At 39.4% G+C, this 71,772-nt stretch overlaps 4 protein-coding genes and 1 pseudogene across 6 annotated transcripts; 3 read left to right on the top strand and 2 right to left on the bottom strand.

The window, feature by feature from the left end:
- The first annotated feature begins 12,097 nt into the window (after window positions 1–12,097).
- On the top strand, window positions 12,098–20,564 carry LOC139953593 (C-signal-like). The gene is made up of 5 exons (XM_071953063.1): window positions 12,098–12,497; window positions 14,208–14,259; window positions 14,895–15,082; window positions 16,163–16,318; window positions 19,075–20,564. Exons 1-5 carry the CDS (start codon window positions 12,372–12,374, stop codon window positions 19,312–19,314), a joined length of 762 nt encoding a protein of 253 aa, XP_071809164.1. The 5' UTR covers window positions 12,098–12,371; the 3' UTR covers window positions 19,315–20,564.
- A 2,100-nt stretch (window positions 20,565–22,664) lies between these two features.
- On the bottom strand, window positions 22,665–27,528 carry LOC139953602 (protein lifeguard 4-like). The gene is made up of 6 exons (XM_071953075.1): window positions 27,447–27,528; window positions 26,637–26,811; window positions 25,767–25,875; window positions 24,595–24,700; window positions 23,362–23,513; window positions 22,665–22,982 (listed from the first exon to the last, which is right to left on the bottom strand). The coding sequence occupies exons 2-6, from the start codon at window positions 26,725–26,727 to the stop codon at window positions 22,727–22,729; spliced, it is 714 nt and encodes a 237-aa protein (XP_071809176.1). The 5' UTR covers window positions 26,728–26,811; window positions 27,447–27,528; the 3' UTR covers window positions 22,665–22,726.
- A 115-nt stretch (window positions 27,529–27,643) lies between these two features.
- On the top strand, window positions 27,644–71,053 carry LOC139934007 (solute carrier family 23 member 1-like). Of its 3 annotated transcripts, XM_071928271.1 has the most exons (13): window positions 27,644–27,732; window positions 28,000–28,133; window positions 61,302–61,459; window positions 61,845–61,936; window positions 62,502–62,551; window positions 64,678–64,859; window positions 65,394–65,514; window positions 66,011–66,185; window positions 66,975–67,228; window positions 68,096–68,225; window positions 68,591–68,734; window positions 69,442–69,537; window positions 69,956–71,053. In XM_071928271.1, exons 3-13 carry the CDS (start codon window positions 61,308–61,310, stop codon window positions 70,267–70,269), a joined length of 1,710 nt encoding a protein of 569 aa, XP_071784372.1. In that variant the 5' UTR covers window positions 27,644–27,732; window positions 28,000–28,133; window positions 61,302–61,307; the 3' UTR covers window positions 70,270–71,053. The 3 variants fall into 3 exon arrangements, with proteins under 3 accessions (XP_071784372.1, XP_071784370.1, XP_071784371.1); XM_071928269.1 differs by lacking the exons at window positions 27,644–27,732; window positions 28,000–28,133 and adding an exon at window positions 31,456–31,935; XM_071928270.1 differs by lacking the exons at window positions 27,644–27,732; window positions 28,000–28,133 and adding an exon at window positions 51,773–52,083.
- Window positions 38,091–39,974, top strand: LOC139954213 (P2X purinoceptor 7-like; annotated as a pseudogene).
- On the bottom strand, window positions 40,117–42,751 carry LOC139954214 (uncharacterized). Its single transcript, XM_071953929.1, has 4 exons — window positions 42,137–42,751; window positions 41,674–41,830; window positions 41,099–41,253; window positions 40,117–40,691 (listed from the first exon to the last, which is right to left on the bottom strand). The coding sequence occupies exons 1-4, from the start codon at window positions 42,261–42,263 to the stop codon at window positions 40,450–40,452; spliced, it is 681 nt and encodes a 226-aa protein (XP_071810030.1). The 5' UTR covers window positions 42,264–42,751; the 3' UTR covers window positions 40,117–40,449.
- Window positions 71,054–71,772: the final 719 nt, after the last annotated feature.

Genomic DNA, 71,772 nt, shown 5'->3' with positions numbered 1-71,772 from the left:
GGATCATTGTATTCTACTTTTAAAACATCTTTCCAACCATATGCATTATATAAAAAACGGTTACAAACGCTTTTGTTTTGACCAACTCGTCCGATCCAAGGCAACGTGTTCCTTTAACCCCACCCACCCTAACTTGTGAAGTCTGCTGAAGTTGTAGTAGCTCGTCCCTGAAGTGGCTAAACACCATGTCCATACAATATTCTCATATGAGTCGGTGGCTTGGAACATAGAAATGATGTCGGTTTTATCAGCGGAATTGGAATCTGTGAAATTGCACACCTGTACGGCCAATTTGGTGCTAGGACCACCTTTCTCCCCCTGGAGACAAAAGAAAGAAAACAAAAACTTAGTAATCAGGCAATTTTGTTTGAAAGACTGAACAAATTTATCTTTGCAAATGAAAATGTATTCTGAAGTTGTATGAAAACACTTATCACAAGCATGCTCAGGATTAGTATTATATGCCTTTAATTATACTATTGACAAAAAGATAAAGACAACCATTGCATACCATTGCATACACATGTTTTTCTTAAAAATACAATCCTTGTAGCATGAAGCATAAAAACACTCACGATGTTTATGAAGGTTGTATCTAACCGTACCCTCAGCCACTCCAAGCTGTCTGGCAAATCTTCTTTCATCTAGCATTACTTTGCCCACAGTGAGTATTCGTGGTGGCCACACCCTCACTCGATAAGCTGTCCACTTTTGATTTGGTTGCTTGTGCTCTAGCATTACTTTGCACACACTGAGTGTTCGTGGTGGCCACATCCTCACTCGATAAGCTGTCTACTTTTGGTTCGGTTGCTTGTGCTCTAGCATTACTTTGCGCACACTGAGTGTTCGTGGTGGCCACATCCTCACTCGATAAGCTGTCTACTTTTGGTTCGGTTGCTTGTGCTCTAGCATTACTTTATGCACACTGAATGTTCGTGGTGGCCACATCCTCACTCGAATAGCTGTCCACTTTTGGTTTGGCTGCTTGTGCTCTAGCATTAATTTGTGCACACTGAATGTTCGTGGTGGCCACACCCTCACTCGATAAGCTGTCCACTTTTGGTTTGGTTGTTTGTGCTCTACCATTACTTTGCGCACACTGAATATTCGTGGTGGCCACACCCTCACTCGATAAGCTGTCCACTTTTGATTCGGTTGCTTGTGCTCTAGCATTACTTTGTGCGCAGTGAATGTTCGTTGTGGCCACACCCTCACTCGATAAGCTGTCCACTTTTGGTTTGGCTGCTTGTGCTCTAGCATTACTAAGCGCACACTGAATGTTCGTGGTGGCCGCACCCTCACTCGATAAGCTGTCCACTTTTGGTTTGGCTGCTTGTGCTCTAGCAATACTTTGCGCACACTGAATGTTCGTGGTGGCCACACCCTCACTCGATAAGCTGTCCACTTTTGGTTTGGCTGCTTGTGCTCTAGCATTACTTTGCACACACTGAATGTTCTTGGTGGCCACACCCTCACTCGATAAGCTGTCCACTTTTGGTTTGGTTGCTTGTGCTCTAGCATTACTTTGCACACACTGAGTGTTCGTGGTGGCCACATCCTCGCTCGAATAGCTGTCCACTTTTGGTTTGGCTGCTTGTGCTCTAGCATTACTTTGCGCACACTGAATGTTCGTGGTGGCCACACCCTCACTCGATTAGCTGTCCACTTTTGGTTTGGTTGCTTGTGCTCTAGCATTACTTTGCGCACACTGAATGTTCGTGGTGGCCACACCCTCACTCGATAAGCTGTCCACTTTTGGTTTGGTTGCTTGTGCTCTAGCATTACTTTGCGCACACTGAGTGTTCGTGGTGGCCACATCCTCACTCGATAAGCTGTCTACTTTTGGTTCGGTTGCTTGTGCTCTAGCATTACTTTGCGCACACTGAGTGTTCGTGGTGGCCACATCCTCACTCGATAAGCTGTCTACTTTTGGTTCAGTTGCTTGTGCTCTAGCATTACTTTGCGCACACTGAGTGTTTGTGGTGGCCACATCCTCACTCGATAAGCTGTCCACCTTTGATTTGGCTGCTTGTGCTCTAGCATTACTTTGCGCACACTGAATGTTCGTGGTGGCCACATCCTCACTCGATAAGCTGTCCACTTTTGGTTTGGCTGCTTGTGCTCTAGCATTACTTTGCGCACACTGAGTGTTCGTGGTGGCCACATCCTCACTCGATAAGCTGTCTACTTTTGGTTCGGTTGCTTGTGCTCTAGCATTACTTTGCGCACACTGAGTGTTTGTGGTGGCCACATCCTCACTCGATAAGCTGTCCACTTTTGATTTGGCTGCTTGTGCTCTAGCATTACTTTGCGCACACTGAATGTTCGTGGTGGCCACATCCTCACTCGATAAGCTGTCCACTTTTGGTTTGGCTGCTTGTGCTCTAGCATTACTTTGCGCACACTGAGTGTTCGTGGTGGCCACATCCTCACTCGATAAGCTGTCTACTTTTGGTTCGGTTGCTTGTGCTCTAGCATTACTTTGCGCACACTGAGTGTTTGTGGTGGCCACATCCTCACTCGATAAGCTGTCCACTTTTGATTTGGCTGCTTGTGCTCTAGCATTACTTTGCGCACACTGAATGTTCGTGGTGGCCACATCCTCACTCGATAAGCTGTCCACTTTTGATTTGGCTGCTTGTGCTCTAGCATTACTTTGCACACACTGAACGATCATGGTGGCCACCAGCAGAAAGTTTCTTGCTGCAGAAAATAGTGGGCACATTGTATTATATCCAGGATAGAAACTGGACTGAGATGAACAGTAATAATAAACAATAATAGTAATAACTATAAATATCATGCACAGTTTCTAATAGCGCAAAATTACAGTCCCACAGTGCTTTTGGAAAGTGAAAGAATGAAACCGGAACTATTGAATACAACATTTACACAAAATACAGAAAGAACTACAAAATGCATACAATGAACAATACAACTTACTTAACCAAAAAGATGAGTCTCCAAATTAGACTTTTGGAAACTCTTCTAGAGAGGAGCTATATTTTATGCTTTTAGGGAGTGAATTCCAGCGTTCAGGGGATGCAACTTGAAAAGCCCTTTGCCCATAAGCTTAATCGATTCTAATTACTTTTAGTCAATTGTTTTTCTCACTGTTTCTGAGTAAGATTTACTACTTTATAGAAGTCTTCAGGCGTCTCTTCCCCACGTCAACATCAGCATCGAATCGTTCATTAAACATCTCACCAGTCACTTCATTATGCCGGCAATAGCATTTTATCATGAAATTGTTGATGCATGCTGCGCTTCTCCTCTTTTTTAGTTATGATGTCCAATCCCGTCGTTACAGTGTCTACACGTGTGTCTAAGGGCTGCTCAAAGACAGCATAAAGAAGGATGGATGGTGCACAAAGAAATATTTCATTGTGCATCACCAATTTTAGAAAGTATCTCTTTTTGGTTTTGATTGGTGGTAAAACCGAGCAAAAGCACCTTCAGTTACAGAGTCTTTGGCAAGGAGCTTATCAAAGATTGCATCAATAAGGTCTGAACTTTCTTTCAGTGCACGCATTTGTGATGTACGACCAACCACACCTTTCCCTTTTAGTGTTGAATGGTGGTAAAGCCAAGCCCAAACCCCTTATTTACGCTTTATCTTCAATTAAGAGCTGTTCGAAAAGATAGCATTAATAAAGTCTTATTACATGTAACAGTGTCTTTGTTTAGGAGCTTAGATTGCATCTATTAAGTTAGAACATTGTTTCAGTGCATGTATTTTGTCACTAATGTAGGATAGCACTCTCTGGCTATGGGTTGGCATACCTGCCAGCTTTGAGGAATGAAAAAGAGGAATCAAGCTGAAGCAAAATCAAGCAAAATCAAGCAAAATCATGTGATTCTTAGAAAAAGTGTGCACCCTAAAAGAATTATTAAAAAAAAAAACGAAAAAATGTTGTCCAGATTTCGGACCAGCATTACAAACATTAAAAGGGCTTTAAAGTAAAAAAAATAAAAAATTGCAGCGTAGACAAAACATTCACAGAAACATAGGCCACAATTCTTACATTGTAACAATGTGTTGTGCATCCTCATTTTCAAGATATTTTTGTGGCATTCCTTAGAGTAATTCCACAAGCGCGATGGGTCGTCGTCGTCGGACCATGGTCGAACTGCCATATTATTTGTTGCAAAAGAACACACACACATACATATGTCGTGTGGAAAAACCATGTGCGCATAGTCTTGTCTCCTGCTTTTAAAAACTATAAATGTGATCCATGTAATAACTCTTTAGAAAATCTTTACCGGTGTGGTCTCTACAGTATATGTGCGTGGGACAATGTGGACCTTCATGAAGGCGAAATTCTGCAGTTGCCATTTCTTCCTTGCTGTGAGAGGTTGGGTAACCTGGCCTGACTTGGTCTTGTACAGTTTTCCTACCGAAGTCCGCATGTGTTTGAACCAGCCCCTGATCTGTTTTTCTGTGGAACTGAAAAAGAAAACACCAAACAGCTCAATAAATTCATGGTACATTTCTTATTAAAATCTTATTAACAGTGTCTTTGGCTGAGAGCTTATCAAAGATCGCTTCTGTTAACTTTGAACTTTGTTTTAGTGCATGCATTTTATCACAAAAATGGTGATGTACCTCTTGTAATGTATCTCTTGTAATGTATCTCTTTTTTTTTTAGTTCGGAGAATTTGTGTTAAAGCCAAGCCTAAGCCCCTTAGTTACACTCGTATCTTCAACCAGGGGTCGAAATTGCTACTAGCCCGCTAGCCCGGGACTACCAGATTTACAGCCGGGCTACTCATTTTTCCAGTTTGATAGCCCGACGGGCTAGTGGAAAAATAATGCAAAAATCATCATCACAAACAATAAAGAACTATGTTATTGGTGTATTGTAAAGTTTGAGCCGTGACGCGAGACATAATGTGTCTTTCGGGCTACCAAAATCTAATCAGGGCTACTAAAAATTATTGGTCACTAGCCCTGCTGACTACCATGGAAATACACTTAATTTCGACCCCTGTCAACTAAAAGCTGTTTGAAAACACCATTAATCATGTTAATAAAATCTTATTAACGGTGTCTTTAGCTAGGAGCTGATAAAGATCGCTTCTGTTAAAAGTTTGAACTTTGTTTCAGAGCACACATTTTATCACAAAATTGATGATGTATGATGGAATATTTCAAAGTGGAGCAGTGGTTGTCTGCGCCAAGTTGTACGTTTGGCTCACCAAGGACTGTTCCCGAGTCATCCTTGCAGGTCTGTGTTGTCATTTTCAACACCGGAAATTTCGTTTTGGTCACCGTTGTCACCTCTGTCTACCTCTGGCTCATACATGTATGGCTCTATTTGTTGTCCTGGTTCGTTGATGTACACTTGATCATCTGAATCAATATCTGTCGACTCATCCTCTGAAATGTCCGCATCAAATTAACATTCTGACCACAACATTTCTAAACTACATGTATGTGATTTAACAACTCATGCACCAACACGTCTCTGTCTGCAGCCGGCCGTACACACACAATCACACACACACAGTCCAGTCCACAAATTCTCTCTGTGACGTCACACATTCCCGACGAGGGGGCCGTGTGAAGGGGCCCATTTTTAATCATCTCCGTGGCCTTCAGGTCTCTATTTCTGGGATCCTTGAATGCAACCCAGTAACTTGGTTCTTGCTGTAGTATGTTTCTCCAAGCAAAAAGTAAAATTTGCGTTTGTTGTTCGCAACAAACTTTCATGTACCCCTTTCCACTGGTTTCTCTTCATGAATGGACTTCCACCTACCTCGAATATCATTTGTAAGAATGGGACCAACTGGTTGTGTTCATGTTGCTGTGAGCTATTTTCTTATGCTTGGTCTGTGACCTGTGGTGCTAGCTGTGGTGTCTGTCTCCAAGTACGAAGCAAATTTGCGTAAGTTGACATCGGCAACAAATTTTCCTGTCCCCCTTTCCACTGATTTCTCTTTATGTATGGACTGCCACCTACCTCGGACATCATCTGTGACAATGTGTGAGAACGAGACCAACTGGTTGTACCCCATGTTTCTGTGGCTCTTTTCCTACGCTTGGTCTCCTCCTGCCCAAGGCAAGGCGTGGTCGGTTTCTCTGCTACTTCGCTCGACCCAAGGCAAGGTCAGTGTGTGTGCTGTAAGCAGACGTCTGTACTTGCTGTAGATTTCTTGTTTTTCTCCACATAAGGCGGAGGAGCTTTCCTGGATGGTTTGCCTTTCTTGTTCGCAGTAGAAGACATGATAACTCAGGAAATATAGTGTCAAAACTCTGGTGTAGTCATTGTAGTTAGGTAGCGTAAAACTAAAAGACTAGAGTGCGTGAATACACGTGCGAACAGACCGTACCACGAAGAACAAAGACATGTTTCAATATGGATTTTTGTGCTGGGACATAGGCTCTTTTGCATTTTTATGAATGGAGGAACTTTCCATTTTATTTAAAGGGTGGTTCAGACCAAATTAAATGGAACATAACACAGGGTGAGTCTCTCCTCCTACGGCTTCATATAATTCCAATTATATGTCAGTTAAGAACCTTAGCATAATTTGAAATTGTAGTTGATGAAGCACCATAGTCCATAGTCTCGCAGGGTTTTATGATGACTGCCCAATCCCCACAGAACATTTGATACTTTATTGATGAAGTTGCTTTGTACTCATTAGATCGCATCTGGTGCCCTTTCTAATTTGCTACGAGTAATTTTCAAAGTGATGTTTTTGTTGGAGTTCAGCTCAGGATATGGCTGTTCAGGTTGATTGTAGTTGACGAAGTAACTGAACATTTTAGGTACAGCACAACCACGATTCTTACATGGTTTTTATGATGACCATCCAATCCACCCAGAACATCTGATACTATGTTGATGAAGTTGCATCTTTGTTTGAATGCATCTGGTGCCCATCTTAATTTGTTACGACTCGGCCACTTCAAACAGGATCATTTTTTTAAAGTGATCTTTTGGTTTGGTTTCAGCTCCGGGTTACCACCATACACCATGCCAAATGTTAAAAATTATGTAGCCTCGCAGCACTGCATCGACACAATATCTTTTTTTGTAACCTACACATTGCACACACACCCCTTAGGAAAACTCGTTAGCGGGTATCAACCTTTTACTTTGTATTGATCAACATGTTAACTTTCTGTACTGTAAATGTGACAATATTTGTGTGTCATTATTTTTAATGAATAATAATTTGTTTGATTTTAAAGTTTATTTCTAGGAATTTTGTTTTTCACTTCTTGCCAAACCAAAATCTTTTTAAATGAGGTCACTGATAAGATGACAATTGATTAAACATATACTTTTTGATCTTTAGACCTACATGTATGGACCTATAAAAAAAGGATTTCAAAATTGAGATATACTTGTTCATTTTGGCAATTTGTTTTTACAAAAACTTTTTAATCTGTTTTTGATTGTATTAATTTGTTTTGTAATTGAGCAATTGTATTTGTGTATCTCGATTTTGAAATACTTTTGTATCTGACATACATCCCTTATAAAGAAATCCTATAAGAATCTTATAGGAAACTTATAGGAATCAAATATTCAAAATGTATGAGAATCCTATAGGAATCCTATTTAAATTCTATGGGATTCTATAGCATTTGTAAGGGATGCTACAGAGGCTCTATCTCTGTGCTAATGGGCCTGTTTGACCATGTAGTTCTGGGTTGCTCTTTCTAAAGATTTGGTCCAATGCATCTGTCATTCGATTAAAGGTCATTTTTGTGATACAAAGTATTTTCACCGACAGAATGACTTGTGCAAGTTAAAATTTTCAGTCTTAACTGAACTGACATCTTTAGACCATTATGAGAGCCAGATACTACTTTCATGGTACATGTATTGTGATTGAATTTTGTTTCCATTCCCAAAGGAATTGTCACCCTTTGCATTTTCGGTTATTTACAGTCACTTTTACAAATGGAAGTTATATATTAAAAACCACAAGGTAGCCGTTTCTACTGCCTTATAGTTGGAATAACATGTTATCATTTTTGAGGCATTTTTCCTTTTTAAAGGCAGTGGACACTATTGGTAATTGTCAAAGACTAGCCTTCACGGTTAGTGTATCTCAGCATGTTATGCATAAAATAACAAACCTGTGAAAATTTGAGCTCAATCGGCCATCAAACTTGCGAGATAATAATGAAAGAAAAAATACCCTTGTCACACAAAGTTGTGTGTGTTTAGAAGGTTGATTTCGAGACCTCAAGTTCTAAATCTGAGGTCTCAAAATCAATTCGTGGTAAATTTTTCTAAAACTATGGCACTTCAGAGGGAGCCGTTTCTCACAATGTTTTATACCATCAAACCTCTCCCCATTACTTGTCACCAAGTATGGTTTTATGTCAATTATTTTGAGTAATTACCAATAGTGTCCACTGCCTTTAACGTTGTCTGACAATTTGACTTAAGCAGATAAAAGGAAAGTAAGTCTGATGTTGGATCTTGTGTTTAACTTTCACCTTTAGCATTACTACAGGTGGTTTTAAAACTTGTCTGTACATTTGTAAATAGTGTCATAATATAAATAAGCCAATTGAATCTGTGTGCAGGCGCACAGTTTGAACTAAGTTAGAATTTGTACTTTAGTTTTGCCCTTACTCTAGTTTGTATGGTACATGTTTGTTTAAAAAGTACTGTTTACTCTGTGCTTTCAGGGTGGTGTAGACAAATTCACAAGTACCACAGAATTGGGCAGACACATCAACACCACCTTGTAAAGGGCATGATCCTTTGGTCTGTAAGTTAAGATTGTTGTGGTAATCAGTGCTAGGAAAGTTGGCTTTAGCCCCTTTCAAACGAGTGCAACTTAGCAAGGGTTCCTTACTAAATTGTAGCATGGTTGTGAGTTTTTTTTTAAATGTACCTTGTCATGTGTTAAAGAAAACAATGTTTTTTCTACTGAACAAGTTCTCTTGCAAAATCTTGTCTAAACATTGCGACGTTTTACACCCATGGTAAAATTAAGCAAGGGACCAAAGTTAAATGGCTGCCGTGTGAATAGCACTTTGATCACATTTAAAGCTGTCAAGCTTGCAAGCTTTAGCAATAGGCACTGTAGTACATGAAATACAAACATATAGGCAAAGGGCAACATTTTATTTGTTTTTAAGGGACACATGGACTTGAATTGAGCGCTTTGCGTTTAGCTGTAAAACAGAGCATTTGTTATGAAATGAATATCTGGTTGAAAATGTGTTTTAAAAGTAGCATATATATATGGATCCACACAAATATGCCTCGAAATTGTATGGTTTTCTTCTTATTTTGTGAAAACTAACAGGGTCCATTTAGTGAAGTAACAAACTTGGTTCAACCAAAATGGCGGACAGAATTAGTAAATAGAAAGCCAGGAATTTCAAAGCATATTTGTGTTGATCGTTATATTCTACGTTTAATATTATTAGCCATCAAGTCTTGAGGCTCAAGGCATGGAACAGTATATACTTACTATAAAAAAATATTATAGCAACGTTAGTACGCATATTAATAGAAAGTTAAAAAAATTCATCCATATTTAAATTTCTTGACTTTCAGCCCGAATCGCCCAATCCAAGGCATTTTGTCCCTTTATAAGTTTGTTTTTAGTGAATATTTGAGCCAGGGTTTGATAGCAATTTAAGATGTAAGATGTACATTAAATGTTGCTTTCTCAATTGTTTGTAAAGTTTGCATGCTTTTAGACTTTTTAGCCATTCCAACATTACGGTAGATGTGAAATGTATCATACTTGTTCTTTGAACTTTGAATTTTCCAACTTTATTTTGTAGACACTGGTCAGCTGAATGGGATAATGAGATTCCAACAGGTATCCTTCATAATTAAAAACCACTTCTTGTCATGACACAGGACTGTATGCCAATTCCTTTTTGAAAGGGCAAGGGCACCAAGGCACTTTCTCCTTGGTTAAGAGGGCACCCTATGTGGGAATAAATGTTAATTTGTACTACTGGAGCTTTTCAAGGGCACCAAGGCAATGACCAGGGAGGGGGCATGGAGGCAATCGCCTTTGTTGCCTCGGTGAAGTATAAGGCCTGGTAACACATAGCAAGCACAGGCCTCCGATTAACCCACGGAAGTGTGGTGCCCTGTGCTATTGCTGAGGTGCCCTTTGCAAAGTTCCAATACAAATTAAAAATTGTCCTCATAGAAGTGCCCCTTACATTGTACCAGATGAAAGTTTCAAGTGTCCCTTCAAAAATGGAAATCAAGGCCTGCAAGTATGTAAATTTAACAGTTCTACGGCAATTCATATTCACCAGGATGTAGGGAAGCCGTGGACTCTTTATGTATCCATGGGTACTCAGCATTGTTTAAAGACACTGGACACTATTGGTAATTACTCAAGATAATTGTTAGCATAAAAACTTACTTGGTAACGAGCAATGGAGAGATGTTAATAGTATAAAACAATCTGAGAAACGGCTCCCTCTGAAGTAACGTAGTATTCAAGAAAGAAGTAGTTTTTCACTAAAATATTTAAATTTAATTTGAGACCTCAATTAGCTGAGGCCTCGAATTCAAGGCAAATGAAAGCACACAACTTGTTCGACAAAGGCGTTTTTTATATCATTATTCTCTCGCAACTTCGTTGACCAATTAATTAAAATTGTTACAATTTTGTAATTTTATGCATATATGTTGAGATACACTAAGTGAGAAGACTGGTCTTTGTGTCTAGTGCCTTTACACTTCATAAGCATTATATGAAATGTTTTATTTCTTTCTAGCCATGTATTCAAATTTTGTTGTATTCAAAATGTCTACATTTGATTTTAGACAGCATGTAGGATTTAACAGGAACCACTATTGTTTCAGATGTATTATATGATGAGGATTTCCATAAATGAAAAAGAAACAGTTGATTTTTGTACCTCTGTTTTTTTTGTTTTTGTATTATACAAATTTGTCAGTTTTTAATGAACTTTTGGGCCCAGTGACGTCAAAACTGGTACAAATGACTTTAAGGGAAGGGTATACCTTTGGTGATCACTTCCAAAAGTTTACTTCCATGAAACTAACTTGGCAAAGGGCGCTGAAGAGGTTATGTTGAAAACATTGTTAGAAACGACCCCCTTTGAAGTAATGTAGTTTCAGAGAAAGAGGTTATTGCTAAAATTTGTATCTGAGAAACTCTCGAGCATCGGAAAGCTCTCAATTCGATCCAATAAAAAGATGTTGGGTTTTTTTGCATTACTTTTCTAGTTGGTATGACACTGCTCTAGAATTGCAAAGGTCGTGGGTTCGAATCCCACCCGAGTTAAAAAAAAAAAAATTCCTGTGATTTTTTTCACAGGACTCGGGAAAGTGCTGAGTATACAGTGCTACACACATCGGTGTATGGGTAAAACACCAAAATTAATATTCTTTATCCCCGATGCAAATTTAACATCTATTACTTTTCTTCTGCAACTTCGATGACCAATTTACGCATTGGTTTCCACAGATTTGTCATTGTACGCATCGTATGTTGGGATAAACCAAGTGAGAATACTGGTCTTTGACAATTACCAAAGGTATACCTTAAGAAACGAGACACACGGTGAGTGCCACATTACAGTGTTTCTTTTATTTTCTTTTCTCAGTAATAGGAGAAACCTTTACCAACAATAAACAACTTTATTGAACCTTTAAAAAACATGAAAAAGTTCAAAATCGAATTAAAATAAAAATCTATTGCCCTTGTTCTAAAGATGAGTAATATTATTAATTTTGGTTTTTTACCCATACACCGATGTGTGTTAGCACTGTATACTCAGTACTTTCCCGAGTCCTGTGAAAAAATATCACAGGCATGTTACTCAGGTGGGATTCGAACCCACGACCCTTGCAATTCTAGAGCAGTGTCTTACCAACTAGACTACCGAGGTAGTAATATTGTTGTGGTTTTAGGTATACTTTCATGGAACAGTTAAGGTCATATTCATGTCTTGTGATTTTCCATTATGACTGATCGATGAGATATCTATTAAGTCAAAATTATGACTTCCCTCCATGTCCCAACCCCGCCCCTTTTTACACTTCCAGAGTGTAGAGGGCGCCCTATAAACAAATGAGTACATTTATAAAATATGTGTCGGGGGAAGGAGGGTTATGAGCGAACAATCAATTACCCTTGAGAACAAGGTTTGGATACCTACACGAGGCCTGTCGTTAGTTTGCTTTAGGGGAGCGAACAATTGACACTCTCTGGATACAAGGCTGTGATGCACAAAACAACATTACATAACGAAAAATGTGTGTACGGGATGTCAAACGCTTGCATGCAAGCAGTAAAACATTACATCATGACATAGTATTTACAGCACAGTGTACATCAGCTCTACCCCATTCACCAGACGAAAGCAAATTTAAAAGACCACAAGTATGTTTTCTGTGTTAGTTACTGGGGCTAACAGGGGCCTTGGACTTACGTTTGTTCGGCAGTTGCTCAACTTGGCCAAACCACCGGAACACGTTTTTGCGTGTTGTCGATCGCCTGAAAATGCGGCGGTAAGTTTAATTCCGATTTTCATCGACCAATGCAACTTAAACACCACAAATTAAACCATATACCTACTACAGGCAAGGACCTCTGTACTATTTAGTTTTTACTAATCATTAATTAAACGCGTGACGAAAAGTAGACAACCCACATAGCCCTGGTAGGACGTCAGTCAGTGCCACTGCAACGGAGGAGTCCAACCTGGGCTAACAACCCACACATAAAAATATTTGTACTAGCATAGCAGAAATTTGGATTTTACTTTTTGGACCAAACCAAATTTCAAAATTTCTCCTAGCAGAATGTTCATGATTTTGGAGAAAGGGGATCACAAAGACAATTTGCAGAAACAAGGGTTATCGCGAATAGCAAAATATCAAGAGTTTTGAACCCACGCGCTGTTGAACCCACACAAAGGTATAGGCGTTGTGTCCGCGGGTCGTACAAACTGCATAGTAACCGCCCCATATTCCTTCCCACAATGCAGTGCGTTACTGAATCGCGATAAACCTTATGAGAAAAGGTGTAGGGTAGGCCATGGAGCAATAAACTAGAACGCCATGGGTAGGCTAAGCTTGAGGACAGAAGTAAAATCCCAAAAGTAAAATCAAAAATAAAGTAGAAATTTTGAAATTTGGGTTGTCTACTTTTCGACCGCCAGTCACTGGCAAAAGGAAAATTCCAAGAAGATTTTGAAAAAATGGTTTAACTTGAAAATTGAAAGTAAACTCTCATTTTCTACTATCAAAAAATTGCGTTGTCCACTTTTGGTCCTCTATATATGTGCCTCCTTTCATCATCAAGTTGATAAGAATTAGACAGTGCAATCTCCAAAAGATTCTATGTTTTCTTCCATTGGCTGTGTACAAATCGTGCCTGCAGTTTGTTAACATGTGATCCTGATGTCATAGCCCTGGTAGGACGTTGCCTGCAACAAAGGAGTCCAACCTGGGCTAGTGATGTCACAGGTCACATCGTCTATACAATTTACAAACAATTATGCACATATCAAAGTTCTTAATGAAAACAGAGCCCAATCTTAGTTTATGATGGAACTGGGTACCATAAAACATAGACCATAACCGGGTCATTTGGATGTTGTGTTCTTATAAATATTCCTTCATCATGGACTGGTTTGAAGAAACATGAATAATTTGGACATGTATAAATTCATTTGTGTGGTTTCTTGTCAAAAATTTCCCGTATCCAACACTTTTTCATTGTATGAAATAAAATAATATAATGTACTCATATGCAATGCCTCATAAATCCTTTATAATTTAATCAAATGATTCCTTTTTTGGAAAAAGTTTCGGTATGGCGCCACCACTTTTTCACTTGATCTAATTTTACCTTCAATGAGATATCCCTTTTTGTAAAAATGAGTGAAAAAAGTGGTGGCGCCATACGGAAAGTTATCCCTGTTTTTGTAAAATAAACAAGTGAAAAAGTTGTGGCAGGGTAAATAAATGTTTCCGGTCCCTGGACCCTTGATGATGGGAAGATCACCTAACATCCTAAACAAGTAAACAAACAAATAAAGGAGTGAGTTTCCCTGAATTGAATACCTTTGATTTGAATGAAGTAGTATCTGACAAAAAGAGGCTGCCACTATTCAGATAGGCATACATTTATGAGCAGTACCAATAACATGTACCATGGAGCAAGGTTTTACAGCTTTGATAATTATAAATACTACTTTAGTTTTCTAATTGCAGGATTTGCAAACTATCGCCAGCAACAATCCGGCAGTAAAAGTTCTTAAGCTAGGTATGCTATTTTAATTTGTAGGTAAAATGATATGATTTAAAGGATACTACTGGTAATGGTTTTCTTCTAGAACCATAGTAGCGATAATAACGTAACCCTCCTCGCCACTACTAGAACCATGGAGGTGTGTGTTTGCTGACGTCCATGTGACCATGTCGTCTCTGGACTTAGACTAAACCCCGAATTGCCGTGTGATAAAGGCCCGAGCCCCGGTTTTTAAACGGCCATGAAAGAACTAGTCGCTACCCTTTAATTTCCTTCTATAAAAAATCAAGATTGAAAGCAGTGGACACGTTGGTAATTACTCAAAATAATTATTAACATAAAAACTAACTTGGTAAGGAGTAGGGGGGAATGGGGAGCTGTTGATAGTACAACAAATTGTGAGAAACAGCTCCCTCTGAAGTAACACAGTTTTCGAGAAATAAGTAATTTTCCACGAATTTGATTTTTAGACCTCAGAATTAGATTTTGAGGTCCTGAAATCAAGCATCTGAAAGCACACAACTTCGTGTGACAAGGGTGTTTTGCAGTTTGAAAAAATCAAGCAATGACTTTTAAAAAAAGCACCATCTAAATTTTCATCTGGTTGAGATCTTTGAGCTTGCAATTTTCTCCCCCTTCGATCTGTTTAGATGTGGCAAATAAACTGACCTACAAAGACACAGTGCACGATGTGGAACAAATCGTCGGGGATCAGGGATTGAATCTTCTGATTAACAACGCTGGGATAATATCCAGGGGTAACGTTGAGAATGCATCAACTGAAGACATGGAGAGGTTGTATCAAGTGAATGTCGTGGGAACATTGGGGGTGACTCAGGTAAGCACTAGGCCTGTTTGTATAGTGGTCAGACAATAAATGTTTACATATAGTTTCGAGTGCGCACCATGGTTTACTAAAGGTATTTTTTAAAATTGTTGTTTCTATGCAAGTCGCCAGTCCAGAAACACAAGGCCCGTAGGCCACTTTAACATGTTTAAAGGAACACTTTGCCTTGGATCGGTCGAGTTGGTCTTTGAACATGTTGAAAAGCGTTCTGTAACCGTTTGTTATAAAATGCATGTGGGTAGAAAGACGTACAACTTGAATACAATGATCCACACAAACATGCCTCAAAATTGCGTGGTTTTCTTTTTACTTCGTCGACTAACATGATCGGCCATTTATAGGAGTCAAATTTTCGACTCCCATAAACGGTCGACCGTGTTAGTTCGTAACAGAAAAGGAAAACTGTGCAATTTTGAGTGATACTTGTGTAGATCATTATATTCTACTTTTAAAACATCTTTCCAACCATGCAACAATCGGTTACAAACGCTTTTTATAGACCAACTCGTCCGATCCAAGGCAACATGTTCCTTTAAGATGTTGGCAACAAATCAACTATTTTTCCAGGGGCCATTGTCACCTACTCTTTGGGCTAAAACAGTCTATAAGGCTGTAGGTTCACCTACTCTTGGAGCTGAAACAGTCCATAAGGCTGTAGGGTCAGGTATCATCCATCAGACTGAGCCTGGCTAGTAGAGCAGAAAGCGCTACCTCCCCAACTTTACAAAGCAATCATGGTTAAGTGTCTTCTTGCTTATGAAACAAGTCTTCTTGCTTCAGAAACACCAGAGCTTAAATCTGGTGCTCTTAACCGCAAGGCTGTGACGTGCCATGATTTTGACCGTTTATTATTTTGGCTCGATGCCAGGCTGGTTGACTATGGTTGACTAACTGTGGTCGACCAATTGAAACCAGCCTCAAGACCATGGTTCCTTCCTTGGTTCAGATAGCCAAAAATGACCCGAGAGACTTTTGGACGTTAATTAGTGACCAACTGGCATTTAGCAAAACTGAAAATAACGGAAAACTAAAACAGTTAAACTGAAATATCACAATTTTGTTTATTTACAGGCATTCCTGCCCATCTTGAGGCGCGCTGCATCTTTCACTGGCAGTGATGATGAAACAATGAGTATTGAGAAATCAGCCATTGTTAACATATCTTCAATCATGGGCTCTATCACGTTAAACACCTCCAGCTCGGCTGTGGCATATAGAACATCCAAGGTACGACCAATGTCCTCTCCTGACATCATCTAGATTGTCTTAAAGCCCTTTTCACACTACTCTCTTTTCGAAAGGCAACCCAAGGCGCTCAATTTCTTAGAGCTGCTTCAGCATAAAATATTGCTAAGGCCAAACAAAATAAATGTTGTGTTTACGGTAACGGCCCTAAAAAATTCCAGGTAGGTAGGTAGGAAAATAATTTTATTTTGTAATTTTATTTTTATTTTTAAGTTCTTGAATTTTGAGTTATTTGTTAATATTTTAAACCCGTTACCATGAATTATACTAACCTTGTTCGACTCATCAAGTTATAAACCCTCATGTTGGAAAGTGGTAAAATATAAAAGTTTATAAGTTGTTTTAGAAAAAACATAACATAGGTCAAGTTGCAAGCGCTTTAGAAGTTACAAGGAAACTTTTTATCTTACCATTAAATCAGGGCCATGTTTTAAATGCTGACATCAGTTTTACCAACTTTCAATTTGAGGTGTGGTTATTTTGTTCACATTTTTCATTCCATTGTTGTACACTTACTTGCACTTTACCCAGACTGACGAACCTCCGGGTTGCTGGGTGAAAATGATGTCACTCAGTAGGCTCAGTGGTGCAAGGTGTACCATAACATTAACAACAGAGCCGAAACTCACAACTCACATTTTCCCCAAAATAATATAGCAAAATGAATAAACACTTTTGAGGGTCAAACTTATTATTTTGAATGTCAGCCTGATCTGATCTGAATGTGTGTTGTGAGCACAAACGTGATAAAAGTTTGGCCCATGGTGATCTTCGAAAATATTGAGAAATGTCTTGCTGACATCGATGTTTACTAGCTTCAACTTGGCTGGCTGATGGAGGCACTTTTCTGTTTTCAAGCTGAACAATTTGTTCATGTTACCGCACGAAGAACTGCCTGACGTCGACGCCATGTTTTGATGCAGTTTTCATTCGCAGTCTGTCCGTAGTGTAAAACGTGTTGTAAACGTACGCGGCCGGTCACCCACGTGCTGTACACCACTGACAGCTACACCATGTTTTGTTGTGGTGTCCAATATGCGGCCGGCTGCCAGGGGCCCAATTTCGTTTCGTGCTGTACCACTGACAGCTAGCTGTACTGTACTGTTGTACCGTGTTTTGTTGTGGTGTCCAATATGCGGCCGGCTGCCAGGGGCCCAATTTCGTTTCGTGCTGTACCACTGACAGCTAGCTGTACTGTACTGTTGTACCGTGTTTTGTTGTGGTGTCCAATATGCGGCCGGCTGCCAGGGGCCCAATTTCGTTTCGTGTGACATTGGATCGCCCCGAAGTACGCTGTGAACACAGCGGGTGCGTCGGGGCCGGGCATCGGGTGGCGCGTGCACCTTTCACAGAAAAAATTGTGGCAGTACAGTAAGCTAGGCTAGGCGTGGGCCGGGTGCACAAGTTTTGATATCGCCATGATTTTTGCAAAAATGCATTATTACACTGGTAAGTCGTAATAAACAGTTTTAAAGTGAGGCAACATGTTAAAATTCTCATTTTAAATTTTACCAACTCACAAAATATTTAGAAAAATGTTTTGAGGTCGGCAATTCGGCCGCAAAAAATTCAGGTCGGTCGGGTTACCGTAAACACAACATTTATTTTGTTTGGCCTAATAACAATTTCCCGCTTAGCAGAAATAAGCAGGATAGTAGTCACAATAACCTTATTCTGTAAGCTTGCTGTGCTAAGCTACTTTTTGTGCTTAAGTTTTTTTTATGAAACTGGACCTCTGGAATAATGGCCAGCCCTTTCTTACTTTGATTGCTCTACCAAGTCTGCCCCGGGAAATGGATACCCTTGGGAATAGAACCCCTGCTCCAGAGTAGGGGTAGGCAGTAAAACCCTGGGGTATACGAAGTTGAAACATTCATCCGGAAACCCATTGAACTACTAACAGCTTTTCAAACGAACTGTTAAACATTTTTACTTTGTATTAAACTATGCTCATGAATTCCTCAGACAGTTTGGTTATTCCTATTGGTGGAGAGCGCGTCCTGTTGAGGTGTTTAAATGGTTGATAATAACCAGTTGGGGCTCTGTTTATAACTGGTTGTTTTCGGATGCTATGCGCTAGTCTTGGTGCAAGACGTTTCTCGTAACGGGCGATGTGGGCGCTTTCAGTGAGTTGGCTGTGCTTTGTGTAACGAGAATCGTCTTGCTCCAAGATTATGTGCATGAACGGATTCGAAAACTGACGTTTCGGTCATAAAAATGCTACACATGGACAAACAGAGCTCATGGTTGAAAAATGGATAAGTTTCACAGAGTTTCTTACTATATTACACCTTTTAACCAAAAAAGGCATTTTAGAATGGGAATTAAAGAGTAGTGACTCGTTCTTAAACTGCCGTTGCTGTGTGTTGCTGTGCAATAAAGGCCCTCGGCCCCTCGCCTTCGACTCGGGCCTTTATCACACTTGCGACTGGTGTTAAAGTCCTGACTATTAATTGCTTAATCGAGTCGTGATTACTGTAATTCAACTACATGTATTCAGTTAATTCATTCAGTCACGACTACTACAAAAATATTCGCAACTTCCTGCGACTGTTGGTGAACGAATTGGGTTGTTCACGACTGTTCTTTACAACATTGTCGCAAAATTATTTTGGGAATTAAAATTAGTCACTTACATTTAGATGAGACTGGGACTAAAGCAAAATCAGGAAACCATCTCAACCTTTTAACTTTCCCTTTCATTACTAAAACTGAAAGTGTTTTGTTTTCTTTCATAGGCCGCTCTTAATATGCTGACCAACTGCATGTCGATTGAGTTTGCTCCGTATGGCGTCCTCGCTGTTGCCATGCATCCTGGATGGGTACAGACAGACATGGGAGGTGTAGACAAGGCCCCTGTTACTCCACATGAGAGTGTGAGTGGTGTATTAGCTACACTCGACAAACTGCAAGGACTAGATGCTTCAGGCAAGTGTTATGAATACACTGGTCATGCTGGTAGAACATTGCCATGGTAAGCACTTCTTAAAAATCTGTCTTGTTGTACAAGCAGTGACTGGGATCTGGCAAGCCTCCTTTGGTTAACCACCTAACTTGTTGCAACTGAATACTGAGTATACTGTGCTTACACATCTGTGTGTAAGCAACAAAAAAAAGGTAACTGTTAAAGGTGCAATTTGGAAGCCCGTTTTAGTGCTAGAGCATCCTTTTATATTTTGTCCGTCCGATGTTCTCCGTTTGAACATGGAGGAAAGAAGAGGAGCTCGAACGAAGGGACTTCAAAAGTCGAACCCGTGGTACCGCGGTCGTTTAATGACACCTCGTAGTCACCCACATACCTTACACAGACAATGAGCGACAATTGTGTACACTTGTGCTCACCAAATAGAAAAACACAATTGAATACCAACCACCCATGTGTGCTAATACCCAAATTTTGAACCACCGCTAGTAACCGGAAAGTCACAAAAAATGTAAAAATATGCCATGATGTTTCCGTGAAACACCACAAACGGTAAATGAAAACGTGTATATTCACAACTCTTTTCTCCAATGATTCAACTTTACACGCAGGCAAGAGCGTAGACTGGCGGTACCACACATTCTGTACAAAGAGATTTAATCCCGCTCGTTAATCGGCCGACCAGCTGGAGGTCTCCTATCTTTTTCCACTGGCCAGACAGGGGCATTGTCAGGGTATTCTTTTGTTACTCTGCGGTTTTGCGGGTCGTTCGAGCTCCTTCTCTTCCTTCCTCCATGGTTTGAAGTAGATTCGAGCTGCAAAACAACAAAATTAATACCAAATGCTTTTTATTCCACTCATATTTTTTATTCTGCCATAATTATCATAAAAAAAATTAGACACCAATTAATCTTACAATCCAGTACCTGGATATGAATAGTCATTTGCCTTGTCTGAAACGGCAACTTTGGCTTTAGCTATGGCTAGTTCGCGCCCGTCTGCCTATTCTTCAACACTTGAAGACGCGCCGATCTAGCTGTAGCCAAAGTTGTTGCTTCAGACACAGACTTACTGAGATAAATTTATTGAACTATAACATTAAATTATTAATAATAACTAATCAGGTCAAGTAAACGATATATAAATAAATTTATGTGTAAATAATAAATAAAAGCAAAAAAAAAAAAATATTATGAACCACATGTATTTTTCCTGTTTTTATCAGCTGTCAAGATTTTACACGTAAATAATTAGAACATACCAGATAGCTAGACACCGCGACTTAACTTTCATCCTAAAGCCCTTTTCGAAAACCATGGGTTCGGCTACAGATTTGGCTCAGGCTAGCTTGGCCCTGCGGTTATTTTCACAATTGCGTGTGCTCAGACGAGAGAACAAAGCCTGAAGCGGTATGGAAAAAAAAATTAATAAAAATTTGCGGCCATTTTTGTTTAAAAATGGCCACCATTTTGAACCCTTTTTCTAACTATAACTCAGACTAGTACAATTATTTAATCAATTTACAGTTGTGACCATACAAGTTTAAGGCTGGGTTGAACATGGTTGAACATGGTTTAGTAATTGGGGCTCTACAACCTTAGGTTGAGCTTCATATATACAAGCATTATATCAACCAGAACAAAAATACTCCGCTTATTTAATGCGCTATGAATAAGTTTAAATTAAACATGTTTATATTCACCCGACAACCATAAAATATTAATATACAATGTAACAAGATATGAACCTGGAAGGGTGCAGTTGAAAACTGTGTAACCCTTTGTAGGCTCAACTGAGTATACTTAATCAATGCAACAATGTTCTCCAACAGACACATTTAAGAAGTTGCTGCCAAAAGTATAAAATGTAGATCGTCAAGGTACCCTCTGCAGTGGTAGCAGTGCACTGCTAAAATAAAGAATTTGAACTGCCTCTTGCTGCCGCGCAGTTGGGTAAATTCAAGGGTTCGAATCCCACTGGAGTAATATGCCTTGAAGTAGCCATGGATCACTTGAAGTGCATCACCATGATTACAGATCATGTACAATAACTGTCTGGGCTCCTAGGCCGACCCAACCCTATGCACTCACACAGTACCCCATCCCCCAGCCCCTCCTGCCAACCTTCAACTTTCAAAGTTGGCATGGTTTGAGAACACTGACACAACTGATCACAATATGTACAAGTATGTGATTGTGGCTATAATATTACCAACCATCATTTACTTTAAAGGCAGTGGACACTATTGGTAATTGCCAAAGACTAGCCTTCACAGTTGGTGTATCTCTACATATGCATAAAACTAAGCTTGGGTGATATTGATTTATTTTATTCATGGTATATCGCCGACAATATATCACGATATTCGATATAATCGCGATTAATGAAATTTGACATCAGTCTAAAAAACTCACAGTGAAAGTTGTAGAAGAGACAGTCCTAGCATAAGAGAGGTGTTCTAATGACCTATTCCTCTGGTTTTACTCCAAACCTATGGGGTGCAAGATGTCTCAGCTAGCAAATACATCGCGATATTTAATCGATATATCAAAATATTGCCATTATCGCGACAAATTGATATTTCAATTAAAACCAAATCTATTCGATATCGAAATCGTGTCAAAATTAATATCGCGATATTCGATAATATCGTGATATCGCCCAAGCTTACATAAAATAACCAACCTGTGAAAATTTTAGCTCAATTGGTCGTCTTAGTTGTGAGATAATAATGAAAGAAAAAACACCCTTGTCACACCAAGTTGTGTGCGCTTAGATGGTTGATTTCAAGACCTCAAATTATAAATCTGTGGTCTTGAAATCAAATTCGTGGAAAATTACTTCTTTTTCGAAAACTATATATGGCTCTTCAGAGGGAGCCGTTTCTCACAATGTTTTATACCGTCAAGCTTCCCCCATTACTCGTCACCAAATAAAGGTTTTGTGCTTAAAATAATAATAATAATAATAGTAATAATTTATTTTTAGCATAGCGTCTTACATAAAAAATCTCAAAATGCTGTGCTAATAATTATTTTGAGTAATTACCAATAGTGTGCACTGCCTTTAAATATAGGCAGTGTCTTAAAGGTAGGCATGGTACGGTATACCGTTGGCCTTTACTTCAGAAATTAATTACCAGAAAGACTTGCTCTGTAAGAAGCACAGCATCTGTTGATTAGTATGTAACGTTTGGAGAAACAAATCCCTTCAAAAGAATGAGGTGAGAGAGAGAGAGAGAGAGAGAGAGAGAGAGATTCAAAAACATTACAGTCTGAGAAACTTTTCTGCGTAAAACATCTATAAAACGCTACCCCCATTTCAAACGTTAAATACAAACAAATGGTTCCAAGGAACCAAAGGTATACCCTACCCTAAAAGTATACGTTGCCTTTAAGATTTGGGTTTGCCTTTAAAATAATAGAGTTGCAAACTTTGAGAATACACCAAGAAGCTGGAAGGCCGTTCTACTTCTTCTGCGCCTGTCCAAGAATTCTAAGTATGTGCAGAAATAGATTGAGGATGTCCAGATAAAGATTGATGGAGGCGAGGATGTATTCTTCTGGGGAGATCTTATGCATCATCATGTGAATATCAAAGATGATGAAGCAACAGAAGAGAATTGCACCAAAGATAGAGATGAGGAACTCAACTGCGTCGCTCTGAGGCAGGAAGATGTGCAGGAGACCACTCAGGATGAGGATCAGGAGAGCAGAGTACAATCTGTGTCAAAAAAAATATATAGGCTAAACAGTTTTGCTGGCTTTATTATCTTTTCCTGAAGGGCTGGCATGTATGTAATAAAAAGGGCGTTGTGGCCGAGCGGATAAGAGCACCGAACTCGAGCTCTGGTGTTTCTGTTCAGCAGAGTGTTGGTTCGAGTCCTGGTCATGACACTTGTGTCCTTAAGCAAGACACTGAACTATAGTATTACTGTTTCTCTCACTAATTGTTCAAAAATACAAGACCGCCTGACTCGTATGGTACTAAGTTTATTGGCCTAAAATCACAGGCCTCGAGACTGCGGTCCAAGGTTTATTTTCTGAGAAAATTTATCATTGCTTGAAAATTGTCTTGAGAAATAAGTTTGTCTATAACATACCCTGCACCCCATGAGCTGAAGTCTTTCTTGCTCTGCATAGTGTACACAGTCAAGCTGAATGTGACCACTAGAGTAAGACTAAAGGCCTGCAATACAACTGCCTTGTTGTAAAACGTCACAATGGTACCAACACTGTAGGCTTCAACCAGAGTCTAGGAACAAAAGGAAAATCAAACAAAATTAGAGGTAAAAATGCATGGGAAAAGGTTAATGGGAAATAACAAAACTTTCTGGAATTCCACAGTACAATTTTATGTTAAGCAATTGCTATGGCTGGGGTCTGTGACCATAAGCTGTCAGTGTGGGATGTAGTGGCCGAGCGGAGAACAGCACTGAACTCGAGCTCTGCTGTTTCTGTTCAACAGAGTGTGGGTTTCGAATCCAGGTCTTGACACTTGTGTCCCTGAGCAAGACACTTAATTTTAATTCCACCCATGGCTAAATGGGTACCTGTGAGAACAGAGATGGTCCTTATGAATGGTTTAGCATGGTGTGCTACATATTTGGCAGCACAGGCTGTATACTCCCCATGGAGCTGAGATGGTTTAAGGCATGAAATAAATGTTGGATGCACTTTGAGACATGGTGTATAAAGCGCTATATAAAAACCGATGATTATTATTATTATTATTATTATTATAATTATTATTGTGTACTTCACTAAAGTGCCAAGATTCAACTCAAGCTTGCACAAGTACTGTACAATGGACCCTTCCCATGAAATATGCTAATTACATTCACGCATGCGTACAGACCCTGTTGGTTGGCAAACGCCATAGAGTTGTGCACTAAGCAGACGCGCAATCGCGTCTGCGTCACGCACCCATTAGCCGTGTACAAAACAGCGCGATTTCCCCTCATTTTGCAAACCAAAACGTTAGTGCGCACGCGCTATGTGCAATTTACATATATTATGGGAAGGGTCTATTGTGATTTGTATTGTAATGTCACGCTTTGCCAAAATGATCTTGTCATGAGCAAAACCTAAAGCCTGGTTCATACTTCCCGCTAATGCCTATGTGATATGAATATTGACATCACAAATTCGCAACAAATAATTCGCAGCAGTTGAACTGCGTCACTTTTGCGAAACATTCGCTGCGAAAGGAGAGTTTTGACATCTTCAGAAATCACGTCAAATTCGCTTTGCATTCGCATGAAGTATGAACCAGGCTCAATGCAATTATTATTTTGAATTTGCCTGTCTGAAACCAAAGTTTATATTTTACTTACAAACAGAGCCAGAAGAATCATGTTAATTGGTGAATCTCTACGTTTGACGAATAGAGCGAACAGAAGAGCGAAGGAAGAGATATATGCAAACAGAAGCATCCCCTGGCTGAAATAGAATAAAGAATAAAAACAAACATTATTGCAATACGCAATGTACCTCACCCATACATGAAAGCTCCAACCCACACATTTCAGTGTAAATTGTGAGTATAAGTACACTGAAGAAATGTGTTGCTCATGCAATCAGTGCATGGACAAACAGTTCAGTATTCCATGTACAATGTAGTATTCCACGCAGGGTGTCGTGGCTGAGCGGATAAGAGCTCCAAACTCAAGCTCTGGTGCTTCTGTTCAGCAGAGTATGGGTTCGAACCCCGGTCGTGACACTTGTGTCTCTGAGCATGACACTTATTTATAATTGCTTCTCTCCACCCAGGGGTAAATGGGTACCTGTGAGGGCAGAGATGGTTCTTGTGATTGATTTAGCGAGTAGGACATATTAATGTTGCACAGGCTGCATACTCCCCACCGGGGAGTTGAGATGGTTTAAGGAGTGAATTAAGGCCCAGTGACCAGGGGTAATAATGTGAAGCGCTTTGGGACGCCCTCCAGGTGTGAAAAGCGTTATATAAAAACGGGTTATTACCATTATTAGAATAATAATACTCACTGTTAACAAAAAAGGATCCTGTTAATATGTGTACTTGTAAAAAGGCCAGATGGCCACTTCAAGGTGAGGACCAGGCTGGTGAGGACTACACTTAACTAATTTGGGCTACCGACCCAAATCAACTGCCACGTGGGGCACGTTGCCACCAACTCCCTGGAGCTGAAACAGGGTTACCCCCCTTCATACAGTCCGTAAGGATGTAGACATAGGTATCATCCGCTTTAAGAACATGGTTAGTGGAGCAGAATGCACTAACTAACTTCCCAACTTTTTACAAAGTATGTATGGTTTGAAAAGTAAGTGCCTTGTTTGAGGGCACAAGTGTCATGATTCGAACCCACACTCTGCCGCTGACAACTCCAGAGCTTGACCACGACACACCACATGGGGGTGTAGTAGAAATTAAATAAAGACCAATCCAAAGCAATACAGAATACTGCAGACTATAAAGTAACATTTGTTGTTCAAAAGCCATGCACTACACATGACATTGACAACATACCTGTTTTGTACATAAGCCTTGACGCCATCAGTGTACATAAAGATGGCACATACAACAGTTGTTACCAGCAGCTGTGTACACAGAATACCAAACACTTTCCTCAAGAAACCTGGTGGAGAAAGAGCAATATCAAAGTGAAAAATAGTCAACCAAAGCAGTCTTGAGATAATAGTTACTGACTCAATATTTGCACAAAAACACAAGTCAAGATCGTTGGACTTGTCCTCACGGGGTGTCGTGGCTGAGCGGATAAGAGCACTGAGTTTGAATCCCGGGTTTGAATCCCGGTCATGACACTTGTTTCCCGGAGCAAGACACTTCACTATAATTGCTTCTCTCCACCCAGGGGTAAATTTGGGGTACCTGTGAGGGCAGAGATGGTTCTTGTGATTGATTTAGCCGAGTAGTGCATTTGCTGCACAAGGCTGTATACCCCCCAGGGAGCTGAGATGGTTTAAGGAATGATTCAAGTCCCAGTGACCAGGGGGTAATATTGTTGGAGTGCCATGAGCGTCACTGCATGATGGACCAGAGCGCCATAATATATAAAGAAGCCATTATTTATTATTACCTGTAACTAGGATTCGAAACTTTGCATGGTGGAAATACTTTATAGAAAGGTTTGCGATAACACCATGTAATGACTTTCTTAAAGTGAGTTGGGGTGGTTCTGAAAAGAATCATTACTTCAACTTGGCGTCAAGATCAGAGGACGATCAGAGCATACTGATCGAAGCGTTGTGTTGAAACCAATGGTTCTTTTCACAACCACCCCAACTCATTTAGGGATACCGGAAGTCATAACATGATGTTTGTTACCGCAAACCTTTCCATAAGATACATGATGACACTCGAAGCTGATTTTCTTACCCATTCTGATGGATACATGGGCTGTAGCGACGTTGGTGCCATATCGAAAGTCATCAACGATGCTCTCCACATCAGGTGCTTTGGACGCCATCTTGCCGGCAACTCTGTAAGTGTAAGTCTAGTCTTCAATGATACACACACAGTGGTGTCTTTTCTTGATTGATGAACTTAATTACTACATGAATAAATTAGAAACAAAAACCACTGGTTAATTTTGCTATGCAACTGACTGTAAAATTTAACAAAACAATAGTAAATACTAATTTCAATTACTAGGCAAGTTAGCATTGGTAAGGTTGGGGATGTATCAAGTTATCAACAATCACAGCTCAGAACAGCAAAAGAGATTTTATTCACGAAATTGAAATACACAACTTGAAGAACTTGTCGTTCCACAACAAAAACAAGCCAGCACAAAAGTCTAAAACAACATGACAAATCAATAAAACTATTCTTCTGAGTAAACTTCGGCAAAATAACACACACCACAATGTGACTTTCTATTCGAAAGACTATATATTAATTTTATAGTTCATGATAAAGTAATAATACGCTTAGTGTTTATTAGTATCCATGGATATAATTATGTCTTGTATTTTGTAGTGTCATGTGTACGGTGTGAGTGTCGTTTTCGTTTATATGGAAACACTGCTAGTGTCGGCAGTCAAACGACTGCCATGATGTCTGGCACTGCACTGGCCACTGGTACATTCCGTGTCTGTGACAATGGCCTCTGCATTGAGGAAGTTTCGAATACCTGCATCAATAAATTGAAAGATAAAATAATGGAAAGTTTTATGGACAACTTACCTTCCCTATTTTTTTTAGTGCGACGTAGCTATTGCAAAATAGATCAGCAGATCGACTAAACACAGATGATTGTGTTTGGCACAATTGACCAAGAGAGGGCGCGCTTCTTCTTGGCCGATTTTGGGTCAGAAAAACACAACTCTCTACTCTCTCGATAAGCTGTCGTTTCTAGAAACTAACTCTAGCATCCTTGCAGAGGACACTGGGCAATCATGGAACTATCATCAAAACAAATGCAAAATACCAGTAGGCGTAGGCTTATCTTAGATTTGTGTGACATAAATTGGTAAGTGATTTGTATTCATCCTCCATGGTCCAACCGTGGAGATGGAGGAAACTACCATGTGATGGAGGAAAAAATGTTTTCCTCAAATGTTTTCCTATATGCTCCAAGCTTTGGTCCAAAACCATGGTCCAACCACGGAGCCAACTCTTTCTGGACTCCAGAGTTTCACAATGAATTGAACTGACCTATTGAATGTATCGTTCTAGAACAGAACTTTAATACTACGTTGTTGGTTCAACTTCAATAAAGTTTTCATTTCTTTTCTAGGACTCGGGAGGGCTAGGACGGACGAAGTGACACTTGTAAATGTGAACGTGTAGTTGGTGTATGACGTACCGCACATGGAATAATAAAGACACGTGCAAACATGGCGACCCACTCGACTATTCATAGGCTTACTGGTGAGTCCATTTCATTTTTTATCCGGAAAAGTTTCCGTATCCTGCCACTTTTTCATTCATTATGAAATAATAGTATCGCATTAATGAGATGTTCCTTTTTGTAAAAAATGTTTAAAAGAGTGGTGGCAGGATATGGAAAGTTTGCTGGCAGGTTTTTCCCGGCATTTCCCTCGTTTTTGAAGTTAAACTATGCATTCGATCGGTCGCCGCAAAACTTGCTGACTTTCCCCCAATATTTAGACCTTGCCCTAAAAAACAAATATTGGGGGCAACTGTTCACTGTTCTGTTAAGTTGATGCTATTTTTCAAAGTGGCATTAAGTGATAATTTTCCCGCCATGATTCGGCAGCCATCTTTGGCAGGGTCCATCTTTGACTCGACCCTGTATTTTGCCAAACGGATTTTGTAAAACCCCTAGTAGGGGTTAAAACAAATAACGAATACTTTTCAACTAGATTATTCTAACATGCTAATTTCCTATCTTTCAGGCCAACCATAGTTAATAGGCACTAATACTATTTCTTTAGTATTTCTTGGCCTGAAAAATATTTTTTTTATTATGAATAATAAGCTTTTTCCACTGAATGTACGATTATATTATTACGGTGCACCCCCGTGCTTTGCTGTGTGTGGTTCTTGGGAACTTAATGCTACTTTTATTTTGTTACTGCCGCGGAGTAGATTTCAGTAAAGACAAAGTCACTAGTGGAAATGTAGATGGCGTCCTCTATCGGCAGGCTTTTACACATGATTCCAAACACTTTTTTTAATCACCATGTTTTTCATTTAAGTCACCTGGAAATAGAAAACAACTCTTCAAACATTAGAGTATAATGTGGGCATTATTGGTTGTTACTCAAAATAATGTTTAGCATAACTTCTTACTCGGTGCTAGCAATGGAAAGCCGTTGATAGCATGAAACATTGTGAGAAACGGCTCCCTCTAAAGTTAAGTAGTTTTCGAGAAAGAAGTAATATTCCTTGAATTTCGAGACCTCAGAATTATATTTGGAGGTTCCAAAATCATCTATAAAAGCACACAACTTATTGTGACAAGGGTGTTTTTCTTCCATTATTATCTCACTTCGACGACCAATTGAGTTCAAAATTTCACATTTGTTTAATGCATTGATGTTGAACACCAAGTGAGAAGACTGGTCTCATACGATACCATGGGTGTCTAGTGTCTTTAATTACATCTAAAGACGGAGCTTTGGCCTTTGCTTCACAATAAGAACAAACGAAGTGAAAATTTAATACCGTAACGATCTCGCATTTTAAAATGTATTGACCTTAATTCCAAACCAGTTGACACGCAAACTATCATCGTTTCAATGTGTAAAGGCCTAGTGTTTTGCAATGTTTTGTTATTTAAAGGCAGTGGACACTACAGGTTATGGTAATTAGTCAAAATAATTATCATCACAAAACCTTTCTTTATTACCAGTAATGGGGAGAGGTTGATAGTATAAAACATTGTGAGAAACAGCTCCCTCTGAAGTGAAGTAGTTTTCGAGAAAGAAGTAATTTTCCACGAATTTGATTTCGAGACCTCAAGTTTAGAACTTGAGGTCTCGAAATCAACCATCTAAACGCACACAACTTCGTGTGACAAGGGTGTTTTCTTCTTTCATTATTATCTCGCAACTTCTACAACCGATTGAGCTCAAATTTTCACAGGTTTGTTATTTTGTGCATAAATTATGTTGAGATACACCAAGTGAGAAGACTGGTCATTGACAATTACCAATAGTGTCCACTGTCTAACCTACGTATAAAATAAACCAGTGCACTCGAAAAGAAAAGGGTTTCACCTTGTAAGTAAAACCATGTGCTGGGTTGAAGGAATACATTTCATAAATTAATTCAAAACGTATTCCCACATCCTATCATGAACGAAAACTATCGTTAAAAGCGCCTTTTATAGATTCAGTGAATGTCGGATATGCGCGCTATATTTTATAAGAAGTAACTATTAAAGGCAGTGGACACTATTGGTAATTACTCAAAATAATTATTAGCATAAAACCTTTCTTGGGGACGAGTAAAATGGGGAGAGGTTGATGGTGTAAAACATTGTGAGAAACGGCTCCCTCCTCTCTGAAGTGCCATAGTTTTGGAGAAAGAAGTAATTTTCCACGAATTTTATTCCGAGACCTCAAGTTTAGAGCTTGAGGTCTCGAAATCAACCATCTAAACGCACACAACTTCGTGTGACAAAGGTGTTTTTTATTTCATTATTATCTCGCAAGTTCGATGACCGATTGAGCTCAAATTTTCACAGGTTTGTTATTTTATGCATATGTTGAGATACATCAACTGTAAAGGCTAGTCTTTGACAATTACCAATAGTGTCCACTGCCTTTAAAGGCAGTGGACACTATTCAAAATAATTATCACCATAAAACCTTTCTTGATTACGAGTAATGGGGAGAGGTTGATAGTATAAAACATTGTGACAAACGGCTCCCTCTGAAGTAATGCAGTTTTGGGGAAAGAGGTTTGATATCAAGACCTCAGATTTAGAATTTGAGGTATCGATATCAAGCATCTGAAAGCACATAACTTCCTGTGACAAGGGTGTTTTTTCTCAATAAAACAATGTGAGAAACAGCTCCCTCTGAAGTGACGTAGTTTTCGAGAAAGAAGTAATTTTCATCGAATTTGATTTCGAGACCTCAAGTTTAGAACTTGAGGTCTCGAAATCAAGCATCTGAAAGCACACAACTTCGTTTGACAAGTGTGTTTTGTCTTTCATTATTATCTCGCAACTTCGACGACCGATTGAGCTCAAATTTTCACAGGTTTGTTACTTTATGCTCATTATGTTGAGATACACCAACTGTGAAGACTAGTCTGTGACAATTACCAATAGTGTCCATAAGCTGTTATTTTCAACATGAAACAGGGACTAGTTTACAAGGTGTTGACAAACTACATGACAGCATGATCCCGTCCCCCCAATGATTTACACGCGGGTTATATGTTAGGGTTAGAAGCATTTCCAAGGGCTGTCGGATCATAGAGTAAGGACAGAACAGGCAAGCATGTCAGTGTCACTAAATCAGCTGATTTCTTCTTTTTCTTTTCAAAACAGTGCCAAAAAACCACTGTACAAAAGGTAAAGTGTGATCGGCTATGTCCTCTTCCTAATCATATTTGTTTGCAACTATAGAAATTTGCATGTCTCTATGAAGTTGAGTCTAAACATAACCCCTTATGATTTAAACGCAGGAAGTTTGATGTATGTATTCTGTACATGAGTCTAATCATCGGTTCGTAACCTGAGGGTGAATGATGAGGTCAAACACCGACCGTAAAGGCCCGGTCACACAGGCCCCGATAACGAGAACGAAAACGATAACGATAAAAATGCACGCTCGCGATTGGTTGAATTGCTCCACGCAGAATACGCCCACGCTCATTCAACCAATCGAGGGCGTGCATTTTTATCGTTATCGTTTTCGTTCTCGTTATCGGGGCCTGTGTGACGGGGCCTTAACTTCCATGGCTTACGCGAATACACACAACACAGCACCATCTGGTCAAGCATAGCACAGTCGTTCAGAATCTCTCTCCAACCATGAACGGATCCAAAACGTCATCTTTGGAAGAAAAGCAACGTGAGATGTTAGAAGTTAAGTTTGTCACACCGGACCTTGACGAGGATCCAGAGGCTAGGCTAGATGTCGAGCCATGCATTGATCATTACTCGAGAATGAAGGCGAGACCAAAGCTTGATCTTGCGTACTTCGTTGAGGACACGCCACCGTGGCGTTTAACCATTCTACTGGGGCTGCAGGTACGTCAACAGGGCTAACTTTACAATAACTCAATCTCAAGTCCACATATCTCCCTGGGGTGAAAGTAGTTTTCATCGTCGTGGAGTTTCATTGCGCCCTTCTTTGATATTCGTGGTTATCCTCTGTAACTAAAAACATCCACCGACCTAATCGAGAAAACCATTCAAACCATTGGGGTGTCAGACTCATATACTTCATGATAATTTTTTACTTGTTTGTTTGTTTGTTTGCTTGTTTGCTTGTTTTCTTGTTTGCTTAGTTGCTTGTTTTCGTGTTTGCTTGTTTACTTGTTTGCTTGTTTACTTGTTTGCTTGTTTACTTGTTTGCTTGTTTACTTGTTTGCTTGTTTACTTGTTTGCTTGTTTACTTGTTTACTTGTTTGATTGTTGCGTGTTTACTAACTTGTTTGCTTGTCTGTTTGTTTATTTGTTTGCTTAGGGAATATCATGCTTGTTTGCCTGACCCTGTACTAATCTTTACTTTTTCAAGTTATAATAACTGCTTATATTCTTTTCCAAACATTCTTACGGTCAATTTATCAGCGGTCTGGATTTTGTTATTTTGCCCGATCCTGTGGAATATGCCTCCCTGCTTTGCTCAAAACATCACACCGATTATCACAATTTGTTCTCGCAACCCGAGGGCTTCCCGAGGGCTTCCCGAGGGCTTCCCATTGTACAAAACACCCGCTCTCCATACAAACCTGATGAGGCATATCACGGCGGCCCTGGATGTGGGAACTATCTGACTTAAGCCCTTTTCACACTACAGAGCCATTTCCCGGGAAATTAACTCCCGTGAAAATCCCGGGAGTTTTTAACCCCACCGCCACCCCAGCAACCGTTCTCACTATCCCAATTTGGTAACTCCCGGGAGTACTTTTTCCCAGGAATATGCACGGTCGTTTCACACTTAAGATCAAACCCCAGGAAATGTGGCAAACAGGTCAGCCCATGCGGAAGTACCCAATGTTTGTTGACGGAGGTCCGTTCCCACAATGCCACACGGCCGGCTGCAAAATCCTTGCCACATGCGACCCAAAATGGCCGCACGTGTGTATTTGCGTGTGGTTATACCAATATTTCTGTGATTACGGCGGAGAGTTCGGGGAAGACATCGCTGACGGCATGTCAGGAGAAGACGATTTCTGTGACAGTGTTTTAAAGACATCGGTATAACAATCGGATGGAATTTGTCGTGCGATTGACGGGTTTTATGGCACTTGCTGGAAGTATTGGTCAAAGGTCAATCTGGTCTACCAAGAAGAGCGGCCACTGGTGGGAGCAAGTTTCTATTAAAAAATGCGAAAGGGAGCTTTCTACTCTGCGAAAGCTTTTTTTTCTTTTGAGAACTGTAATTGAATTGACTTTTGTGTCCGTGTTTTACCCAGAGGTTCTGTGTTGGCATTCATCTAAATTGTTGCCTGTTCACACTATAGTTATTTCCCGGGAAATTCCCGGGAACTTTTGGTTGATCTGTTCACACTACAAAAATGCTCCCGGGAATTTCCCGGGAAATGACGTTTTCCCAGGAAATAATCAACCCTGCTCAGGGGCAGGGTTAAGGGATTCAACCCTGGGGTAAGGCCTAGTAATTTTCTGAATGGCATTTTCTATGGGGCGCCGTCTGTCAATTAATTGTTTGGCATTTTTAAGGCTTGTTTTTACCATGGTTTACAGCAATTAGATGTAAACCATAGAAACTGCTGGCAAATCCTGTTATGGTTTACATACCAGTAAAGTATTTGTTGTGTATAAGTTTATGGTTTACAAACCATGACAGACAAAAAAACATTTGCAAATCGTGGTTCATAAACCAAGAAAATTTACGCATCTTAAGAAACATGGTTAATAAACCATAAAAACTGAAGCATCAAATTCATGGTTTACAAATCATGGTTTATAAACCATGAAAATTGAGACATCTAAAAAACATGGTTTATAAACCATGAAAATTGAAGAATAAAAATCGTGGTTTACAAATCATGGTTTATAAACCATAACAAATGAACCATAAAATCATGGTTTGTGACAATGGTTTATAAACCATGAAAATCGAGACTTCTTAAAAAACATGGTTTATAAACCATGAAAATTTACACATCTCAAAAACGTTGTTTGTAAACCATAAAAAAAAGTGCACTTACAAATCATGGTTTACAAATAAACCCCACTCACAAATCTTGGTTTACAAACCATAAAAAATGTGCACTACAGAAATCATGGTTTATAAACCATAAAAACGTGCACTCACAAATCATGGTTTACAAACCATAAAAAAACTCCACTCACAAACCATGGTTTATAAACCATGAAAACGTGCACTCAGAAATCATGGTTTACAAACCATAAAAACGTGCACTCACAAATCATGGTTTACAAACCATAAAAAAACTCCACTCACAAATCATGGTTTATAAACCATAAAAACGTGCACTCACAAATCATGGTTTACAAACCATAAAAACGTGCACTCACAAATCATGGTTTACAAACCATAAAAAACTCCACTCACAAACCATGGTTTACAAACCATAAAAAATGTGCACTCAGAAATCATGGTTTATAAACCATGAAAACCTGCACTCAGAAATCATTGTTTACAAACCATAAAAAAATGTGCACTCACAAATCATGGTTTACAAACCATAAAAGTGTGCACTCACAAATCATGGTTTATAAACCATAAAAACGTGCACTCACAAATCATGGTTTACAAACCATAAAAAAGGTGCATACACAAATCATGGTTTATAAACCATGAAAACCTATACGATCGTCTCAAATAAACCTCCTTCCCAATTCTGATCGGTTCCCATTTCCCCCATGTTAACAAGAGTCGTCTAGGAACCAGACTACGCTGGCCTCAAGAGCCATACCGCTCACCACCCACCCTGACATCCGGTCCCGAGCACTGCGGCATGGTGGCCACATGGCATACTGTACACGGTGCATTCAAAGAGCTATTATTGCATCAGCATTACACACACGGTGCATTGATCACAGCATTGACACACACGGTGAATATGGAGGACGAAAAGTGGCCATCTGCTTTTCTGGTATCAGAAAAGCAGATTTTATGGTTGTTTTATATGAACTTTTCTGCTTTTCTGCTACCAGAAAAGCAAATTGAACGTTTTGTGAAATTGCATTTTCTACGTTTCTACTTTCTGTTACCAGAAAAGCAGGTTTTAATTTTTCTTCTAATGCTGACGGACGAAAAGTGGCCTTTTGCATGTCTGCTACCAGAATAGTAGAAAAGCAGATTTAACGTTTTGTAAAAATGCAATTTTCTATTTCTCTGCTTTTCTGCCACATGAAAAGAGGATTTTACTCTGGTGGACGAAAAGTGGCCATTTGCTTTTCTGCTATCAGAATAGTAGAAAAGCAGATTTAACGTTTTTTAAAAATGCAATTTTCTATTTCTCTGCTTTTCCGCCACCTGAAAAGCAGGTTTTACTCGGGCGGCCGAAAAGTGGCCATTTCCTTTTTTCCTTTCAGATACCGGAAAACTCATATTTTACCTAGGTAGAAGGTGGCCGAAAAGTGGCCATTTGCTTTTTCAAAGGACCGCCCGTGAATGTTTCAGTTTATTGAACAAACGTGTCACCCGCTTCATTTGAAATAAACCACACGGGAAAATGTATGACTGACCGTGTTTTTTTGTAAAGAAAGAATCCCTGAAGTCTATTTTGGATGGTAGCCGTGAAACCTCCGCCAGAGTATTTCCTTTGAGATGCCGCGGCCACATGCGCGGTCATCACAAAAGTAGGCCTACTTCTATGGAACGCCAAAGAGGCATTTAATCATCGGTGATGGTATTTGCAACCGGTGATCAAATTTGTCATCGGTGGTGGTCCTATGCGATCGGTGATCAATTTTAGCAAGCGGTGATAAAACACGATCGGTGGTCCATTTTAGCGATCGGTCATGCATATTCATGATCGGTGATGGTTTAGCCATGCATATTCACGATCGGTGATGGCTTTTTGCAATCGGTCAACTTTAGTGATCGGTGGTGGCTTTTTGCAATCGGTAAACTTTAGTGATCGGTGGTGGCTTTTTGCAATCGGTCAACTTTAGTGATCGGTGGTGGCTTTTTGCAATCGGTCAACTTTAGGGATCGGTGGTGGCTTTTTGCAATCGGTCAACTTTAGAGATCGGTGGTGGCTTTTTGCAATCGGTCAACTTTTGCAACCGGTGATGGAATTTTGCAACCGGTCAACTTTAGTGATCGGTGGTGGATTTTTGCAATCGGTCAACCTCAGGGATCGGTGGTGGCTTTTTGCAATCAGTCAACTTTAGTGATCGGTGGTGGATTTTTGCAATCGGTCAACTTCAGGGATCGGTGGTGGCTTTTTGCAATCGGTCAACTTTTGCAACCGGTGATGGAATTTTGCAATCGGTCAACTTTAGTGATCGGTGGTGGCTTTTTGCAATCGGTCAACCTCAGGGATCGGTGGTGGCTTTTTGCAATCAGTCAACTTTAGGGATCGGTGGTGGATTTTTGCAATCGGTCAACTTCAGGGATCGGTGTCGGCTTTTTGCAATCAGTCAACTTTAGGGATCGGTGGTGGCTTTTTGCAATCGTCAACTTTAGTGATCGGTGGTGGCTTTTTGCAATCGGTCAACTTTAGGGATCGGTGGTGGCTTTTTGCAATCGGTCAACTTTAGAGATCGGTGGTGGCTTTTTGCAATCGGTCAACTTTTGCAACCGGTGATGGAATTTTGCAATCGGTCAACTTTAGTGATCGGTGGTGGCTTTTTGCAATCGGTCAACCTCAGGGATCGGTGGTGGTTTTTTGCAATCAGTCAACTTTAGTGATCGGTGGTGGATTTTTGCAATCGGTCAACTTCAGGGATCGGTGGTGGCTTTTTGCAATCAGTCAACTTTAGGGATCGGTGGTGGCTTTTTGCAATCGGTCAACGTTTGCAACCGGTGATGGAATTTTGGGATATCCCAATTTTGCGTCCGGTTGGTGCAGGCCTACTTCAAAACCTATGATTGTGTAGATTGTTGATATTAATTGTTGTTATTTTCTAGTTCACACCACCGTGGAGGAATAAATTACACTCATCAGCGGGTTGACTGACTTGCCAAACATTTTTAGAAGAGTACCATTTTATACCCAGATAACATACATACATTGGGCAATCAGTTATTCCAAATTATTACATTATTGCAATCAAGATTTATTAATAACTACAAATTTTGGGGTATTTTATAGCAAAAAAAATCTCAACAAATTACATTACTTTGTCATTTTTTAATTGTTTCGACAATCTTAAGACATCCTGTGCCACAGCTTTGACACCCTGCCTTGAAAATTGCATATTATGACCAATGTCGGTTCAATGCCGGCCCAATGGTGGCCGTTACCAAATCAGTATTGGCACAAAAAAGTTGTTTTATACCATTATTTGCCAAAACGGTGTGCCACTTCGAAACCAGTATTGGCCCAGAAAAGGTTTTCTATACCATTTTGTCAAAATGGCGTGGCGCTAAAAAAAAAAGTATTGGCCCAGAAAAGATTGTCTATGGTGCAGCTACAAAACCAGTGTTGGCCCAATAGAGGTTTTCTACCATTTTGCCAAAATGGTGTGCCGCCAACAAACCAGTAGACAGATGACAGAAAGTAAAACTTTCATTATCAGACGAAAATTCAACCAGCATTTTAACTCGTAAGTTTTTATTAATAAAATAAAAATGCAAAAAGTATATAAAATATATTAAATTTAAATGAAATTACTTTGCAATAAAAAAGTTCATTACAATAAAGTGTAGTTGTCCATGATAAACAAAAAACATAAAAAAATGAAAAGACTAGTCTTAACTCTTTGTGAAATCCACCCCAGCTTCAATAACTTGCATGGGCTAATTCCTTTTTAAATATCAAGTCGGTTTAGTAATTAGAACATATTTCTTTACCGTTTTGCCAAAGCCAGTATTGGCATAATTGGCCCCGAAAAGGTTTTCTATATGACACCATTTTGACAAGAATGGTGTGCAGCTACAAAACCAGTATTGGCTCAATGAGAGGTTATCTGCCTGTTTTCCCAAATGGTGTGCCACAAAACCAGTATTGGACCATTGCAGGTTTTCTACCACTTTCCCAAAATGGTGCACCGCTACAAAACCAGCATTGGCCATAAAGTGCGTGGAAAATGAGAAGTTTCCATTCAATCCACTTTCAAAATCTATTTGCTGATGTATCAAACACAATATATAAGTATACAAAGATAATTTCTCGAAATTGTAAAAAGATTAAAACAAGGATTTTTTAAAAAGCCCGCGCGTCGCGATTCTGTAAATGCAGAGGTCACGATTGGTTGTTGCGCAATGGCTGTGACGTCATAAAGGAGACTGACTAGGTCTGGTACCCATACAACTCACGCACGCTACGCAAGCCCCACATGTAATGTGCGTGTATTGTCCGCCGATTCTTTCCTCGACGAAGTAAACATGTCAGACTCTGAAAACTCCGGTGACGAATTTTGGGAAGAAATCAGTGTAGATTCTGATGGTTTCAGTGAAGGATCTGAAAGTATCTCAGGGGGATCGGGAGACAGCGATGACGTTGAGCCAGACGATGAGGATGAGGAGGTGGTTCGTGGGGCTGAACCATATAGATTCGAGCCACACTGGCAAGACCACGCCAACAGCAAGGTGACGCTGCTGCTGCCGATGACGCCGACCCCGATGAAGAACAAGATGGGAATGACCAAGCTGCCAACAACGAGCGATTGAACAATACCGACTGGTAATTTTAATTTCTGAATCATTGACATAGTATAGTTCACTGATTTTACATAGCCTGTGTATGTAGGCTTTTGTTGATATTGATGAGGGCAAAACACGTACCCGTGTGTGTATACCTGGTCATTTGGCTCATAAAATCATAGGCCTTTATACTCGCTCGTCTATATCTACACAATCATACATCATACAACGCAAAGACAGCTTTGTTTGTGAGTAGTTTTCTGTAACTGTTAGTGTCTAATTTGTCATAATGTCAACCAAGTGAAATTCAGTTGTGTACATGAATGTTGAGTTAAATTCCATGCCACAGTTCTCTAAAAAATTTCTGACTTATTAATTGTCTTGCTTTTTGAATTGAAGGTGTTCCTGTGGTAAATGTGTGGTGATGGAGTTCGTTCACAACTGCATTTGCTGTAAAGAGATTGCAGCCATACAGGAGAAAATCGTTCATACTGGAGTCGACACTGAGGGTTTCAGTTGTTTTACAGACCATCCTTGGTATTCGGCTACATGTCTGAACCCCGGAACACTAGAGACAGCGTACTATGCGTACCGACAACAGTATGGGGCTAGAGCTGTTGAAGGTGACCTTCCACGGTAAGAGTTAATTTTCAATGTTTTTAAATTTCAACTTTTTTTTCTGTAAGATTTTTGAACCAAAATAGAAGCACACAACCTGGTTATTATATTCAGATAATCTATTTTATGAGAAACGTGACATACATGAACATGTATCAGGACACTTTTCCCACCCCCAAAGTAAAGGCGACTCTCTTGATAAGCCCAATATTCCTTGTTTGAGCCCATTTCGTCAATCCCACTTATCCTGGTAACACTGATACTGGCTAGAACATTGGTCAATTCAACGTAACAAATGGACAAATGATTTACAGTTTGTTGATTGTAAAACAGAACGGTATTATTTTTTATTTCACAGAAAGTACAGACATGTGTCTTATCGGCAGGTGATCAGGTGGTGTTATGGTTACCTTGGAAGACGCAACAGAGTGCCCCTCCCAGCATGCATAATGGGGATAACCAGAACGACTTTCCCCGATGAAGGAGGCAACTATGAAGGGTTTAGATTTCCTGACCTTGATGACATGTAGATTTACAATATAGTAACACATAACTGGATATCAGTAACACTTTTACATGGTTTAGGAGTAAATATACACTTTACAATGTAAATATGATGATAGTCTTTGAAAAATGAGTTTGAACGGTCAAGCGTTTTTGTAAAGTTTACAAAAGAGGCCTTTGCATTTTTTTTTTTTTTTTTTTTACACAAAATATTTTACATTCAAAGTTTTGGACTAAATATATTTGAGGGAATGCCATGTCAAATTCATTTTTGTGATGCACTCATGGATGAGTAGGATAAATAAAACAGAATTTGTACTTTACAATAAAAAAAATGTACAATTATACGGCACAAGTACATGTGTTTGTTAAAATTCAAGCTCACCACGATGTCAAATTTAAAAACTATGTTGTTGCATTTTTATTTAAAAATGTAGTGGTAGCCATGGCTAGTTTTATTGGTTGAGTTCAGTCGAATAGTATTCTAGTGTGCAAACTAAGTAACAATAAATGCATGCTGAAATGAATGCATAATGAATATCAAAGGATTGTGCTCTGTTGTGTCGTCACCCCCACCTTGGCGTTTACTTCTTGCGTTTCTTTCTGGATGAAGGTTCTCCCTGTTGTTGGCCCTCAGTATGCCTTTTGTCAGCATGCTTGCTCTTCTTCTTTTACTTCTTTGTTGCCTTACTTGCTGGAACAACCACACCTTCAGTCCCCTCTGGTCTTCCTACAGGCTCCACCGCTTTACCAAACCTTGACACAAATTCTTTCACAGCCTGTGTTTTGTCAGGGCGAGTTACCTTTGCTGTTAGATATCCAGGATTTGCCTTCAGCTCCGGGTACTTGGCTCTGGTGTCTGCCCCAGCTGCGCAGAGTAACAGAACCTTTTCCATGATCCTCTTGCTGAAATCTATAATGTAATAAAATCAATTATAAGGACACAACCCACAATGTGCACATTAAACTTCATGTGGATTTGCCTAATCAATTGGTTAACTTTGATGCGTGCAAAATATTGCTAGAGGAATGTGAAGGGTGAAAAACTAGGCGCAAATTGTGAAACAAGGAAAATTTTATACACAAAAATAAGGGGGTGCCCCCAAAACAAAGAAGTCGTTCATTTGAAATAAACTGTAAAAAAAGGAGACTTGAACATCAACTGTATCTTACAGAAATTTAGTCTTTGTACTGTGCCCCAAATAAAAAGTAAAAATTACTTAGATCAGTTGAAGTTTATTTGCAAAGAAATTACTAATCACGACAAGAACACCTCTTGTGCCAACATATGTATGTACTTGCACACAACCATGCACTTACTGTGAGTGGCCTTTATGAGCACCTTCCTGACAGTATATCCCCCCGTGGTCTGCTTGGCCCTTGGATAGCAGATGCTGAATGCTGGATTGCCCTCCCTGTCCATGGCCTGTGCCCTGTTGGTGTTCTCGTTGAAATGAAGCGCAGCAAGGTATATTCTGAAATAAACAAGGATGTACTTGTATGATAAAATGCATGGTGTTGCAGTATGTACTGCCAAAACCTTGGCCGAACCTTTAAATGAAAGCTAGTGGAATGCACAAAATACTAATGCACTGTACATGTACATTTTGTTTTTACACCTTAATCATCCAACCTAAAAGTTTCACCCAATTATGATCTACTCTTTGAAAAATTGCAAAAATCAAGGGCAGGTCCCATAAATTAGTTAGGGGGGGGGGGGGGGGGGGGGTCAGGCCCGTAGTTATTCTTTCTAGTCAATTCCCCATCCCACAGCTTCTAAGGCATACACTACAGATAGCCTTGGGAGATCTGCAGTGCACCTCAACACCCCCCCCCCCCGCAACCACCCTCTAAAGTATATGGTTACACCTAGTATGTAGACCAAATTTGCTCACCTGCATAACATGCCCTCATACGAAAATGAAAACATCTCAGGCGCGTACTGGTTAATAACCGAGTGGATGCCTTCCATGGATGGCGACAACATTTTCACATCCTTTCTTGTCCACGTGCTGTCCAGAATGGCTGCAACTTTCTTGGCAGAAGCCGACCCTGAAAAATATTCAACAAAAGGTGTACAAACCTTTAGTGACAAATACAGTGTCTGCTGGTCCATGAGAGAACAGTTTTAAAATTCAATTACTTCAAGCTGAATGAAGTCCATGGCATGGCATTGACTTAAAAAAAAAATAGAAAACATTTTCAGATAAATTTTTGTATTAATTACTGTTAAATTTACAACCGCATTGAAACTTTCCCCAAATGACCATGATTATGAATAATTGGACAAACGAAATCGGTGGTTTGTACATACCCTTGCTCTTTCCCTTTTGAGGTATGCTCCCCCAGAGCGCTTACGAGGATCTGTACTCCATGTCTTCTCTGCGGTGCTTGTGCTAGGGCCGGGCTCATCCGACTGAGTCTGCACATCGGCGGACGTCGAAGGAATTCCCGTCGAAGTACTCGGTGTCGGACGTTGATGCATGACCGATACTGTTGGTCCTTGATGCTTGGGACATACCCAACTTTAAGTCTGAACCGAAATGGCAAGCCAAGACTTCGCTTCTTCTTAACTGTTTCGTCAATACAATCATCGGTGAAGTGAGCCGAGCAGACAAAAGATGACTACCTACATCTAGTGTGAAGTCGGAACGTGTGTTGTTGACGAAACGAACTCATGTTCGCTGGTAGTGCACTATCTTGGGGAAACAACAACCAAAATACTTCGGGATTTTTCAGTATATTACGTGTGCAACCGCCTACAACACACGATTTGGGCATTTTGATAGTGTCGGCACTGAACTTTAGATACACAAATCGAAGATTAAATGATACTAAACTGGGATACAACCAGAGGATAAAATTGTGAAGCTCGCATCGCTACGGCGAAAACAAAGCATACACACACACGTTGAAGCTCCTAGTGTACTTCCGCGTCACGTGACTCGATCTCCTTTATGACGTTTTTGGGGTCACGTGCATATCATTATCTCAATGTCCTACTTTTACGTTATGGGGGCAGAGGGGGTCATGCGAGTGCTAGGGTTGTCGCTTCTTTTTCAAGGTCAAATACACAGATAATGGTAAAGTAATAATTTATTTGGAATCAGTAGGGCTTGTTTTATAAAGTATATGTGTTTCCGTCCCTCAAAGTTATCATTTTTCACGGCCTTTAAAGGTTCATCATTTTGCCGAAACGATGTGCCGCACAAAACCAATATTCGCCAAGACGGGCAAACCTCCGTCCTAACTAAAATAGTTTGCCTCTATAAAACCGACATTGGCCCAGTGTGGGCACTTTACTAGCAAGGACATGACGCTTGACCGGAAGAAGGCCAGCACTGGCCCAATTCTGGCTCAATATCATCATCATAATTAACGGCACCGTATCGAAACTCGACGCCGGTACATGCCACCATTGGCCCGATACTGTATTGTTTGTTAGGCTATAACTGAAAAAAGGTTTGAACATAGGTTGTGAAGTTCTTGGGATATTGTCCCACTTCCGGTTGACCTGGAAGTAGAGCTAGGTCAATATGGGAGGCAAATTTTGTTTAAAGGTTAACTCCACAAACTCGCCCTTCCAAATTTTTTCTTGCAACGCTAAGGCCATTTTTTTTTAATAACTTGGATTACGGGAATCGCCGCCCGAAAAAATCGTGTTTCTGAAAAAAATTCAAAAATTCCCCGCCCGAAAAATCTAATTTTGTAGGGGAAAAAAAAAAAAATAAATAAATAAATACACAACACTTTCATACAACAGTGCCACCGATCGCGTACATGTACAAAACACCATCGTGTACATGTTTTTACTAGCGATTTTTTCCTCTGGAATTTACAACGAGACCCCTACATGTACACATACATGTACTGTACAATGTACATGCACATGTACACGTATTAAACCGCGGCGTGAGTCAGTGTCAACGAAGAAAATAAAATCGCGGCCGATGTATGATGGAAACCAGACCAATGGTATGCATTCACGTACAAAAGTGTGAGTCCGTTTATAGACTATACTATTTGCCCAAGTGCATACAGTTTGGCCATTTAGTAACAACCACGAGAGCATCGACCGCTCACGACCCAAACTCATGCAATCAATTGATGCATCAACAAATGGTCTGTGTGTGCGAATTTGGGCAGAGCATCAGCGTGTCGTGTGTGCGCTCAGCTTAATTGGCAGATGAATGGCGATCCAGCATAAAAGGTGCGCAATCTGCAGATTTGTGCTTTGTTAGTATTGTAGCTCGGGAAAACCGGCGCAATCTGCCCATTTTGCAAATCTTTAGAATGCGCTCAACGTTCACTCGTGAGCTAGGAACCGGTGTATGTCCGTGGATTAGTAATAAATCATGGGCCTTAAATCACGGAGATATCGGTAAATTTGTCTTTATTTCAATTTTGTTCTAACATTTGTTAATTTGGTAAAAGTCTGACTTTTTGTTCGACACGGTTTAAAAAAAAATATGAATAAATTTTTTTCAAGCCGAAAATGTGAATAATTTAGGGTCGCGGTGTAAAAGTAAGGGCCGGTCAGTAACCAGAAACCGAACATTTTGTTTGGCCTAAAACACTGGCGACATTCTTTCAGTGAGTGGTTGCTTTTATCTACATAAATTGTGTATATATGTACGTGTTTTAGAAGCCGCCCGCGTGCATTTTGTTCTTTTTTTTTCCTTTTTTTTTTTTTTTTTCCCCCCGCCCGTTTTCTGGGCTCGAAATTCCGTAATCCCCCTTTTTTTTTTTTTTTTTTCCGCCCCCGCCCGTTTTTTGTAGCTTACAAATCCGTAATCCAAGTAATAAAAAAAAAATGGCCTAAGGGCACGGCGGCCCCAAGATCGTCACAGACGCTATGCAGTGGCACGCTATCTATCCCAGCAAGCGACGCGCTAACGGAACTTACAAATATTGGTGTATTATGAAAGACTCCAATTGTTGTCGGCGGCATCACTGCCCCATGCACCGTCGCTGCCGTTGGTGGAACCGTAAATGTCGATGGAGGTACCCCATCCGCCATAACATTCCATCCACAAGCTGGTGTCGTCGACGGGGCCGTCGTCGTGGGCGGCGGTGGTGCCGAAGCAGCGGTTTTTACATAGCATTTTTAATTTGATTTATTCATTGCTGCTGTTTTTTCATTTTCTTATGTTTTTTGTTTATCATGGACAACTACACTTTATTGTAATGAACTTTTTTATTGCAAAGTAATTTCATTTAAATTTAATATATTTGATATACTTTTTGCATTTTTATTTTATTAATAAAAACTTACGAGTTAAAATGCTGGTTGAATTTTCGTCTGATAATGAAAGTTTTACTTTCTGTCATCTGTCTACTGGTTTGTTGGCGGCACACCATTTTGGCAAAATGGTAGAAAACCTCTATTAGGCCAACACTGGTTTTGTAGCTGCACCATAGACAATCTTTTCTGGGCCAATACTTTTTTTTTTAGCGCCACGCCATTTGACAAAATGGTATAGAAAACCTTTTCTGGGCCAATACTGGTTTCGAAGTGGCACACCGTTTTGGCAAATAATGGTATAAAACAACTTTTTTGTGCCAATATTGATTTGGTAACGGCCACCATTGGGCCGGCATTGAACCGACATTGGTCATAATATGCAATTTTCAAGGCAGGGTGTCAAAGCTGTGGCACAGGATGTCATAAGATTGTCGAAACAATTAAAAAATGTAATTACAAATGTAATGTAATTTGTTGAGATTTTTTTTTGCTATAAAATACCCCAAAAATTGTAGATATTAATAAATCTTGATTGCAATAATGTAATAATTTGGAATAACTGATTGCCCAATGTATGTATGTTATCTGGGTATAAAATGGTACTCTTCTAAAAATGTTTGGCAAGTCAGTCAACCCGCTGGTGAGTGTAATTTATTCCTCCACGGTGGTGTGAACTAGAAAATAACAACAATTAATATCAACAATCTACACAATCATAGGTTTTGAAGTAGGCCTGCACCGACCGGACGCAAAATTGGGATATCCCAAAATTCCATCACCGGCTGCAAACGTTGACCGATTGCAAAAAGCCACCACCGATCCCTGAAGTTGACCGATTGCAAAAAGCCACCACCGATCACTAAAGTTGACCGATTGCAAAATTCCATCACCGGTTGCAAAAGTTGACCGATTGCAAAAAGCCACCACCGATCTCTAAAGTTGACCGATTGCAAAAAGCCACCACCGATCCCTAAAGTTGACCGATTGCAAAAAGCCACCACCGATCTCTAAAGTTGACCGATTGCAAAAAGCCACCACCGATCTCTAAAGTTGACCGATTGCAAAAAGCCACCACCGATCCCTAAAGTTGACCGATTGCAAAAAGCCACCACCGATCACTAAAGTTGACCGATTGCAAAAAGCCACCACCGATCACTAAAGTTTACCGATTGCAAAAAGCCACCACCGATCACTAAAGTTGACCGATTGCAAAAAGCCACCACCGATCTCTAAAGTTGACCGATTGCAAAAAAGCCACCACCGATCTCTAAAGTTGACCGATTGCAAAAAGCCACCACCGATCCCTAAAGTTGACCGATTGCAAAAAGCCACCACCGATCCCTAAAGTTGACCGATTGCAAAAAGCCACCACCGATCACTAAAGTTTACCGATTGCAAAAAGCCACCACCGATCACTAAAGTTGACCGATTGCAAAAAGCCATCACCGATCGTGAATATGCATGACCGATCGCTAAAATGGACCACCGATCGTGTTTTATCACCGCTCGCTAAAATTGATCACCGATCGCATAGGACCACCACCGATGACAAATTTCCGGTTGCAAATACCATCACCGATGATTAAATGCCTCTTTGGCGTTCCATATACTTCTTCCAGTATCGACTGACTGACTGACGTGATTGGTTCCCCAACACAAACACAGTTCGGCGCCCGTGCATTGTGCGTGTTTTATGGTTCACGTTCACGGGCCGTCCTTTGAAAGCGAAAAAGCAAATGGCCACTTTTCGGCCACCTAGGTAAAATATGATTTTCCGGTATCTGAAAGAAGAAAAGGAGATGGCCACTTTTCGGCCGCCAGAATAAAATCTGCTTTTTAGGTGGCGGAAAAGCAGAGAAATAGAAAATTGCATTTTTACAAAACGTTAAATCTGCTTTTCTACTATTCTGATAGCAGAAAAGCAAACGGCCACTTTTCGTCCACCAGAGTAAAATCCTCTTTTCCTGGGCAGAAAAGCAGAGAAATAGAAAATTGCATTTTCACGAAACGTTAAATCTGCTTTTCTACAATTCCGATATTAGAAAAGCAAAAGGCCACTTTTCGTCCGCCAACATATGGAGAAAAAGTAAAACCTGCTCTTCTGGTAACAGAAAAGTAGAAAAGTAGAAAATGCTTTTCAAAAAACGATCAATCTGCTTTTCAGGTAGCAGAAAAGTAGAAAAGGAGAAAAAATTGCTACAAAAACCCATTAAATCTGCTTTTCTGCAATTCTGATACCAGAAAAGCAGATGTCCACTTTCCGTCCTCCATAGGTGAATTGCATATTGCTGGCTCGCACGTGGCATGGGGGGAAATGGGGTGAAATGGGAACCGATCAGAGTTGGGAAGGAGGTTTTAGAGACGATCGTAATAGAATTTTATGGTTTGTAAACCATGATTTGTGTACACAACTTTTTTATGGTTTGTAAACCATGATTTGTGTGAGTGCACATTTTTTTAATGGTTTGTAAACCATGATTTGTGAGTGGAAGTTTTTTTATGGTTTGTAAACCATGATTTGTGAGTGCACGTTTTTATGGTTTGTAAACCATGATTTGTGAGTGCACGCTTTTATGGTTTGTAAACCATGATTTGTGAGTGGAGTTTTTTTTATGGTTTGTAAACCATGATTTGTGAGTGCACGTTTTTATGGTTTGTAAACCATGATTTCTGAGTGCACGTTTTCATGGTTTATAAACCATGGTTTGTGATTGGAGTTTTTTTTATGGTTTGTACACCATGATTTGTGAGTGCACGTTTTTATGGTTTATAAACCATGATTTTTGAGTGCACATTTTTTATGGTTTATAAACCATGATTTCTGAGTGCACATTTTTTATGGTTTGTAAACCATGATTTGTGAGTGCACGTTTTTATGGTTTATAAACCATGATTTTTGAGTGCACATTTTTTATGGTTTGTAAACCATGATTTGTGAGTGCACGTTTTTATGGTTTATAAACCATGATTTTTGAGTGCACGTTTTTATGGTTTATAAACCATGATTTCTGTAGTGCACATTTTTTATGGTTTGTAAACCATGATTTGTGAGTGCACATTTGTATGGTTTGTAAACCATGATTTGTAAGTGCACTTTTTTTTATGGTTTACAAACAACGTTTTTGAGATGTGTAAATTTTCATGGTGTATAAACCATGTTTTTTAAGAAGTCTCAATTTTCATGGTTTATAAACCATGTTTTTTAAGAAGTCTCGATTTTCATGGTTTATAAACCATTGTCACAAACCATGATTTTATGGTTCATTTGTTATGGTTTATAAACCATGATTTGTAAACCACGATTTTTATCTTAAATTTTCATGGTTTATAAACCATGTTTTTAGATGTCTCAATTTTCATGGTTTGTAAACCATGATTTGTAAACCATGAATTTGATGTTTTATTTTTTATGGTTTATAAAACATGTTTTTAAGATGCGTAAATTTTCTTGGTTTATGAACCACGATTTGTAAATGTTTTTTGTATGTTCATGGTTTGTAAACCATAAACTTAGACACAACAAATACTTTACTGGTATGTTAACCATAACAGGATTTGCCAACAGTTTCTATGGTTTACATCTAATTGCTGTAAACCATGGTAAAAACAAGCCTTAAAAGTGTCAAACAATTAATGGACAAACGGCGCCCCATAATTTTCGAAGTTTGCATAATAATGTCCATGATGTTAAAGGGCCAAGGTAATTAAAGGTTTTATAGAAAAAATACCGCATGGTCGATTTTGCACAATCTGACAATAGCAGTAGAAAGGAAAAGAAGCAATCTTCCCTTCTAACATCAACAGTGCTGTTTTCCCATCGTGCAAAGAAAGAACACTGAATAGGCTTTAACCCTATGGCTAGCATTTTTCATGGCTTCATAAAGACTTTTAAATTTATAACAAAATGTTTTTGCAGGAGAACACTTATGCAATAGAAAATTTTTAGGCTTTGAAAAACAAAACTATTATCCTACCGACGTATAGTCTTTTTTCCCAAGGTTTTCAGTTTGTATCTGCAATGGGCAGGGGTCCGTTCATATCCAGCTTCACGCAGGCAGTCAGCCAATTTTGAGAAAACTTTCCCGTTTCTTGTAGGCAACTAGTTTCAAAGTGTTATCATCACTCCATCGGTCATTTCTACTCATCGTAAGAAATTGAGCAACAAATTGAAGTAAAATATTTACTGTCAGGTGGTAGACAGCAATGTCGATCCAAGAACTCAAATCTGACTCTGGACAACAAAAGTCCACCAACGGCCAAGTACATGTAAATAAGAAATACCATACACACATGGCGTGTGTACGAGAAGGAAGCTTGTTCACGCCAACTATTAATTATTGTATTCCTATTCCATTCACGTGGTCAATTTTTTTAATTAATATATTTATTTGTAAATTACAGATGTAATTCACTTTTATTTTCGTACCTAAACGTATAAACACTTTCAGAAGGAGAAAACAAAAAAGGGCTATTGTTACCACGCGAGTTATTTGGCGCGCTATTTTTGACGTCTGTGACCTTTCGAGATTAATGACGTCTCAACACAGTGGAAGCAAAAGGTGGGGTAAGTTAAACCCGCTTTCGTTCTCACTAGCTGCTTTTCCCGGGAAAAACTTTTTGTCCCCGGGGTATAACTCCTTTAACCCTACCCCTTAACTGGGTAAATTATTTCCCGGGAAAATGTTATTTCCCGGGAATTTTTTTGTAGTGTGAAAAGATCGACTAACATTTCCCGGGAATATCCCGGGAAATACCTGTAGTGTGAAAAGGGCTAAAGAGGCGCTGGTAGCTGGATGGAAGTAACGACTGTGGATGAGTTTCAGTGTTCGAATAACCATACACGCATTAACCCTATTGCTTTAGGTCCACAATTAAGGAATGAAGTTTGATTCATATTATAATGACAACGAGCAAGCAATTTTCTAAGCTTTATGTCAAATGACTTATTTCCAGTTACAACATATAAGGAGAATCAGACGGTACCTTGATAATGATACACTCCATCATAATAATATCAACGTCTTATGGCGCACGTATTTACCAAACAACTTACTCAAGGCGCTGGGATGGGTATAATTTATACAAACTTTCAGAAATACAGGTTTTTGCTGTGATGACTCCTGAGACCAAATTTGGTTTACAAGGTTCTACGGTGCTTACAGCAGCCACCCAGCACAGCCAGGAACACCGGGGCAAACCTCAGAACTCTTTTCGATAGTGCACTGGGTTCTGTTACATGCATTACACAACATACGGGACCAACGGCTTTACGTCCCTTCCGAAGGACGAAGCAATGGTTGTCAGAACTTTAGTCCCACTGACTTTAGTCCTATTGACTTCTATTTAATTTTTTTTTTTTTTTAATTCAGTGTAGCTGGGTCAATGATTTGGATCTATCCCCCGACTGTCACTTGGGAATCGGTAGTTCCCTATAACTCAACTTTGACAATAAAAGTCTTTATTCATATCCTCAAGTAAACAGACAGGTACCTGCTACTCAGAATGGATGCAATGAAATCATTGGGTTATCGTGCAGTGGCATGAGCTTTCCGTATATATTCGTATACACTCGTATATACTCGTATCTGCTCGTATACTCGCCTCTACTCGTATTCATACTCGTATATTCTCGTATATACTCGTATTTACTCGTATCTACTCGTATACATTCGTATCTAGGCCTACAGTATTATGTATAGTATTAAAAGAACCTTTTACTTTAACGCACCCACCCTTTGGAACCGTGTTTCTGCTACCCTTCATTCTCAGTGACGAACCCGGTCTCTTCGAAATACACCTTAAACCATCAGATGCAAAGATTATTGTTTTTGTAAAGTTCTATTGTTAAGTTTTTTTGTAGATTGCATTGTATTTTGTTAGAATGTATTGTTTGTAAAGTGCATTGAGCGTTCTCAGAACTGAAATGCACTCTATAGACGATGTGACTTCTGACGTCACACGAAAACCACAACATGATTCGCGCGCATACCGCCGGGCAAAACCTTTGTGTTTTGGCAGCCAGCTCGAAAGTGTATGCAATCTTACCATGACTACGTGTCTTTTTGCCCGGCGAAACATGACGTATACAGTGTTTTGTCAACAGAGGGCTGTTTAAATGCAAACATAGGTCACATCCAGCCGATTTCACGAAACTGTACGCAACTGCGTAAGTCCACTTGCGCAACGTTTATGGAGCAACTTACGCCATAAACGTTGCGCAAGTGGACTTACGCAGTTGCGTAAAGTTTCGTGAAATCGGCCCATCGGCTATAAGAACGTCTTAATGTTATATGTATGATTAAACTAATGTACTTTGTAATTATTCCAAAGCAAAATTAATGTTGAGAACATGTTACGGATACAGTTTGTCGGTAACATTCCATAAACTTCATTCTGTGCAGCCTAGAGCAAGGACGACGCAACAATTGTTCAACATTGTTTGAGAATTATGATAATATCTGATTTTCGTGGAAACCAGTATACAAATAAGTCAAAACGTTTGGTGCCCGTATAGTACAAAAAAATCACACGGAGATATTACAACCTTTTCATTTCATAACTGGTCGCTGGAAGAGCACTGACATTTTCTTGCTGTGTTTTGTTATTGTCTGGAAATATTGCACATTGAAATATAATTTACTTGACCCCAATTCAATGAGCACTCAAAAGAAGTTGAAATGTAATTGTCCGCGCATATAATAAGGTTTTTTTTACGCTTGTATTGTCACTGGCTATTGTGAGCGAAGTTTTTGTTCTGGTTTCAAAAACGGTGTGGTTCCGACCTTCCGCGAATCTAAAAGGGAACTCCCGGTGCCAGATATTTGAACAACTCCACCCAAACGGGTAGCAGAATACGATGGCCGCTACAAATGATTTCGAACTTGAAGATGGGACTTTTGAACAATCCAGCTTTTCGTCGGTCCCTAAAGCTTCAACTAATGGGATTGATTTGGGTAATGGAGTGGACAACTCGACCAAGAAAAAAAAAACCCTCCACGGGCTGGTGTACGGCATTGAAGACATGCCTCCGTGGTACACCACTTTTGTTCTCGGACTGCAGGTGAGACTTTACACAGTAAAACTAGCAACAGGGTCAACTTTGTTTGAGTGCATTTCATGTGGCATAGGAAGGCCAAGATATATAAATTTTGGTTTTACTCTTACACCGATGTGTCTAGCACTGTATTTTCCGGAGTCTTGTGAAAACACTTCCACATGCATATAGCTGGAGTGGGTTCGAACTCACGGCCCTTGTAATTCTAGAGCAGTGTCTTATAGACCACCGAGATTGTCCGGTAGCTTTTATAGAGGCAGTTAGAATCCTATATTTTAGCAGCGGGTAAAGCAACGAGGGATAAATAATGATAATTTTGTTTTTACCCTTACACTGGTGTGTGTTAGCACTGTATACTCAGTACTTTCCCGAGCCATGTGAAAACAAATCCACATGCATATTACTCGGGTGGGATTCGAACCCACGGCCTTTGAATTTCTAGAGCAGTGTCTAACCAACTAGAACACAGAGATTGCCTGGTAGCTAAAAGCAGTTCGAATCCTATGTATAGTTAATCCAAATGATTGTTATTAGGGACCAGTCTAATTTTAGATTTAAAAATAAACCTTTAGATTTGAATTTTCGAGCTCAAATTTTCACAGGTTTTTTATTTAATTCATATGTTGAGATACTCCAAGTGAGAAGACTGGTCTTTGACAGTTACCAATAGTGTCCATGCCTTTAAATAATGCATTTACGGTGATAAATATACAGTACAAACACAAGGATTTGTTGTTGTAGTGAACTCTGCCAGGAGTTAATTTATTCCGTACTCTGAATTCAGTGGTGAAACGCAAAATAATAAGGGATTTCCCTTTATTTTAATTCCATCCAGTGATATCCACTCATAAAGAAGTATACCAATTCCAATTATAAATACACTTTGCAGCCAATCTGCAAAGGTTCCCAATTCCTCACTTTGCGAACGGTAAAATTCCAATCCGCAAAGGTTCCCACTTCTCAGCGGTTTGCCATAGAAGGTACCAGAACATTTTACAATTATTAGGTGTTCGGGCCAACAGCCCGGAACACCTCTTATTTTTGTTCGGTTTTTTAGGTGTTCGGGCAACAGCCCGAACAACTCATTGATTTTATTCGTTTTTTTTTAGGTGTTCGGGCAACAGCCCGAACAACTCTTTGATTTTGTTCGGTTTTTTTTTAGGTGTTCGGGCAACAGCCCGAACAACTCTTTGATTTTGTTCGTTTTTTTTTTTAGGTGTTCGGGCAACAGCCCGAACAACTCATTGATTTTGTTCGTTTTTTTTTTTTTTTTTTTCTTTTTTTTTTGGTTTTTCTTATTCTTCTCGCTGTCGATTGTCCGCAAGAAATAGCATAGTTGCGAAGCTTGCATTAAGTTGAAACTTTGCACACAAGTAGACAATAACCAGTCGATGATGCGAAAGTTGTTACGTCACGATGACGTCATCAGTTGACGAGATACACTCATTCAAAGTTTATTATTTAAAAAAATCATAACTTTAGATCTACATGAGGGATTTTTACAATCCATACATCATCGGAAAGGGCAATTAAAACTCCGTAAACACCTTACAGACATTACCCCATTTTTATTTTGTCTTCCGGCTCAAAAGAGAGGTTGAAAATATCAAAATTCATGTATAAAGAACTACAAAATTCCCCCATTGATTGCGCGTAAAGATTTTACGATTACATGTACACGTACTTTGTCACCACGTGTAAGCATGCGGTGCATTGCGGTCACCACGTGTAAGTATGCGGTGCATTGAGGAGCATAGTCACTCTCTGCACCGCGTTTTGATCGTTTTAGTCTGCGTTCGAGGCATTCTCAACATAATGTCAGTTTTCTTCAAAAGTAATTGATTAGTTTTATCTACGACCATACTGCGTTGATAACACCGGTTCTCGTCCGGTCACTGAGGTTAAGCAAAATCGGGCCCAGTCAGTATTTGGATGGGAGACCACGTGGCGACCGAAAGTTGGACTGTTTATTTTTGTATTTATTTTTTTCTTCTCCTATAAATAGCCTCCTTTGTAGTCTGTTTTCAAGGCGTTTTCAACATACATTTCCTTTCCGGCTAGTTAGTCTCTTCTCCAGTCGTCATTATGCATTAAGCTCCTAAATCCTCAACCACAAAAGTTATTTTGACAATCTATACATCATATGAAAGGGCTTTACGTATGTAGTCTGTTTTCAAGGTGTTTTCAACAAACATTTCCCTTTCGGTTAGTTAGTCTCTTCTCCAGTCGCCATTATTCATCAGTTCACGTTTCCTCAAACACAAAAGCTATTTTGACAATCTATTCAATATATGAAAGGGCCTCACGTATTCCACAAAAATGGGTATGTTGGTGACCTTCTCTTGACTTTTTGACCTTTTTAAACTGGATGAGCCTGTAAAATGCTTTGAAAAGCCATTATTTAAAGGCTTTTAGGTTGAAATGTACACTTTTTGATGCTTTTTCCATAAAATTATTACACATCGAGAAAACTGTTTGGTTTTGATTTCTTTGAAATTTGACGGGATACTTACAATACTTGTTTCATTTATTCAAACACTGACCCAACAATAGCCGAACACCTAGTGTTTGTTTTTACAAACACTATATCTAGTGTATTTTTAAGTTTGTTCGGCCAACTCAAAAATACCTTGTCCGCTAACAAAAGCACCTTTCCCAAACGCGTATGAAATTGAAACTTCACACATAGATAGGTATTTATTAGGAGAGGAAACCGTTTAAGTTACGTCATGATGACGTCAACCGTTCTTGAATGATGGTCAATCAAAGTTTTTTATTAATATAAAATCATAACTTCTGATCTACACAGGGGATTCTTACAATCAATACATCATCGGAATCATCATTCAAAACTCCGTAAACGCCTCGCAGACATAATCCCATTTTGACCTTGTCTAACGGTTCAAAAGTAAGCATTTGTATATTTTCTTGGCCTAAGTGTTTATGCCTAACGCAGCATACCCCTCGCGACTATAGCTTGTTCAGACTTGTTTACACATTATACGCCAGTGCCATGTGCGTGCACATGGCGTGATTTTCCATTGATAAGTTTTGACTGGCAAAAGGTCACCTACGGAGCTCCAGGAGTGCCATCCAACATATCGAATTACCGACACACGTTATCTCATCAAAACGACTTATTTCGTGGAATCAGTTACTTACCGACATATTATTTTGCTAAGTCGACTTATTCAAAACAATCAGTTGACTTAACAACATAATTTATCTCACCAAGTCGTCTTAGATAAAATGGTAAGTCGACTTACTGACATAATTTATCTCACCAAGTCGACTAACAGTAACTAATTAAGAAGTTTACTTAGACACAGCCTGCACACGTTGCAACGTGTGTGTATTGAGATTGCGAGTTAGGGCCCGCGTGATCGCTAATATTGTGGGCCTGGGATGCAGAAGAATAACCACAATCTAAGACTTGAATCAAGTCTACACCTCGTCCAACTCCGATTGTATTAGTCAATTCAGGCATCCTCTTCAATTTTATTTTATGTAACAAGCAAAATTATTAATTTACTGATTTTATTTAAAAAAGGTTAATGGCTGTTAGCAAACTGCGTCCAACTAACATTACATGGTGTACATGTACTTGCAAAATAGTGTTACTGGCCTCACGTTTTGACCCTATTAAATAGCTACGTGAGAAGAATGAGACAATAAATCATGAATTCAGTTCAAAAGGATAAAAGTTTGTTTTCGTCATATTATTCATCAAACTATAAGCCTTTACAACAAATTGTATGTATGGAAGGTACCAGACAGCACTTAACGAAGCCGAGTTGAAAAGTGACAATACCAAAGTGCAACCATCAGCCGTGAAGTTACATTATATATGATGGTTGTCAAAAGGATAAAAAGGTTGTTGTCGACTCAACCACAACGAACCATGTGAATCTATTCAAACAAACAAAACCTTCTAAAGAATATCCATGCATAGATTTGTCAGGTGCAGAAAATTATGTCCCAGCCAGCACTGTGATTTATGTGTGTGTTTTACTAGTTTCCTCACTCCCCAACCAAAGTGACTACAATACGTCTCTATTGAATAACAATGGTATATTTCGACATGGTTTTTATTTTCAGCTTTTCCATAGATCCTGTTTTTTATGACTCCCAAAAATGGCCGACCGTGTTAGTTCGCAAAGTAAAAGGAAAACCACGCAATTTCGAGGCAAATTTGTGTGGATCATTTTATTCTACTTTTACAACATCTTTCCAACCATTATGTATTTTATAACAAACGGTTACAAACGCTTTTTATAGACCAACTCGTCCGATCCAAGGCAACGTGTTCCTTTAACGCATATAATGTTATTTACATAAAATAAGAAAATACTGGAACCCAAAACCGGGCTAAGCATACTAATTATGTATCGTTTGGAACCTACTTAACATCTCCTGCCCTAGTGGTGCCCGATCCAAGGCGTCAAACATGACTTAAAGCCATTGGACCCTTTCGGTTAACAGTATTGCCCAAGGCCCATACTTCGTGTATCACAACTTCTGTAACAAACCTGTGAAAATTTAGGCTCAATGAGTCGGTCATCGGAGTCGGGAGAAAATAACGGGAAAACCCACCCTCGTATCCGCGCGTTTCGCCGTGTCATGACATGTGTTTAAAATAAATCCGTAATTATTTTGACCCAGAGGTGCTCGGTCCAAGTTGTCAAACATAATGATAATGAAGTAAATTTAATCACAAACAATGGAACCCCCATGAGCGGGCTAAGCACGGGCTAATCATACTAATATTCTGGTAGCACCATGTAATGCTTTACAAGGTGCTGTGGCGCAATTTTGCTGCCGATCGGACCGGGAACACCGGGGCGAAATCCTTCTCTTTTCGATAAGTACACTGGGTTTCTTTTATATGCGTTACATAACACATGGGACCAACGGCTTTACGTCCCATTCGAAGGACGAAGCAATGGTTAAGTGACATCATAATTTTGTAAAGTTAAGAAAACTCCTATAAACATCTTTTGACCCAGGTGTTCGGTCCAAGTTGTCAAACATAATGATAATGATGTAAGTTTAATCACAAACAATAGAACCCCCATGAGCGGGCTAAGCACGGGATAATCATACTAATATTTTGTAACCGTTGGAACCTACTTTATATCTTTGCCTGGTCAAACATCATTTAAAGGGGCATTACAGTATTACATTTAGTTTTAGCCCGCAAACGTAAAGTTAAAAAGCAATATAAAGACTAGGAAATAGAGTGCTCTCATAGTGGTGCACAAGGTTTGATACACACACATCTCAACGCGTGTTCAGGCTGTTAAGTCAACTTCTTAGTTTCTGTAAGTCGACTTGGTGAGATAGTTGTAAATAGTTGCGTTAAATAATAAGTTTACACTTGGCGCCTCATAAGGGAACGTGTTCCTTTAATTGTTAGTTGTTCGAGCAACAACCCTTTTGATGCTAAATTACCATAATACACATCGAGAAAAAAATCTTTGCATTTTTAACAACACTTATTTCATTGACTCAAACGCTGACCTTGACGAATATCCGAACACCTTGTGTTTGTTTCTACAAACACTAAATTCTAATTTTTTTTTTTGGTTTTTCTTATTCTTCTTCTCGTCGATTGTCCGCAAGAAAAAGCATAGTTGCGAAGCTTGCATAAAGTTGAAACTTTGCAAACAGGTAGACAATAACCAGTAGATGATGCAAAGTTGTTACGTCACGATGACGTCATCAGTTGACGAGATACACTCATTCAAAGTTTATTATTTAAAAAAAATCATAACTTTAGATCTACATAAGAGATTTTTACAATCAATACATCATCGGAAAGGGCATTAAAAACTCCGTAAACACCTCACAGACATGACCCCATTTTTATTTTGTCTTCCGGCTCAAAAGAGAGGTTGAAAATTTTAAAATTCATGTATAAAGAACTACAAAATTCCCCCATTGATTGCGCGTAAAGATTTTACGATTACATGTACACGTACTTTGTCACCACGTGTAAGCATGCGGTGCATTGCGGTCACCACGTGTAAGTGTGCGGTGCATTGAGGAGCATAGTCACGCTCTGCACCACGTTTTGATCGTTTTAGTCTGCGTTCGAGGCGTTCTCAACATAATGTCAGTTTTCTTCAAAAGTAATTAATTAGTTTTATCTACGACCATACTGCGTTGATAACACCGGTTCTCGTCCGGTCACTGAGGTTAAGCAAAATCGGGCCCAGTCAGTATTTCGATGGGAGACCACGTGGCGACCAAAATTTGTACTGTTTATTTTTGTATTTATTTTTTTCCCCTAAAAATAGCCTCCTTTTTAGTCTGTTTTCAAGGCGTTTTCAACAAACATTTCTCTTCCGGTTAGTTAGTCTCTTCTCCAGTCGTCATTATGCATTAAGCTCCTATATCCTCAACCACACAAGCTATTTTGACAATCTATACATCATATGAAAGGGCTTTACGTACGTAGTCTGTTTTCAAGGTGTTTTCAACAAACATTTCCCTTTCGGTTAGTTAGTCTCTTCTCCAGTCGTCATTATGCATAAGTTCCTATGTCCTCAACCACAAAAGCTATTTTGACAATCTATACATCATATGAAAGGGCTTTACGTACGTAGTCTGTTTTCAAGGCGTTTTCAACAAACATTTCCCAAAAATCGTATGACCTTAACTTCCGGTCGTTACCCTGGGTCAAAGTTCGCCTTCGTGTATTTTACATCAAAAAAACAACTTTTGAGCTTTTAAACAAAAGTAAAGCTTGTACAAACTTAAAACTTACTATGTTCATAGGCAATAGTGAGTGGAAGAAACCGCCATATTTTGGGAATGATGGCGTCATTGATGACGTCATGACAGGGTTTTTAATTTTGAAAATTGACCATTTGCTTGTTGCTGTATCTCAACGAATAGAAAAGCTATGATGTTCATATTTCAGCATCGGATAGATAAAGACTTGGACAACATTTGAAAAGTTAACGCCAAAATCGTACGACCTTAACTTCCGGGTCGTTACCCTGGGTCAAAGTTCGCCTTCGTGTATTTTACATCGAAAAAAAAACTTTTGAGCTTTTAAACAAAAGTAAAGCTTGTACAAACTTAAAACTTACTATGTACATAGACAATAGTGAGTAGATGAAACCGCAATTTTTTTGGACTGATGACGTCATTGATTAGGTCATGACAAGGTTTTTAATGTTGAAAAACGACATTTGCTTTTCGCTGTATCTCAACGAAAAAGTTCGACTTCGTGTTTTTTTCATAAAAAAAAACAACTTTTGAGCTGATCTACGGCATAACTCAAGATTGAGATCGATTTGAACCTTGAAACTCAACAGATAGTTGAACCTTAGTATTTTTAAGACAACACAGGCCTAATTACGTCATAATGTCGTCATCAGGTATTAAATAACAATAAAATAATGTTTAAATGTGTACAAATCATATGGCGAGAACGTTTTGGGGGGAATTCCAACAGAGCTCTCGTTTGTTCAACAAAATAGGGTGCTGTTGATTATCAAATCTGTGTACATCATCCCGTGCAGAGGTAGCTAAATTTTACAAGGGTTTCCATAAATTGCAAATTAAAACCTAAAGCCAATCTCACACAAAAATATTGCATTTGTGAAGAAAACTGTGACACAAGTTTAACTATAAAAATTAACGACACGTTGTAGAAAAAGTCATCTTTATGGTTCAATGTTTTTGAACTACGTCATCACGTAACGCCCAACCGAACACCGTATTTTTGTAATTAACAAAAATGTTATGTCTAGTTATAATTATAAACGCATTCATTGACTGGAGAAACTCTGGTTCAATGAGGTTCCCACTTCCAGCGAGTTGCCAAGAAGGTACAAATTTAATTTACTTCTTTATCATTTTATTACCACCATATTTATCCATATCAATTCACATAAATTAATTTACCACTTTCCTCACAGGCTTCCATGCCTATTAGCTAGTTTATAGGAAAAACCTTAACTTACCGCTTTAATTTTAGTTAAGTATAAGTTGTAAGATTATTAGTCAACTCAATCTGTATCACGTATGCCGTAATACCCTGACCTTTCCATTAAACCCCAGGGAGGGAGGGGAATCTATCTTAACTCTTTGGTAGCAGAATATTCAATGACGGTTCCCAGCACCCTTTCCCCGAAATGCCTTGCTTTGGTTGAAAAGAACAATGGAACCACGTCTGAACCCTGACAATCCCAATCGCTTAGCCCCGATATGACTGCGTATTTCCCGGTGATAAATCGGTTTACTGCGTTATGCATTATACCCTATTACCCACCACACAAAGCTTCGGCGTCTAGCCAGTATTGTGTAAATTTAACATGTTATTACATTTGCACATGATTGATAACCGGCATGAATAAATGTCAATGTCCTTTTTTCCTTTCTTGATTGAATGTGATTTTGCAAGTTCCCATTGTTTCTAGGGACAATTGTCCCAATACGGTATGGTTTGAATGGGACACTTCATAAGCCCATCGTTCCAATGGGACATAATTTGATAACATAAGAAATGTGTTTGATTGAAAAGAATTCTACAAATTCCCATTTCCATGTGACATCATTTGTGAGTCCCATTAGAAATGTACTGGGTGAAATGGGATACTGTATCGCCCACTGGTTTCAACATGGTCCCATTGAAAATGGCACTGGGTGGCCATGGGTTCTGCAAACTCTCGTTGTTTCCATTGGGACAATTGTCCAATAAATATGATGGGTTGTGTCTGTGTGGTCCTTGTTAACATACATACACAGAATTATGATATAAATTTCAAAGCAACATGTTGCTTTTAAAATTACAGTGTTCTTTGTTTTTGAATTTTTTTTTTTTTACTTTACGCAAAATAATTTGAGTCGCATAAATGGCCGACCGTGTTAGTCGACGAGGTAAAAGGAAAACCGTGCAATTTCGAGGCATATTTGTGTGGATCATTGTATTCTACTTTTAAAACATCTTTCTAACCATATGCATTTTATAACAAACGGTTACAGACGCTTTTCAAAGACCAACTCGACCGATCCAAGGCAACGTGTTCCTTTAACAATGGGTGCGTTCGATTAGCTTCCCCGGGTCGACCCCGGTGTGTTTTTCCATGACGAACGTGTGCAGATAATTACCCACGTTCGTCCTGGGGAAAAAACACGCCACACACCGGGATCGACCCAGGGAAGCTAAACGAACGCACCCTATAACTACTTCACTGATGTCATATTTACAGCACTTCATGACGAGTTTTGGCGGGAATGTTTCTTCGGTGTTAATCCTTGCTCCATATTTCTGCATTGATCACGATGCTGCACTAAAAGGGCAGCTCATTGGTACCGTGTTCGTTGTCAATGGGCTGGTAACCATCCTTCAATGTACTATTGGAGTAAGGTATTGCAACTCATTTGATTCTCTGAATGTTGTTCTCCCTAAGCCAACATGGCATGTTTTAAGCAATCTTTTAACTATTTTCGGTTTCTGCTATATGGTACAAGTTGCCTGCTAAGATCAAGAATGCAGTATATTGCTGGAGTACAAAAATGTGTGCAAACGAACAAGTTGTTAAATTTATTTTGATCCTGCACTTAGGTCGGGGCTACATTTAAAAGTGCAAGTAGGTTTGGGGCTAGAATTCGGTTGGGACTGCAAGTTAATGGCACATTTATTTTCGGTCAGCCTATATAGTGCTCGGGCGCATGCACCAGTAAATTAAAGTGTTTGACTCATTTCGAGTTCGAAAAAATGCTTAAAAATAACACCTTTCCTATATACACAGATTGCCGATTATCCAGGGCGCAAGTTTTGCCTTGCTGGTTCCAACCATTGCTATTCTACAAACAAGAGGCGAATGCCTCCCCGTACAAACAGGTAATCGTCATTAAAGAGTCGTTGTGCAATGTCGGGTGGGACGTAAAGCCGTTGGTCCCGTGTGTTGTGTAACGCACGTAAAATAACCCAGTGCGCTTCTCGAAAAGAGAAGGGGTTCGCCCCGGTATTCCTGGTTTGATTGGCATCATATTGCGCCATAGCACCTTGTAAACCATTACATGGTGCTATGTAAAAGGATTAGATCTCATATTTCATACGTAGTTCCACATACCTTACAAAATACTGCATGTTAAAGCGCATTGAGCGTCACTTCGGCTTTAACGTGGAAAACAACGGAGAACATCGTACAGACTTGTAAATGACTAAGAACATTTAAATATTCCCACTTAGTCTTTCTCCGGAAAACGATCAGAGCATACTGATCGAAACGTCGATTTGAAACCAACGTTTTTTTCTACAGAAGCACCCCAACTCATTTTTAGAGATAGTCATTACGTGGTGTTACCGCAAATCTTTCCGTATCGTATTTCCAGCATGCAGAGTTTCAAATCCTACTTTATTCCCAAATAAAACAAAAAACATGACTGGCTTTTTGGTTTGACAGATGAGCAGAAGCTAGCAGCTGGTGAAGATTGGTTGTCACGTATCAGAGAGGTAAATTCATAACCCATTAAAGGAACACGTTGCCTTGGATCGGACGAGTTGGTCAAAACAAAAGCGTTTGTAACCGTTTTTTATAAAATGCATATGGTTGGAAAGATGTTTTAAAAGTAGAATACAATGAACTGTGCGAACTAACATGGTCGGCCATTTATGGGAGTCAACATTTTGACCCCCATAAATGGCCGACGTGTTAGTCGACAAGGTAAAAGGAAAACCACGCAATTTCGAGGCATGTTTGTGTGGATCATTGTATTCTACTTTTACAACATCTTTCTACCCATATGCATTTTATAAAAAACGGTTACAAACGCTTTTCAAAGACCAACTCGACCGATCCAAGGCAACGTGTTCCTTTAACTCATTGGTTTTTGTTAATGTAAATTGATTGAACGTGATTCAACAGCGGAATCAAACAGCTGAACGTTGAAGGAACATTACAGATTTTTTTTTGTTTTGCGAACAAAACAGTTGCTTAAAGTGTAAATTTGGGGTGTCGTGTTCCGAGTGGATAAGAGCACCAAACTCAAGCTCGGATGTTTCTGTTCAGCAGAGTGTGGGTTCGAATCCCGGTCGTGACACTGTGTCCATGAGCAAGACACTTAACTAAAATTGATTCTCTCCACCCAAAATTAAATGGGTACCTGTGAGGGCAGAGATGGTTCTTTGTAAATGATTTAGCCGATTCATGTTGCATGTATACGCTCAGGGAGCTGAGATGGTTTAGGGAATGAAGCCCCATTGACCAGGGGTAATAATGTTGGAAGCGCTTTGAGACGCCCTTCGGGTGTGGAGAGCGCTATACAAAAACCAGTTGTTATTATACATTGATACCTCACCATGCAATGCCTCAAATCTTATATGTTATTATATAGGCACTCAGTTTGTAAACAAAATGGTGACATGGTCTATCGGTTTAACATTTGTCATCAAATAATGTCTGCATCGATGTAAATTAACATCAGTTGCTTTTATGTAAATGATCCAAAACGAACGGTGCCTCGATTAAACTCCTTTTTTTTTAATTGGGAAATTTTAATCGGGGATAAAGTATACTACTTCGTTGCAGGATAATAATGAAAGAAAAAACACCCTTGTCAGACTAAGTTGTGTGCTTTCAGATGCTTGATTTTGAGACCTCAAAATCAAATTCTGACGTCTCGAAATCAAATTAAAGGAAAGTTACTTCTTTTTCAAAAACCATGTTGCTTCAGAGGGAGCCGTTTCTCAGAATGTTTTACATTATATACCTCATATATAGAATTCTCCAATCTGATTGGTTAAAAATTGAGTCATGGAAATAGCTATGCCGCCTTTTCCCATCAAGATGACGTCATGGTGACTATATGCCCGGGGTATAGTCAATTGATTATGCCCGCCCTGAAAATAACGCAACCTTTTTTCGCAGACGACTTTTCACCGTAGTCAGTGTTGATGATAAGAAGAATCTTTATTCGATGTATAAAAGAAAAATTGACTGCTTTGTAATCGGGGCACAGTTAAAATTATAGGCCCTCGGTGATGTCAAAACCATGGCTATGAGCTTCCCTCCAGGCATAGTCATGGTTTTGACATCACCTTGGGCCTATAATTTTAAATGTGCCCCTCATAGCAGTCAATATTTCCATACCATCAACAGCTCCTTTTCACTCGCTACTATTAAAGGAACACGTTGCCTTGGACCGGACGAGTTGGTCTATAAAAAGTGTTTTGTAACCATTTGTTATAAAATGCATATGGTTGGAAAGATGTTTTAAAAGTAGAATACAATGATCCACACACATTTGCCTCGAAATTGCGTGGTTTTCCTTTAACTTTGCAAACTAACACGGTCGGCCATTTATGGGAGTCAAAAATTTGACTCCCATAAATGGCCGACCGTGTTTGTTGACGAGGTAAGAGGAAAACCATGCAATTTCGAGTGATGCTTGTGTGGATCATTATATTCTACTTTTGAAATATCTTTCTAATCATATGCATTTTATAACAAACGGTTACAAACGCTTTTCAAAGACCAACTCGACCGATCCAAGGCAACGTGTTCCTTTAAGTAAGGTTTTATGTTAAGTAATTACCAATAGTGTCCACTGCCTTTAATGATTTATTGTCTTACCTGACAGATCCAAGGCGCTATTATGGTTGCATCTTGTGTACAGGTGGTTGTAGGAGCCACTGGTGTCGTGGGGCTCTTGATGAATTTCATTGGTCCCCTGGCAATAACACCAACCATCACGCTGATTGGTCTATCCCTTCACCAAACAGCAGCGTTGAAGTCTGGCGCTCACTGGGGCATATCTGTCTTGTACGTATACATACTGTCACAATGTTGTGATACATGGTTTTAAATAATGTCTGTATTGTCTGTTTTGTAGAGTGTCATGGCCGAGTGGTTGAGAGCATCGAATCCAGTTCTGATGCTAAGTCACCGGAGTGTGGGTTCGAATCCCGGTCGTGTCCTTGAGCAAAATACTTTACTATAATTGCTTCTCTTCACCCAGGGGTATAAATGGGTACATGCGAGGATAGAGGTTGATATTGTGAATGAAAAAGCCTTCGGCAGCTTGGGGCTGTATACTCCCCAGGGAGCTGAGCAAGATTAAAGGAATGTTATTGGCCCAATGACCAGGGGACTATAAATGTTAAGCGCATTGGTACGGTTTACTGTGAAATGCGCTATATACGAATTTGTATTCTTATTGTATTGTGTTTATACGGGATTTCAACATTATTATCAACTTTGTATAAAGGTATTTCAAAATCAGCTTGTGTAATAAAGATATGTATTATCGTTGTTCGTTTATTCTTGAAATCCCCCTTTTTCTTTTACATGTATTAGGACAACCGTTCTCATTATAATCTTCTCGCAGTTCCTACCTGAAGTTGGGATACCATTTTGCGGCTACAATTCTCAAAAGAAGTGCCATGTGACAAGGTTTAAGCTCTTCAAGGTGTTTCCAGTAAGCCTGAATGTTCTGTCGGTTCCTATGGCCAGCAAATCGGCGGCGACAATCATTATTGAATGGAATTGAATTATGTTAAAAATGTTAGGAACTTGTGTTGCGTCATGTTTCATGTTCGTCTGTGCGTTTGTTTGTCTGTCTGTCTGGCTGTTTTTTACGAGCCCATGCTGACCAAAATGGCCCCATACTCTATTTATTTATTTGTTTATTTATTTATTTATTTATTTATTTATTTATTTATGTTGACTGTTAATGGTATGTTTTGCTTTTCTCCGTAATACATGTAACTGTCGTTATTCTGTTATGAGAGTATGGAAATAAATGTATTCCTGGATTGAATTGAATTGAATTATATACGAAGCAAACAGCCCATGGAACATCAGCTAGCGATTGTACATACTCCTTTTTTAATCCTTTCTCTATGCTAGGAACCTCTGTTATACATATTGAAATGTGTCAGATTAATAAGTTCTGTTTTGCTTTCCCCAAATAGATCATTTTGGCTATAGCCACCGGCTGGCTTTGTTGTTTCATATTCACGGTCACCGGCGTGTTCCCTGACGTCCCGAATGAAAACACAACAGATCCTGGGTACGGATACCGTGCTCGAACCGATCTCAACAGTATTGTCCTGGAGAGCTCGCCCTGGTTTTATTTCCCGTATCCAGGTAAGCTTTATTATTGTAACAAAAACACCAGTGTATTACTAGCTGGAATTTGCACTTTTAGGACACTAGGTGGCAGCAGACTAACCAGGTATTTCCATTGTCCATGCGAGCATCTTTATTTCCATTTTAGTTAATTGTTGTTTGTAAGCTGTTTTGTTCCTAATCGTAGGTCTTATGTTTGTCCGTTTATCTTGTATCTGTCTGTCCGCAGGCTGACAAGCCTCGGCTTATGAAATCGGCCTCCATCTTTGTATAAACTACTCTGTTCGCTAGATATACATTACATATGCATTCTGTAATGCTGTGTATTTGAGAGTAAGGACATATATTTGAATTAAATTGAAACATTCAGAACTATGCTAATTACAGAAATTTACCTGGTAAGTCTGCTGCCACCTAGCGTTCCAAAGTTGCTCATTAGTAAAACACGTTCTTTGTGAAGCAGATACGGTACCATTGGTATTATCGTCAGTCAAAGTCTTTATTGTTTTGTGTAAATATCATATTAGTTTGAATCCGACTCATTTAAAAGGTCTTTTTTTTTTTTTACTGTACGCGAGCATTTGAATTACCCTTTTTGGGATGTAATAAAGATTTTTGTGTTGTATTGTATTGTCTTTGAGTTGAGAGAGACCGCCATAATGGCTAGATAGCTTAGTTGGAAGAGCGCCGGCACATTAATCCGGAGATCGTTGGTTCAAATCCCACTCGAATAAACTGTTCTTTGTTTAACCAAAATTTAATTGCACCAATTTAAACATATTAGTTTCGCTCCGCCTCTTTCAAAAGGTCAGTGGGGTACGCCCACCCTGACACTGTCAAGTGTTCTTGGCATTGTGGCGGGAACTTTAGCGTCCATCATAGAATCAGTTGGCGACTACTACGCATGCGCCAGGTTGTCTGGTGCCCCGGCTCCTCCAAAGCATGCCATCAACAGAGGTATCGTACTGGAAGGGATCGGATGCATACTAGCTGGTGCCTGGGGGACTGGAAACGGAACCACTTCATACAGCGAGAACGTTGGAGCAATTGGGCTTACAAAAGTAAGATCTACAATAATTTTGTTATAAGAACTTTACAATCAGCTATCGCACAGTCACCGACTGTACTATTGTAAACAAATTGTGTCTACTTATTAACGGTACGGTAAAAAATCGCGATTTTTTAAAAGATCCCTAAGGAACACAGCTGGAGCTAGATGACAGTACCAGCAGAATCTTCGACCTATACATGTACCATTTAACTTCGAAGCCCCATACAAAAAATGAACACATTGACATAAATTACACCACAGGTTCTTATATCTTAGCCGCAAGTTGGATTTGGGGTATTTTCTTTTTGTTTGCTTTGGTTCCGTGGCTTCAGCGAACCTGTCAGAGTTTGTTATACCATGTCAAAAAAGTTTAAGAGCAGCCAGTGTTACCCGCAATTTAAGCAGTACAGTTTAAATTAACTGTATGACCATGCGTTGGTGTGGATGTTGTCATACTACGTCCACTTAAAGGCAGTGGACATCGACACTATTGGTTATTACTCAACATAATTATTAGCATAAAAACTTGCTAGGTAACGAGTAAGGGGGAGAGGTTGAAGGTGATTCCGAGACCTCAAATTTAGATTTTGAGGTCTCGAAACCATCATTTGAAAGCACACAACTTCGTGTGACAAGGGTGTTTTTTCTTGCATCGACGACAAATTGAGCTCAAACTTTCACATGTTTGTTATTTTGTGCATAGTGTTGAGATACACCAAATGAAAAGCCTGGTCTTTGACAATTACCAATAGTGTCCAGTGTCTTTAAGCATAAATCTATGACTGCATGGGTTCTCTATATACATGATTATATTTTTCTTAACAACTATTTCTCACAGGAAACATTTGTTGATGGTTGTCTAATATTATTTCTACAGGTTGGAAGTCGCGTAGTTGTGCTGGCTGCTGGTTGCATTATGGTTCTACTTGGGCTGGTCAGTAAACTCAGTGCTCTATTCGCAAGCATACCTGATCCAGTCGTTGGGGGCGTACTCTGTGTGACGTTCGGTAAGTGTTTGTGTTCTGTGTTATCCTGTTCGTGACACTTTACACTTAAAAATCGCCAAACAATTACTCAAAAAAATGAGTAGCATAAAAACTCTTTTTCAAACTAGTAATGGAGAGCTGTTGATAGGTATAAAACATTGTGAGAAACGGCTCCTAGTTTTTGAGAAAGAGGTTATTTGTGCCACGAGGGTGTTTTTTTGGTCATTATTCTCTTGCATCTTTGATAACCAAGTTAGTCCAAATTTTCACAAGTTTGTTATTTTAATGCATATGTTGGGATACACCAAGTGAGAATACTTATCTTTGACAATTACCAAACGTGTCCAGTTTACTAACCACTGTTTATTTCCATGTTTTTTTATCAGCGATGGTAACAGCCGTCGGCTTGTCCAATCTACAGTACATTGACCTCAACTCATCTCGGAATCTCTTCATCGTCGGCTTCTCTATACTAATGGGACTCGTGGTGCCTCACTATCTCCAAACAAACCCAGGTTCCATCAATACTGGCAAGTAGAAAACGGTTTTTATAATTATGTGTGTGTGTTTTTTTGCAAGTTCGCCCAACCATGCATTTAAACTGTGTTTGTAGTAATTATCATAGAACTGCAAAAGTTGATATGTTTAAAATTTCAAAATTTCTTGAGACTTGCCGGCTTGATTACTGTCAGTCTTTTTAAGGGAAGCCTCGCTCTGTTGTTTAGGGATGATGATGTCTGTGAGCCACCCATTAAAAGCAGACCCAATGTACCTATACAGGGTGTCTAAAAAAACCTATACACTTTTGACAAGGTTTATACATATGAACCTCTTCCCCAAGAAATGTGTAAGCTCCAAAGTACTTAACTCTCACAGATTGGAAGGCTCATTACTGCGATGCGCAACCTAAATTTCATACCCATTGCAAAAGTGAGCCGTGCTCAACCAATCATTAAATATTTTCGGACTTTTTGGTGTCGTATGAAAGTTGAGTTCATAAGCTATCCATACATATAATTGGTTCTATGAAAGGAACTTTGAATATCATAAAAATATACCAATATATCCTTAGAAATAAAATAAGAAACATGAGCACTTCACTTACTTGAGAGAAAATAGGTTTGTAGGTCAGGATTACTTTCTTTGGAAGAGTTGGTCACAGAGTCACGGTGAAACCGGCGAGTTCTGCGATTCTGAATGATGTGAATGTCATGTCTAAATGTTCTCCTCTACACAGGGTCGGGTGAAGTCGATCAAGTCTTGACGGTAATTCTGTCAACCGGAATGTTCATTGGTGGATTTCTGGGCATTTTGCTGGACAATACCATTCCAGGTGAGATCATGTCATAAATATTGATGATTTAGGCATTTAGGTGTCTTAACACCTAAAGTTGTTGATATTGTTGTAAAATATCATGAGAAACGACTCCCTCTGAAGTAACGTTGTTTTTGAGAAAGAAGTAATTATCCACTAAAATAACGACCAACAATCAGCTGATGCCTTAAGCGTCGGAAACCACAATGTTTTTGCATGCATTAATATCTTGAAAGTTTGAAAACCAATTGAGTCAAAATTTTCACAAGTTTGTCTTTATGCATATGTTGGGATACACGAAGTCAGAATCTTAAATCGACAATATTACCAAGTCTGTCCAGTTCCTTTAAATTATATTGTACTCTATTGACCAATGTGGAAATAAACGTAAATGAAATTGAAATTGTAATGGAAACTGTCGTTATTTTCAATCCAGGAACCAAAGAGGAACGAGGCTTCACGGCGTGGCGTGAGCACATCACTGGAACAGAAAATGAGAATGACGAACCAACGGATGTTAAAGTTGCCGAAGAGGGGGTAAGTAAGCACCCGAGCCAGACGACTAACCCACCCCTTGTTGAAGAGACTACAACTTCACTTCCAAAGTGCTACGACCTACCATTCGGTATGAGGCTCGTTAGACGTTGGACCTGGTGCTCGTACTTACCATTCAGTCCAACATTCAAGAGTTATAAATGCCCTTGCATAAAGAGTGATTTGGAAAAGAAATCAGAGAACAACTCCAGTTAGAAAGTATATGAAAAAGCGGAAAATGTATCATGTAAACTACAGACCTACATTTTTAAGGAAACAAAGAGTTAGTAGTAAAACATTTGCAAACTTGATTTGCTGACTGTGGTACGCTGATATACAGATTATTTGCACATGACGTCATTTACCATTATTGGTTTTCTAATGATTTAAGATAGTTTAAAGGCAAAATAGGAAATTAATGGCCGACTTCACTCCATACATTTTATTTTATTTAACCCATAATAAGCATAGGTTTACATTCCTTAACCTCAAAAACAGGTCTTAAGATAAGTATTTTTACCGGACAACATGGTGTCATTTTAACACCCCGGTACAGGGTGTTATATAAAAGCACAACAGTTGGAGAAAATTTAAATATACAGAAATCATTGTCTTTTACCATGAAAAAAAACCCAGCTTACAATAATTGAATTAGAGGACAGTTGAGGTTTTAGGACTCCATTGTCTATGCACAAAGGTCTTTCTCCTGTAGTTTCAGCCTTGAAGTTGTTTTCCCTCTTTCAAATAGGAACAAATGTTGGTTTTGCGGTCAATATTATAACTTAATTATAATAATATAGGTATAAAGGGTGCAACGGTGTCAATTTAACACACGCCTGTAAATTTGCTTCATGTCCACTTAGCATTTGTTGAATCCTTGAGTCCTTTTTGTCATGTAGGGCAAAGCTGTGTCAATCCTTTTGTTTTCAGATGGACAGACAACAATGGTATACAGGGTGTCTCAAAAAAAAGGTAATCCTACTTTAAAGGTTTTTTTTATGGCCAGACTATATGTTTACCAGCAGAAAGCATGGCATCATCTTAAAGCTGAAACCTTGTGCTTTTCAATGATACATTTGGTTACATTCAAGGGTCACGCATCAGCGAGCACCATTGTCTTGAAAATGTGGTGCAAAAATGCAGTTGGTTCACTTTTACACCCTTGTCATTCTGGCCTTCAGACTGAGTCTGTAAACCTCAGGTTGTCACAATGGTTCAGCTAACGGAAGAACAGAGAATCTTTGTGGTCAAGAAATGGTATGAAACAAGAAGTTTGCAGGCTACACGGGATGCCTTTGGAGAAGCATTCCCAGATCGAGAACCACCAGCAAATAAAACAATCTGGGCCAATGTGAGAAAGTATGAAGCACACGGAAACAGCTTCAACTGCATCAAAGGAAGTTCAGGAAAGCCAAGGACAGCGAGATCTCAGGAAAACATTGATACCCTATGACAGCAATGATTGACCACCCATGGGAGACAAGTGCAACACGGAATGCGCCACACCACTTTTAATCGGATCACTCATCTGGACCTTCACTTCCATCTGTTCCACATCTTCACATCCGTCATGAACTTCTGCTTCCTGATCTTGCAAGAAGACATACTCCTGTGTCTTCTTGAGCGGTGTGAGAGAGATCCCAGCAAACTTCTGGTTTCATACCTTTTCTTGGCCACTCTGCTGTTATTAGCTGAACCGTTTGTGACAACCCGAGGTTT

This window comes from Asterias amurensis, chromosome 2 (genome assembly GCF_032118995.1).
Source record: "Asterias amurensis chromosome 2, ASM3211899v1".
Classification (NCBI taxonomy): Eukaryota; Metazoa; Echinodermata; class Asteroidea; order Forcipulatida; family Asteriidae; genus Asterias; species Asterias amurensis.
Note: the sequence above shows the minus strand (reverse complement) of the source record. Positions and strands in the feature narration are given on the sequence as shown.

What these genes read in the sequence shown, in the direction of transcription:
- LOC139953593 (XM_071953063.1), top strand. Translation starts at nt 12,372, where the DNA reads ATGTTTTCTGTGTTAGTTACTGGGGCTAACAGGGGCCTTGGACTTACG. An exon ending in GATCGCCTGAAAATGCGGCG is followed by an intron (nt 12,498 to 14,207) that starts GTAAGTTTAATT and finishes TTCTAATTGCAG; the next exon opens with GATTTGCAAACTATCGCCAG. An exon ending in GAACATTGGGGGTGACTCAG is followed by an intron (nt 15,083 to 16,162) that starts GTAAGCACTAGG and finishes GTTTATTTACAG; the next exon opens with GCATTCCTGCCCATCTTGAG.
- LOC139953602 (XM_071953075.1), bottom strand. Translation starts at nt 26,727, where the DNA reads ATGGCGTCCAAAGCACCTGATGTGGAGAGCATCGTTGATGACTTTCGA. An exon ending in CCATGTATCCATCAGAATGG is followed by an intron (nt 25,876 to 26,636) that starts GTAAGAAAATCA and finishes TTTCTCCACCAG; the next exon opens with GTTTCTTGAGGAAAGTGTTT. An exon ending in AAGGCTTATGTACAAAACAG is followed by an intron (nt 24,701 to 25,766) that starts GTATGTTGTCAA and finishes ATTCTATTTCAG; the next exon opens with CCAGGGGATGCTTCTGTTTG.
- LOC139934007 (XM_071928269.1), top strand. Translation starts at nt 31,717, where the DNA reads ATGAACGGATCCAAAACGTCATCTTTGGAAGAAAAGCAACGTGAGATG. An exon ending in CAATGTACTATTGGAGTAAG is followed by an intron (nt 61,460 to 61,844) that starts GTATTGCAACTC and finishes CTATATACACAG; the next exon opens with ATTGCCGATTATCCAGGGCG. An exon ending in AGCTCTTCAAGGTGTTTCCA is followed by an intron (nt 65,515 to 66,010) that starts GTAAGCCTGAAT and finishes TTCCCCAAATAG; the next exon opens with ATCATTTTGGCTATAGCCAC.
- LOC139954214 (XM_071953929.1), bottom strand. Translation starts at nt 42,263, where the DNA reads ATGCATCAACGTCCGACACCGAGTACTTCGACGGGAATTCCTTCGACG. An exon ending in TATGAGGGCATGTTATGCAG is followed by an intron (nt 41,254 to 41,673) that starts GTGAGCAAATTT and finishes TGTTTATTTCAG; the next exon opens with AATATACCTTGCTGCGCTTC. An exon ending in GCTCATAAAGGCCACTCACA is followed by an intron (nt 40,692 to 41,098) that starts GTAAGTGCATGG and finishes ATTACATTATAG; the next exon opens with ATTTCAGCAAGAGGATCATG.